The sequence below is a fragment of the Castanea sativa genome, chromosome 11 (assembly GCF_040712315.1).
Source record: "Castanea sativa cultivar Marrone di Chiusa Pesio chromosome 11, ASM4071231v1".
Classification (NCBI taxonomy): Eukaryota; Viridiplantae; Streptophyta; class Magnoliopsida; order Fagales; family Fagaceae; genus Castanea; species Castanea sativa.
The window spans coordinates 67,737,602-67,809,690 of record NC_134023.1 but is presented as its reverse complement, the minus strand read 5'-3'; the positions used below and the strand labels follow the sequence as shown (position 1 = coordinate 67,809,690).

Below are 72,089 nucleotides of genomic sequence, written 5' to 3'. Positions count from 1 at the left end.
TCAGGTATTTATCATTTTGTTTTCTTCAACTCTTTATTATTACTACCTATTTATATCAACAAACAAAAATATCCAGATGTGGATTTTTGGGTTCTTACATAATTGCTGATTTTTGTTCACTGTCTAATGATAGCTTAGTTTGGATTAAAAGTATGGGTTCATATTTTTAGTTTAGATATATAGAAATGCTGGGCTGAATTTAATTTATGCACAAGATTTGGATACAAAGTTAGAATGAATAAAAAATATAAAGTTATGCGCAGCTTGTCATTTGAGAGAGGAGGAGAATATGAATTGAATTCTCACATTGAAATAGCGTTCTATTTCTGTAAACCAAACCAACATAAAACATAATATTAGAAACTTTGTTATGTGTTCTTTTACTCACTTTTTCAGAATGATGCCAGGCTAAAATTGGTGGGAAATGGCCAATACTGCTCGCATCCCTAGATTTGATTGGATTTCAGAAGGATGATTTGGTCCAACAATACTATAGGTGCATATATCTCCTTTAAAATTCAATACTTTGTTTAATCAAGTATTCAACTCCCTTTTGTTTCCCTTCAATTAAAAGTGCAGTGATTTTTCCATTAATTTGATTTTGTGAGCAGAGTATTGAAAAGCTTGGAATATGACAACAGACAAGAGTTGATTATTCCCCAAAGAGAGTCAGTATTGCAATTATGTTGCTACAAATGAGAATGGTAAATATCTTTTTGACCTTTCTTTTGTATTTATTAACATATGTTCTCAAATTTATATCTAGTAGTTTGGCATAGATAAAAATCACAGCATGGTGTTAACAGTAAGAGGTGTTCCTTTTCAAGGATGGCTTCATCTTGTGCGCAGCTGATACTTGGGATGTTTGATGACTTTTTACTGAAGCCTCAGGCTTTTTTATTTATATTAAAAATTTTGAAACCAAGACAGTAATTATTTTTAACTCTTTAATTATTCTCAGTTTTTCACTTTCTACTCTGTAACCATATGAATCATAAAATGAGAAATCATGTTATTCTCTACAATATAACTATAATCTTTTATCTCATTATATTGTTACCTGGGAAGGGAAGAAAAATTGTTCTTCACTTCAGCAGATGCTTCACAACACCAATATGAAGAAAAAAGAAAGAACAAAAGATATGTGGTGTCAGCTCATTTAGAGGGATTAAACTCCTATACTTTCTTATGCGCATGCATCTCCTTTCTAACTTTCCTTTGAATTTATCAAATACCAATTTGACTCTCTTCATCCTTCCTTTTTGTTTTAGGTTTAGTGAGTCTATCAGTTATTGGATTCTGATAAACAGGAACTTTGAATTTGGAAACAGGCAAGAGTTTAATAGTTCGTGTGTCTTCTAACCATACGGAAAATGGAAATTCACTGCAACTACAAAAAGATATACTGGTACACATCTCACGCCTATCTTTATAGATCTTACATTATGGATTAGGTTAAATGGTTCATTTTTTTTGAATTTTCAGAAATTTGAGTGCAAAATGGTAGTAGTAGTGGTATTAATTTCTTCACTTCTATTTTTTTTTTCTAATTTAATTCACAAACTAATTTCTGATAGGTTGGAGAGGACGAAGACTGTAGCTTGGTGTTAGCAACGATATTACTTCCTAGCTTCAGTTAGAGCTTAATTTCAGGATGACTGGTTCTTGGACTTTTCAACCTCCCTCTGTGAAACATAAGATTATTGAATATGTTCATCTTAATGTAGTTGTTTCAATAACAAAGCAGGCTTATTGTCTCTTTTCTTCTTATTTTTTTTTTTAAATGTTTTTGAAATTGTAACTCATTAATGCATCCAATTGAACTTCGTTACAAGAACTATCATGAGAAATATTTTATAGGGATTAAGCATCTAGCAAATGACGATTATCTGAAGAATTTGAATCTTCTGTGGAAATATGATGATGGGATGTATCGCTTGGATACTTTCAGAATTTGAGAAGCCAATGTAAGTAAGTCAGTTAGCTTGTCTATAATTAAATGTTACATTTGATTATAGTCAAATTTGAAAAATCCTGAGTGGTGATCAAATGCACCTCATATTCTTCTATTACGTTTTTTCTTCACAGTTCTTGAGGTTGGAGATGGAATATTTAAGATATGTTCTACCTTGGGTGACACTCATCCAAGAAGCAAGTTTTGACAAGGTTGGAACAAGGGAAACTGGTAGATCTTTAGTTTATATTCTTTGTTTTCTGATTTATTGTTAGTTGTTATTAAATTACACCCTTACATTCTATAAATTTAATAGAAAATAGTTGATTGCTGAGAAGGCATAGATGGCTTTGCTGAGAAGGCACAGATCTTCTGAAAGACAAGCAAGCTCTGGTCTTACAAAGACTGCTGAGAAGGCATAGATGAAGTTGTCGTCTCTTACGACTAATATTAGGTATGTGGCTATTTCTATGCCTTCTTTCTTAAGTTGATCCCTCCGTTTGCCATGATCACATAGAAAAACCATTTGCTTTTCCAGTTTACCTTTCATTACAACTGCTGCGGATAGCCCAAAACACATTGACACCACACTGATGGGTCAAATTTTCAGAATTGTGTTCAGAATTGCTAGACAGGTATGCCTACTGAAAATTGTTACTCTCGTATGAAATATCAATGAACGTTTGATTTTCATCACTTCAGTGGATTACAACTACAATCTACTTCTACTTTTCCCTAGGCTTTTATCACCTGTTGAAACTGCCTTGAGAGATACAAAGCTTTCCTTCAAAGATATATATGAAGTAATCTTGTTGATGGTTCAACTCGCATCCCAGCCGTTTAGGAGCATGAGGAAATGACTGGAAAAGAGCCAAATGTGACTGTAAATCATTATGAAGTTGTTGCTCTAGGGGCTATAGTTCAGGTTTGTCTTGTTCCTTCTTTTTTCCTCTTTATTTATGGAAGAAAATGTAAAGCTCTATATTTCTGATATTATCTACTGTAGTACTTATTAGAATTTGCACTAATTGTTGAGATGGTTGAGGCATCAATATTTATTTTAGTGACTTTCATTTCAAGGCTAGTGTTTTAGCTGGAGAAGTTAGTGACATCGTGCTCTAGGATGTCACTTATTACTTTCATTTTAGAGTTCTTTATTTCTGATATTGTACACTGTAGTACTTATTAGAACTTGCATTAATTGTTGAGATAGTTGAGGCATTAATATTTATTTTTGTGACTTTCATTTCAGGACTTGAAACTTTAGGTGGTGTGATGACAAATTATCTGAAGGAACCCAACCTTACCAATTTCCAAATCAGGGTTGTTTTCTTTTCCACTGCAGCAGATGAATATAAACGAGCATCAAGGTGAGAGAGTTTGTGAGGGACAACATATCTCTTGGAAGCTTTTGCTTGGATGGCATCTCACATGTGCCACTTGGAGCTCCTCAAATTTTGGTGAAATTTGGTATTGATGCCGATGGTATTCTTTTGGTCACTGCAGTTGACAAGGAAATTGGAAAGAAGCAGGATATTGCCATAACTGGTACTAGCACCATGCCAAGTGAAAAGGTATGTTTTGAAAAAACTGTTGTTATGAAGAGTGTTTGGTTTCTGTTCAAATCAAAGTTTTTGGTTAATTTTGGGCTTGAATGATCCTGAAATCCAACCTAGCTTAGCCAAATGTAATTATCTAACCATCTGTGAAATAACTGAATATATGTAACAAATGCAACTATAAAAATATTAGAGATTGCATCACCAAACTCCAAGTAAATCAAGACTCATTTCTGTATTAGTGCATTTTAATAAGATATTTTATACTCCTATTACCATAGCCATTGTTGGCAGGAAATGATTTTTCTTGTTTATATGCTAATTTGTATTTTCTAAATAAAAAAATAAAATAAAAATTATTTTATTTCTTAATCTTTAATTTTGATTTTATAGCTCAAGGGCTTCTTCTTTTCTTTTTTTTTCTTTTTTTTTTTTTTTTTTAATATTTGTTACCCCTTTCAATGATGCTACCATGGTCTTCAAGAACCGATATCTTTTCTGAAATCTCAGCATTTCTAGCATCTATGTTTTTCGATTACTAAATCAATAAAAATAAATAGAAACTTTCACATTTTATATTAGTAACCTAATTATGTTACTAAACCCCATGTTTGTATGTACTTAATAAAAATGTTGCAGGTGGATAGGATGGTTAATGAAGCTGAAAATTTTGCAAAGGGAAGACAAGGAAATGAGGGATGCCATAGACACAAAGAACTGTGCTAACTTAGTTTTGTACCATACTAGAAGCAACGAGACAATGTTCCTAGCTAGACAAGGAGAATGTAGAGGCTAAAGTGAATTCACCCAAGCCATTAAAGATGCAATGGATCTACCCAAGCCAACTCTGGTGGATCTACCCAAGCCATTAATTAAAGATGCAATGGCTATCCTGAATCAAGAAATTATGTAACTGTGGCAGTTAATGTTGATATATATTAGAATTGGATTGTCTATTAGCTTTTTTCGGATTTTATTTGCATGGACGACAACTATTGTTTAGCCTTGAATTATGTTAGAGTTGAGAGAGAACTCTTTGATATAGAGTTATTTGGGTGTATTGGGGGTTTGGGTTTGTGAGTGGTTCTACACCACCTTTGTACTTTGCATATTTGTTAGTGAAACTTTCTCCTTGTCGCCGCCCGTGGATGTAGGCCAAAAGCCGAACCTCGTAAATCCTTGGTGTTTCTCTCTTATATGTGGTTGTTTATTTTTCTTTCGGGTTTTTTTTTTTCCTTTTTTTCGCTCATAATATTTATTTGTGAGATTTTTATAAAGACATAATATTTTTATAAATAGATCTTATGCAGGAGTGTATCCAAATACCCTTTCCAACAACAGTCACTCTATGGTTAGCCTAGCCAACTCGGTGTTGGGTTGATTCTGGTATTACCAATGCAGATTTCACGGATAGCGAGCAACTCTTAGAACTTCAATTCTAACCACGCTACTTGTGTACTTGTATAATTTTTATGTTAGTTTGTGATTTTGCAAAGTATGATGAGTACATTTTCAAATGTGATTTAGAGATGGGGTAGTTGTTAATGGCATAAAACTTGGCAGAAGGTTTAGTCTTCCATTGCAAGTTTTTTTTTTTTTGCCGAATAATCGAATTTATTAAGAGGAAGACCTAGGGACTAACCCATCTACCTTCTCCACCGGTAAAAGAAAGGTAGGATTAGAGGAGATGGGAATGGCACTGGTACAAAGCAGACCATGATAATTACCCAACAAGTGGACTAGTTAGAAATTTCTTTGTAATGAAAAGATTCGTTGCAAGTATTTGTTTAAGAACTTTTATTTGTAATCCTTCGTTCGGTGTAATTGAGGATGAAGACAAAAGTTTGTTGATCAACTTCACTGTACACGTTTACAAATTTTGGTCAAATGATCCGTTGAGCTAATATAAGAAAAAGTTTAGAGTTTGGACCAAACTCAACATTATGCGTGAAAATAAATAATTATTTTATATTGTAATATAATGTTTAATTTTTTCCTTAAAATTTTTTGAAGATAATTTGTTCTTCCTTAAAATTAAAAAAATTTTATTCGGTCTAATTAGGTTTACTTCGATCCAATTCAGTCCACTCAGTCAATTTTAGTCCCCCGTCAGTCAGTTTTAGACTAATTGGGTCTAAACTTGACCCTTTTTGTAGGTTTTCTTTTTCAAGTTTAGCTCCAAAAAAAAATTCCTTTATTTTTGGATTGAAAAGTATGAAATTTATTATATTTGGGCTAAAATCTTTAGTTTTGAGTTAAAAAAAACTAAAATAGACATTAGAAATTAGAAATATGAACCTAAAAATGCAATAAAAATGATAAAATATTCAAACATTTAATTCGGTCCATATTGGTTCTATTTGGTCCATTCTGTCTTTTTCGGTCCAATTTGGTCCCATTCAGTCCTATTTAGTCCATTATGTGCACTAAAATTATATCGGTCCAATTCAGTCGATTAAGTCTTATTAAGTCCAATTCGGTCTAATTAGATCCATATGATTCACATTGGCTCTATTTGGTCCATATTAGTCCGATTTTTTCCATGTCTGTCTACTGCGGTCGACTCAGTCCACAATGGCTCTCTTCAGTCCACATTAGCCCTATTCAGTCCATACTTTCCACTTTGATCTACTTCAGTCTTATTCGGGCCATTTAGTCCACTTTTGTTCGATTCGGTCCATTTTGTCCATTTTTTCCGATTTGGTCCATTTTGTCGACTGGTTCTATTCAGTCCATTCTGTCCACTTCAGTTCTATTCAGTCCACATTACTTCTGTTCAGTCCACTTCGGTCCAGTATGTCCACCTCGGTCCTATTCGGTCTAAATTGTCCCGTTCGGTCCATTTTGTCCACTTATGTCCTATTCCGTCCATTCATTCTAATTCGGTCCACCTTGTTCCTATCGTTGATGTAACACAAATTATATTTACTGTCACATTAAATTACTTTTATTTTGTTCATAAAATTAGTAGTTCTATAACTTTTTTTTTGCAATGACTTTTAGGCCCTCAAATTTTGCCATTGGCCCATTACAGTGTAGTGATACCTTGCATGGGCCTAAAGGCTGGAATAGCCCTCCAATAAATGATAAAAAAAAACAAAATAAAAAAATTATAAATTTATAATAATTCATGAATTTGACACTTTTATTTGCAACATATAAATATCCTGGTATTCACCCTAGTCCCTGTGGTTTATCAGATCTTAAACTACAAAGTTCACGGTAGCTAGAATTTTTGATTTGTTGTAAACTTTCTTTTAGTGCCTTTGCAAAACTATATATTATCCAACGATTTGTTGTAACAATAAACACTGATTTGGTGTTTGATTGGGTTGGATCATTGGGTGTCAGTGCCTCATCTTATCATTTTCTTTGACATATTGAACCAAAGATGCATATCTAACGTTGGTTTAAATAGGCTTATTTGTTGCATTTTTTATTTGTTAAATTGGGTTTGGATTTAGGTCCAATGTTTCAATGTATTGGATTCAACACAAATAAAAATGATTTTTATTTATTGAATTTAAATAAAATTATATGTTTAATTTAAAAGAAAAAGAGACAAAGTATAAATAATTTAATGATATGGAGGATGTTGCTAAATTCAAATGTTGAATAAAATAGGATGAGAAGAAAAAATGGTAAAAATGAAATGTATAGCGATAAACACCAAATTATTTTAGTTATGCTATGTAATAAAATAACGTTCTTTTATATACTATTTTTATAATGCAATAGGATAATATTTGACAATTAATGAAATAAAAAAGATAACAACATAAAACTCAAAACTAAATTGTATCAACTCAAAGGAGAATTCTAAAGAATTCAAAAGTTCATCAACCTAAAGTAGAGATGCGAGAAAAAAAAAACCAAAAACAGAAGGAAAAAAAAAAATATATATATATATATATATATATAGAGAGAGAGAGAGAGAGAGAGAGAGAGAGAGAGAGAGAACCTTTTGTGTGTTAAAAAATAGAAAATTATGCATGGAATGAGAGAGGGAATGTCAAATTTATAGTATGAGGATAAGAATAAGAAAGGTAAAAAATAAAGGAAGATAAATAGATAGAAAAATAATGACATTAAATTAGAGAGTAGTGGGGATATGAAAAGTTAAAATGGAATGAAAAAGGTTGAAGAAAGTTAAGGTAGAGAGTAGTGGGAATATGAAAAGTTAATATGGCTTAACTAAAGCGTTGCAATAATAAATATTATGTTTCAGCTCTTAAATATGTATAGATTAGACTCAAGGCCATAATTCATTAAAAAATAATAATCTAATAAATCTTATAGGAAAGGCTAGATAAGCAAATTAAAGAAAGCTCTTGGTGTCATGCAACGCTTATAACTTCTCCATCAATGGACGTATAGAATAAGAATTTACATTTTCTAGCACTAGCAACTCCCTGTACATGCGGGATTGCTTACCCTTGTGCACACTCAATCAACTTTATATGTCAAGCATAAAAAATCAAAAAAAAAAAAAAAAAAGTTAAAATAAAAGAACAAGTGACACGTTAGATGTATTATAAAATTTTAGTACCATCTTACAAACTAATGTATCAAACTTTTAATTAATTAATTGTCATGTCCCTACGTATCAGACCTTATTCTTCAAATATATATTCTTATATCAAACACATTTTTCTTGCGAGTGTTGTACTTTCAAAGTTCTGAGCATCACTAAAAGCTGAGTCTCAAGTTTTGTGAGATTGTAGTTTGTGGGATCACAAGGAGTGTACCTGCCTGCCTCAGTTGAAATTGTGTGGCACAGATCTTCCATGCCATAATTGCTCTCAATTGCTTGAGTTGAGAAGAGGCCAAAAAGAGAGAGTCTAGGCAAATTGTCACGCATGCTTCAGAACTAAGGTAGCATATTATTCTTTACTGTCTAGAATGTGACATAGACATTAGGATAGTCTGCTACCTAAGAGTGTGAATTTGACCCGTGGAGCTTGTAATGAACTAACCAAAAGCTTGTAGTTTTTTCGTTCTTTGATAATGTGATTATTTGGATAGACTCATCATTTGTGGGTGGATACACAAAAATCCTTATGAATTTGATGTTTTTCATAATGGTTGTAGACTTCCTTTAAATATGTAACGTTACATCAATAATATTTTCACAACAAATCTTAAGTAGTAAACTGCTATTGATAAGTAAAAAAGTGATGTCAACGGTGAGCCCAAATTAGAATCAATTATAATCACTAACTTAGATCTTGTTGTGAAAATATTGTGGATATAAAATTACTCTTAAAAATTAATCTTAATTCAAGTTAATAGGAGAGATCTCTATCACATAAATAAAGTGTGGGGCTATTATTAATTTTTTTTTTAAAAAGAAGAAAAAGAAGAAGAAGAAGGTAGATATGTTACATTGATTTGAAATATTTGTTACATAAAAAATGACTCTCGACAAGAGGAAAGAAAAAAATATCAATATATATTAGTTACGGCTTTTGATAGCAAAAATCTTAAATATAATAAAGTAAACAATATATCAATTTCTATACTACAACTTCTGGGAAAGTAATTCCTAGTTAGAGTTAATTATTTATATATTTTTCATAGCTCTCTATGATCTGTTCAAGATTTTGTCTAGCATGCTCTTGAGTCTATCTGTACCTTTTCACTAGACCTAAACTGATAATATTAACATGGTTGGGTCATTTGCATTGATATTGTTGAGTTTCATGTTATAACATAAAATGTATAACCTATGTCTTATTATTAAATTTTCTCAAAAAAAAAAAAAAACTTTTTGTCATTAAAAAAAAGGATAAGTCAGATGATGAAAAGTTTTTTAAAAAAAACATGAAATTTATTTTTAAATTTTTTCAACAGTAATACTATTTTTTTTTTTTTAAAGGATAAGATACTAGTTTTGTTTAGGTAGATTTTCATGTCCAATGGGCTCTCAGCTCTCTACCGTTTGATGGGCCCAAGTGAGAGTTTAAAATGGTGGAGTCTATTTTGGTTTAGAGCTGTTGTTAATGGACGAATCTACCCCTAGATCATAGCACAGGATCAGGTGGTAACTAAAAGGGTAACAATGTAACATTCATTTTTTTCAATGGTAATTGATATACGTGAAATCAAGTACCGTATAATAGACGAATCTACCCCTGGATCATAGCACCGGACCAGCGGTAACCAAAAGGGGTAAAAGGGAAAATTGGCACATTTATTTTTTTCAATGGTAATCGATATTTCGGTTATGACAGATATCTGGCTCTCATTCTCACTCCCACTCAGTCACTCTAGCCCATTAACATTTGATTTATTTTGGTTACCCAGTGAAGAGAATTTATGGGTTTTGGCATATATGTCTGCATGTAGTCATTAACCACGTTTACAAAGATATTCATGGAGTTTTTCTATTCAATTCTCTTCTTTCAAAATTTCTATAAAATTCTTTGGTGACTCTGATTGTTAGGAGTACTTGGAATGTGGTGAGGAGAGCTCAGTCAATTGGAAGGAAGGTTGCAGGAATTTGGAAAAATGGGTTCAAATACTCTGTTAAGTCATTGGATTTCTTCATTATTGTTGTGACTGGGGTCATTTTGGTTCAGTCATTTGTGTTACTTATTTGTGCTAGTTGCTCACTTCTTGGAAGATAATTGGACATTTCTGCAATGAGATTGCGTGTGTAATGTCATTTGAGTTTGAATGGAAATGGTGCTACTACCATATGAATTACATTGCTAAGCTATAATATTAATGCTTTTGCCTTTTGATATACTTCGAAAGTTTTTTCAGCTACTAAAAAATTTACTTTGAATCAAATTATGGACTGATAAGTTGTTTTTACCTGTCTCAGATCATGACCAAGGTGGACAACATGGATTCTTAAACCATGGAAAAAAAACAAAAGATTTGAGATCCAAAGCACACTCAGCCCAACTAACAATAATAAAAGGAGGCGGAAGCCATCGGGGAATGGGTTAAACTATTTGAAGATCTAATTATCTGCAAAAAGGAAATATAGGAATTTTGAATTTTGAGGAGCGGAGGCAGAATTTTGAATGGATCCAATAACATCTAGAGTGTTGCTTTGGCTTCAGCACAAAGAGGATTACCTTTTACATCGATCCCAGTCCATGCATGAGTGATGTTACCTAAATGGTTTCGGAAGAGTGCAGCAAGGTATACATTGTTTGGTCTCACAGCAGCATCGGATTTTAAGGTCAGGAGGATTCGTCTTTCAAATATTTCACAAGGTTTGTATTTGTAAAATTTGGCCTATAGTATATAGCTTTGAAAACAATGTTAATTAAAGTGTAATAGACCCCATTACACCTCGTGTTTCCCGTAGTGTACTATTCTATGGCTGAAGTAATGTTTGCAGTGGAACATTTACAAATTGGGTAAAGCAACCCTTCGATTAAAGTTGTTTCTTTATAAAAGATTTGCCTAACATGATCAAATTATGCAAGAAACTACAAACTGAGGGCATTGTAATGGCACAAGCAAAGCAAATTTCAAGTCTTTTGCCAATATTTATCAGAAACAGAATGAAGAAATTCTGTATGTGTTATTAATTATTAAAATCAATATTACATTCTCTTATATACAACACAAAGCAAGCCTAATCGACTAAAATACAACTAACAGACTGAAAAACTAACTCTTATACGTGAGTATGAAACAGTAACTAACAATCCCACGTGTAATCACTTACAAAGTAAATAATCAATAAGCTACAGGTCGTATTCATATTACAAATAGAAAGTTAATGTCGTTTATGCAGCTGTTACAGTGTTTGTTGATTCTGAACTAGCTTCACCTATTGCTCTTGCTTCTCCCCTGTGTTCAACACTCTGATACTCCCCCTCAAGAGCAGCTGGTGTGTGTATGTTTATCATCCCCATCTTGCCAACAAGAGTAGTGAACTGATTGTAGCCCAATGCCTTGGTAAGCATATCTGCTAATTGGCAGTGAGTTCTCACATGGTTTAGCTTGATGTGAGGTAGTCTATCTCAATGTGCTTCGTCCTCTCATGGAAAACAGGATTAGAACCAATATGTAATGCAACCTGACTGTCACAAAACAGCAATGCCTCTTTATCATGTTTAACTCCAATGTCTTTGAGGAAGTATAAAATCCATACAATTTCACATGTAGCAACTGCCATGGCCCTATACTCAGCCTCTGCTAAAGACCTAGAAACTGTGGACTGCTTCTTAAACTTCCAAGACACTAAGGAGTCTCCAATAAAGATGCTATACCCTGTCACAAACTTCCTTGTGTCAGAACAAGAGGCCCAATCAGCATCTACAAACCCCTTTAAATGTAAATCTGTTTTGGAAGAGAACATAAGACCCTTTCTCGGTTCAGTCTTCAAATATTGCAAGATTCTATAGGCTTCATCTAGATGTGGTTTTCTAGGTTTAGACATGTATTGGCTGAGCTTATGGACAGCAAAAGTGATGTTTGGTCTTGTAATTGTTAAGTACAACAATCTGCCTATCAATCTTCTGTAGCTGCTAGGGTCTTTGAGTTCTTCCCCTTCCAATTTACTCAACTTGAGGCTTTGTTCCATAGGTGTCTTAGCTGATTTACATCCTAGCATGCCAGCATCATTAAGTACTTCAAGAGTGTACTTTCTTTGACAAAGGGCAATACCTTTGTCTGATCTAGCAACCTCTAGCCCAAGAAAGTACTTCAAGTCACCTAAATCTTTGAGCTTAAACTAGTCATCTAACATAAGCTTGAATCTGTCTATTTCAGCTTTATCATTACAGGCAATTAAGAAATCATCTACATATATCAAAAGAACCATAAAAACATCACCTTGTCTTCTAGTAAATGAAGAGTAGTCAGCTTTGGACTAAATGAAGCCAAGCTGAATCAAGGTTCCAGAAAATTTGGCAAACCATTGCCTAGAGGCCTGTTTAAGTCCATATAGAGACTTATATAGCCTACAAACCACCTCCCTCTGGCTATGAAACCCCTGTGGAAGAGCCATATAGACCTCCTCATCCAAGTCACCATGTAAAAATGCGTTATTCACATCTAATTGACTAAGAAACCAGCCCTGAATTGCAACCATAGCAAGGGGCACTTTACCAGAAACCATTTTGGCCACAGGGGAAAAAGTCTCAAAATAGTCAACACCCTCTTTCTGTGTAAAGCCTTTAGCAACTAGCCTAGCCTTGTACCTCTCAACTGAACCATCAGCTTTATACTTAATTTTATACACCCATTTACACCCTATAGGTTGCTTACCAGCAGGTAAAGGGGTCAAGGTCCATGTGTGATTTGCCTCAAGAGCAACTATTTCAGCAGCCATGGCTTGTTGCCACTTAGGATCAGAAGTAGCTTGGTAGTAATAGGTAGGTTCAACAAGGGAAGAAATGGAACAACAAAAAGATTTGTAGGAAGGAGAGAGGTGTTGATAAGAAAGATGTGAAGAGAATGGATGAGAAGTACCTGATTGGGATGAAGAGGCAGTAAGAACAGAAGACACCTGGTTGCAGTGATAAGCCTGTAAGTAAGAAGGTTGTTTGACATTCCTAGAAGACCTTCTAAGAGGGATTGGATCAAAAATAGGGTCAGGGGATTCAGTAGGAACCTCATCAAGCAGGTCATTATCAAAAGAATGATGAACATGGATGAAGGAATCATGAGGCATAGCAGAGGTGGATTTAGATGGAAGAACAAGATCAAAAATAGGATTAATAGCAGGGACACAAGGCAAAGGTAAGGAAATGGATGGAGGGGGATGGTGAACAGAACCACAAGAACCTAAAGCAAATGGAAAAACATCTTCATGAAAAATAACATCCCTAGAAACAAAGATAGTATGAGAGTCTAGGTCAAAGACCTTATAGCCTTTAACATCAAAAGGAAAGCCAAGAAAAATACATTTCCTAGCCCTTGGAGAAAATTTATTTCTGGTATGAGAGATTGTGGATGCAAAACACAAGCAACCGAAAACTTTGAGGAGGGAATAATCTGGTACCTTGTGAAAAAGGAGTTCAAAAGTTGTTTTATCATGCAACAAAGGGGAAGGAAGCCTATTCATGAGATAGGCAGCATGCAAAACACAATCACCCCAAAATTTAATGGGAAGATGGGATTGAATTTGCAAAGCTCTAGCAATGCAAAGAAGATGCCGATGTTTCCTCTCCACAACAGAATTTTGTTGTGGAGTGTAAACACAACTAAGTTGATGAATGATTCCATGAGAATTAAAAAAATCAGACATGTCAAACTCCTTAACATTATCAGTTATAACTACTTTGATGGTAAGGCCAAATTGTGTATGAACCATAGTGTAGAAAGAAGAAAACAATTGCCTAACTTCAGATTTAGACTTCGTTAAAAATAGCCATGTTGCTCTAGTAGCATCATCCACAACAGTTAAAAAATACTTGAAGCCATCTAAAGTAGGAGTAGAATAAGGTCCCCATACATCCATATGGACCAAATCAAAGGCACAAGAACTGATTTGATTATGAAAAGAAAAAGGTAATCTCTTAAGTTTTGCCATAGGACAGATTTGACAATGTTTATTACATGAGGATTTCAAAGAAGGAATTACATGAGACAAAGTGTTGAGTTTAACATCAGATGGATGGCCTAATCTAACATGCCAAATGGAAGAAGTTTGAGAAGATACAGGAGTTGAAGTAGCTGCAGTGAAGTGACCAACAACATCATTGATGTTGTGAGCAGCTAAGAAATTAGTAAGCATGGAGCTAGAAGGTTGTTGAAGGCTGTCTGTCTGCAACAGGTATAAACCATCAAGTGTCTTGCCTACCCCAATCGTTTTCCAAGAAGTGAGGTCCTGGATAAAACAATAAGCAGATAGAAAAACACAAAAATATGGTTGAGATTTTGTCAAAGAACTGATAGATAAAAGATTAAAGGAAAAAGATGGAACACAAAGGACATTGTTAAGAATAAGAGAAGAAGAAAGAACAACAGTCCCAATGTGAGTTACTTGAGCTACTTCCCCATTAGGCAATTGAACCAAAGACTTTTTAATAGCTGTGATTGAGGTTAACAAATTAACAGAACATACAAGGTGATCAGTGGCACCAGTGTCCAACACCCAAGTATTACCACTATAAGCCCTCCTATTCACCACTTGTGCAGCAAAAACACTATGGGAGAAATCCATACCTGCCATTGCCACATTGGCAGAGGTGCAAGAAGAAGATGCATTGGACAGTGGACTATCTGTAGCATGACGTGTTAATGCCAGAGAAGAATTGGATGCACCAAACAAAGCTAAAAGCTGTTGACATTGCTCAGGAGTGAATGCAGAAGACTGATGCATTGGAGAAGAAATTTCTATTCTTGGACTGGAAGAAACTTGGTGTGCCATAATAGTTTTACTCTTGAACTTAAACCCTGGAGGAAACCCATGTAGCTTATAGCATTTGTCCACAGTGTGATCAGTCTTACCACAGTGAGTACATACAAGCCTATCCTTACTCTTCCCACCAAAATTAGCAAGATTGAAACCATGAGTGACCTGATCAGTGGACATCTTGGCAACTAAAGCAGTAGAATCAACTTTAACCACAGATGCATTTGGGGTTGATCTCTGGGTTTCTTCTTGAATTAATAAAGAGTAAACTTTGCTAAGAGATGGAATAGGATCCATGAGCAACACCTGAGTTCTAACTTAGGAGAAATAATCATTCACCCCCATTAAGAACTTCATGACAAATTCTTTAACTTGCAATTCAGTAAGCCTTTTGTTGATATTACACACACACTTCCCACAGGTGCAAGAAGGGAAAGGACTAAGGATTTGTAACTGATCCCAAAAGACTTTCAATTGAGTAAAGAAATCCGTAATGTTCATCTCACCTTGATGTAATTCTGCAATTTCCTTTTGAAGATTGAATACCCTTGGTCCATTGGTTTGAGCAAACCAATTCTTCAAGTCATTCCAGATTTCAAGAGTAGTATCTTCATAGATGATGCTTGCTTGAAGCTTCGGAGAGATTGAATTTGTTAACCAAGTTCCCACCATGTTGTCACATCTAATCCATGCTTGCACAGATGATGGAGAAGAAATCAATGGTGATGAGAGAGTTAGGGTTCCATCAATGAATCCCAACTTGTTCTTGGTGAGCAAAGCCTTTCTCACAGCTCGAGCCCAAGCTAAGTAGTTTTCTCCACCGATCAAAGGCTGTGTAACAGGCACTAAACTTGGACTCTCAATATGATGCAAGAACAGGGGATCATCCATTGGTGATTCTTGCGAAGACGAAGATGGATTTCTGGTATAGAACCATTAGCGGAATTGGTTGTAGTCGTGGTTGTAGCAGCGGAAGCCATTGTTAACAAAGAAAGAGAATTTTCTCAAAAACAGGGTGTTTTCTCGAGAAAATTGAATAAGGAATTGAATAATTGAAAGAAAAGCAAAAGCCTAGAAAATTCTGGGAATTTGCTCTGATACCATATCAGAAACAGAATGAAGAAATTCTGTATGTGTTATTAATTAGTAAAATCAAGATTACATTCTCTTAAATACAACACAAAGCAAGCCTAACCAACTAAAATACAACTAACAGATTGAAAAACTAACTCTTACACGAGAGTATGAAACAATAACTAACACTCCCACATGTAATTACTTACAAAGTAAATAATCACTAAGCTACAAGTCGTATTCATATTACAAACAGAAAGCTAATGTCGTTTATGCAGTTGTTACAATGTTTGTTGATTCTGAACTAGCTTCACCTACTGCCTTTGCTTCTCCCCTGTGTTCAACACTCTGATATTGCCTATGCCCTTGTCACCTTCTCAGTTTTTATTAGCTCAAGATTTCTATGTAAGTAGAAGCCTGTGAAACCAATGGTACCAGGGTGGCTGTCATATGCTAGTCGCTATTGCTGTTTATGCTATATCTCAAAGCATTAGAATACAAAGAACGTTGGAGATAATTCATTATGGGTTAAAATATAATCAAATTTTATCTTCATTCTCATTCTTCCATAAATAATTCAATTGTTCTACCATTGGTGTTTTCCTCCAATCTTATTAATTTTTTTTTAATGAAAGGTCCAAAAAAACAAAAAACAAAATCTAAACCATATTTCAAAGATAAACTTTCATTCATTCCGAAAATAGTCTTGATTCTATTTTGATCCCTAAAATATGCATTCCGTTACACATACACAAAAAACATAACAAAAATAGATAGATGGACATTATAAATTTTTCAAGCACAAGAATAGAAACTCTTAATTTTTAAAGGAAAGAAGAGAAATATAGATTATATTTTAAGACCGAAAAGAATATTTTTGTCAAAATTATATGTTATTCAAGAGTTTAAATCATCTACATTCATATTATTTTCATGTCTAGAATTTTATACAAGTAAGAAAGATAAATCTTTTTATATATATTTTGCATCTAATTGTTCAATTGAAACTCTTTCCATTTTTAAGTAATTAAGCAAAGGGAGAGCCATAGAGGAAACAGCTGCCTAAGCATAACTAGGCCCTAGTCTTTCATGTATGACAACACCACAAGAGAAAGAGAGACGGTGTGTTTTTGGGGTTTTTTTTTTAAAAAAAATATTAAATATTAAAAATTTAATATAGTAACTAATCGGTCCGGTCTGGTCCGGTCCAGTCCGGGACCTGGACCGAAAACCTATATGGTTGGATTTTTTAAAAGCCTAAAAGGGCAACAACTAAACAAAAGAACAAACAACGCCGTAATACAAAAGCTCGTTCAGCATGTGGGACCTGTAAACAACGTCGTGTGCTTAAATGAAGCACGCGATTAGCACATGAGCTTTCAGTGCTGATCCTCTTAGCATTAATTCTACACAAACACAGGTTCAAGTCTTTACAAATAACAAACCAAAAATAAGATGGCAACTTTAGCACTAACCTATATAAACTTTTCCCACAAACCAAACAAAAACGCTTGGTGTACGATAACCAGCTTAAGAAACGTGTTCACAAGAGGCTTATATTAGTATGCTATTTGGAGATAGGAACTGCTTTGTTGGATACCATGACATGTTCTAGTATTGTTTGATCAAAACCCAATTTTAGATTAATCTTGATTGGTTTTTTTTTTTAATCAAACATATATTATTATAAATGACTGTAAATTTAATCATTTAAATACTAGTAGAATCTAGGTAGGATTTGAATTTGGATTTGATGTTACTTGTTATGCAATCATAATAAACTATCACTTAAATGGTAAATTTTGATAATTTTATATTCTTATAACCATTAGTATGCTAATTGAATATTGGAACCTAGGATTGCACGTTTGATACTATCACATGTTCAGATATCAAAATAGACATTGTTTAATAAAATCATTTAATTATTAATATGTTGGAGATAATTTGAATTTGGATCATCTGATGTGATATCGAGATAAACTATTACTTATTGAAAAAGCTTAAATTGTTAATCTTGAAAATATTTTAACTATTAGTTGACTAATCAGATATAGGAATTTAGGATCAATTGTTTGATACTACAATAAACTATGCTTAAAAGCGTGAATTTAAATATTTAACTATTATTTTAATATAGATGTCCTACAAGGTCGTGCGGGATGAAAATGGTAATGTGAAGCTTGAGCGTCCAGCCATAGGCAAGCAGTTTGCAGCAGAGGAGATATCTGCACAAGTCTTGAGAAAGGTTGTAGAGGATGCATCCAAGTTTTTGAATGATGAAGTGAGTAAAGCAGTGATCACAGTGCCTGCATACTTCAATGATTCGCAGAGGACAGCGACCAAAGATGCAGGCTGCATTGCAGGGTTAGATGTTCTACGAATCAATAATGAACCCACTGCTGCCTCGCTTGCTTATGGGTTTGAGAAGAAAAACAATAAGACCATTCTGGATTTTGACCTTGGAGGTGGTACTTTTGACGTTTCAGGTATGCCAATTGCTTTGTTACTCCTCTTATTTTTATTTTATTTTTTTGGTTATAGGTAAGTTACACTCGCACCCAGTTGAAAAATCTCACCCATAGCCCATTTCTATGAGAGGTGAGGTGTATCATTTAAGGCAGAGTTCATCTACTTTTTCTTTTTCTTTTTCTCCTGCTAACATGCCTCACATGTTTGTTTTCACTTATTTTGTAGAGAATTATATTTGGTTGTATGTTTTTTTTTTTTTTTAAAGATGGATTGTTATCAGGCTGTTCCATTTGCATATGCAAAGTAGAATCTTTTGGGTTATCCCCTATGTATAAGTTCTGATCATTAAATTGTCTAGGCGTTTTTAATATGTTTATTCAAGCTTTCAACAAGTTATTTGTTACAAGTTTTTTTAAAAATTTTTTTTTATATTATTATCTTTGTTTTTTTAATTGAGTCCCTTTAGTGGTAGTAAGTCTACTCGGAGTTTTTTACTCTAGATGAGTCTATACTTTGTATTGGGATGTTTTGTCACAAAATGGCCAAGGGGGAGTTTGTTAGATTTTTAGTGTTGAACAATTCTATAAGATTTGTTTGTAATGAATTTCAAGTTCATTGATGTTTTATCACAAAAATTTAGAAACTCTCTCAATATTTGCTCAAGACTCGACTCACATTGTGCTTCAAGTACTCTTGAGATAAAGTAAGGGAATAAAACATGACTTTCTTGAGGTATGTTAGGATATTACAGAACACATAGCAAATGAGTTTACTATGCTGTTGATGCGTGTTATGTTAAGTGTTTTTCAACTTTCAAATGAGTTTGATTTAGATGAACCTTCAATACAATAATAAAGTAAGGGAATAAAACATGACTTTCTTGAGGTATGTTAGGATATTACAGAACACATAGCAAATGAGTTTACTATGCTGTTGATGCGTGTTATGTTAAGTGTTTTTCAACTTTCAAATGAGTTTGATTTAGATGAACCTTCAATACAATAATAAAGTAAGGGAATAAAACATGACTTTCTTGAGGTATGTTAGGATATTACAGAACACATAGCAAATGAGTTTACTATGCTGTTGATGCGTGTTATGTTAAGTGTTTTTCAACTTTCAAATGAGTTTGATTTAGATGAACCTTCAATACAATAATAAAGTAAGGGAATAAAACATGACTTTCTTGAGGTATGTTAGGATATTACAGAACACATAGCAAATGAGTTTACTATGCTGTTGATGCGTGTTATGTGAAGTGTTTTTCAACTTTCAAATGAGTTTGATTTAGTTCAGCCTTCAATGCAATAATTCTCTTATCTTAAAATATAGGTTTCACATTCAAATCCTGCCCCATCTATGCTAAAATAACGAATTAGTGATTATCATAGACTTCAAATCTTAATACATCTTAAAGAGAAAAGAAAGAGATAATAAGAAAAGCTTCCTTCTTTTGTGCTTAATGACTTTATCCGTTCCTGTTATCTTGGCTGGAAAGTAAAGCACTGAACTCAACATTTAAATACAAATGGGAATAATATGATAGGGGGGAATTATATACCATAAACACTTACGAGGTGCATGGCGTGCCTTTGAAGCAAGTTGGGGAATAATACATTGCTTCCTGCTTTGGAGCTTACTGACTTTATTCATTCAAGCTTTCTCTTTATGTTTTAGCATCTATTTCTGTTTCTGTTGCTCTCATTTTTGGACAAAGCTTTAGATTCTTGATAATTACAATACTCTAAAGAAAAATAGATTCTTGTCAAATACGGCGTAAAGATAAAAAAAATAGTAACTGTAACATTTGTCCACTTTAAAACTCAGACTTCCTTCTTCACATCAACAATACCTTCACTCATACTTCATCAATTCACGCCCACTCTCTAGCTTTCCTCTTTCTCTTTCAGCATTCCTTTCGCTTACTACCAAGCAATGGCCGACGCAATCCTCTTTGGTCTAACACAGAAAATAATTGAAAATTTGGCCTCTCGAACTTTCCAAGATATTGGATCACTCTGGGGTGTCAACGATGATCTTAAAACAATCGAGAGCACTGTTTCCAGAATCAAAGCTGTACTTCAGGATGCAGCGGAGCAGCAAAGTGATAACCATCAAGTCAAGGACTGGATTGAAAAGCTCAACGATGTAATTTATGAGGCAGATGATTTGTTCAGCGAGTTTTACACTGAAGCTACAAGGCGAAGCCTGGTGAGTGGGAATAAAGTCGTAAAAGAGGTACGCACTTGCTTTTCATGTTCAAACCCACTTGCTTTTCGTTATAAGATGAGTCGTAAAATAAAGGCGATGAGGCAAAAGCTAAATGCAATAGCAGAAGATAAGAACAAGTTTAGCTTGAAAGTAGACAACGTAGAGACAAATGATATGAGTAGGAAGAGGGAGACTCACTCTTTTGTTCAGGGAGAAGATGTTATTGGGAGGGATGAGGACAAACAGAAGATCATAAACCTGTTATTTGACTCTAATGTAGAAGAGAATGTTTCGGTCATTCCCATTGTGGGGATTGGGGGCCTAGGGAAGACTACACTTGCTAAATATGTGTATAATGATGAGGAAGTTCAAAAATACTTTGAGTTAAAAATGTGGGCGTGCATCTCTGATGTCTTTGATTTAAAAGTAATTATTGAAAATATAATAGCATCTACTTCTGGTAATACACCAGTTGGAAAGTTTAGAATAGATCAGTTGCAAAGTCAACTTCGTGAAAAAATTGATAAAAAAAAATACTTACTTGTATTGGATGATATATGGACTGAAGATCCTGAAAATTGGCGTGAATTGAAATGTCTTTTAATGGGTGGCTCCAAAGGCAGTAAGATTATAATAACTACTCGTCTTAGATTGGTTGCAGAAATTACACACACAGTTTCACCATATATTAATCTCAAAGGTCTGTCCATAGAACAATCTTGGGTTTTATTTGAGAAAGTGGCATTTAGAAAAGGGCAAGAGGCCGACATTCCTAAACTAGAGACAATTGGAAGGGAGATTGTAAACATGTGTCTAGGGGTACCACTTGCTATAAAGTCCGTAGGAAATGTGTTATGCTTCATGGAAAAAGAGTCTGAATGGTCAAGCGTGAAGAATAATATAGAAGCAAATGTAACTCAAACGAATGGAATTTTTCCAATTCTAAAGTTGAGTTATGATCATCTTCCATCACATTTAAAGAGTTGTTTCACTTATTGTTCTTTGTTTCCCAAAGATTATGAGATGGATAAGGAAACAGTGATACAACTATGGATAGCACAAGGGTTTGTCCAATCATCAAACAAAAATCAACAATTAGAGGATGTTGGTGATAAGTATTTCAAGGATTTACTTTGGAGGTCCTTCTTTGAAGAAGTAGAGAATTATGAAGGCTTAAGATACAAGATGCATGATTTAATTCATGATCTTGCAAAATCTATCATAGGCGAGGAGTGCAAGCTTGTTAGTTTTGATGGCAAAGATATTAATGAAAAAAATCGTCATGTATCATGTCCATTTTCTATTGGCTTGTCTTTTAATAAAACTTTAAGCTTGTTGGTTAAAGTAGTCAAGCCTCGTACATTTCTTCTAACATTTAATGAGTTCTCTGGTGCCTTGGAGGAGTCAATGTTGAATACAATTATTTTGAGATTCAAGAGCTTGCGTGCATTAGATTTACATGCATTGATGATTACATCAATACCAAATTCTATAGGGAAGTTAATACATCTAAAGTACCTCGATCTTTCTTTTAATTGGGTTATTGAAACTCTCCCTGATTCAATTACTACATTGTTGAATTTGCAAGTACTAAAACTTAATGATTGTACAAGTCTTAAAAAATTACCCAAAAAGTTTAGAGAATTGGTTAGCCTCAAACATCTTTATAATCATGGTTGTGATAATTTGAGTCATATGCCTTGTGGATTAGGGCAAATGACTTCACTTCAAACATTACCATTATTCATTGTGAGCACCTCCTCCCACACTGGTGGATTAGGCGAATTGAAGGACCTAAACAACCTTCGAGGAACATTAGAGATCACACATTTGGAACGGTTGGAAGAATCTAACTCAGAATCCATTGTTGTGAATTTAAGGGAGAAGCAACATCTTGAAAAATTGATATTAAATTGGAATCATCAAGATCAAGTAGATAATAATGAAGATGTGAAGTTATTAGAAGACCTCCACCCACATCAAAATCTCAAATATTTGGAAGTGTATCAGTACAAGGGTGTGAAATTTTCAAGTTGGGTCTCTTCTCTCACAAATCTTGTTGATTTAAGGATAGTGAATTGTAAGAGATGCCGATATCTGCCACCATTGTCTCATCTCTTCTTTTTAAAATCTCTATGGCTTGATACGATGAATGATTTGGAGTACATATCCGATAATGATATGAGTAAAGAGGTGTCTGCTTCATCCACAGCATTATCAACACAGTTCTTCCCATCTCTAAAGTCACTCAGAATAGAGGCATGTCCTAATTTGAAGGGATGGTGGGGGAGAACAGGGAGGGATTTAGTTGCAACAACATCTGCGTCAACACCAAATCATCCACAAGATCAGTCTCACAACTCACTGCCTTTATTTCCTCTTCTTTCTGATTTGTGGATTCGTTATTGCCCTAAAATGACTTCCATGCCCCTGTTTCCCAATCTCGAAGAATCTCTATATTTAGAGAATGTCAGTTTGAAGCCTTTGCAAGAGACAATGTCAATGAGTTTTTTAGTTCCCTCTTCCTCCTCTTCATTATCCTCTTCTTCTCCTCTCTCCAAATTAAATGGTATGACTTTGGTTTCTATAGAAGATATAGAGTCTCTTTCGGCTGAGTGGGCACTATATTCTCTCAAGAAACTAGGAATTTGGAAATGCCCTAGACTAACATCTATGTCTGGAGCAGTGCGTAATCTCACCTCCCTCTGTTCGCTATCAATTGGCTATTGTGAGGAGTTTGATCCATTAAGAGACATGCATGATGATGGCATGGAATGGCGATGCCTCATTTGCCTCCGTGAATTACATTTCAGTGACATTCCGAAACTGAAGTCTCTCCCTGTGGGTCTTCAATGTATTTCCACCCTAAAACAGCTCACCATTTCAAACTGTCCCAATTTAATGACTTTGCTGGAGCTCACCTCACTTGAATATCTTGGGATTGAAAGATGCGGGCCTAATCTGACATCACTTCTTGAGATTAGTTGTCTCACTTCTTTACGGTCGCTGCGGATTGGATACTTTCCCAATTTGATTACTTTCCCCGAATCAATTAGGAATCCAATCTCACTTGAGTCGCTTACCATTGTGTTCTGTCCCAGTCTCACAACACTACCTAATGATGGTTGTCTCAAGTCTTTACGAGAACTGAAAATTCAGTGGTGTCCTCAGTTATCTGAAAAATACGAAAATAAAATCGAAAAGGATTGCCCTAATTTGGAAATCAAATGGTGAGACCACAGCAGCAAACGGCTCTACTTCATCTTCTGCAACAGCCCCTCCCCTCTTTCACTTGGTACGCATTCTATGCTTTTAAAAGAAACTGAGCTTTTTACAATTATATTATTTGTATTTCGTTGATTTCCATATAATTAATTAAAATCAGTTACTTTTTCGAATTCTATTCTTTATAGAAACAATATTATGTATATATATATATATATTCAGCCCTGGTATAATTGAATTGTTATTTTGTTTAGGTTTTTTGGTAATAAAACATCAGAGAATTTCGACAACCGAACTGTTGAATATTGCTTCAGAATTCTACTTTAAAGGGTTATTGTTAATATTTTTTTAAAATACATGCTTTGTGTTCTGTTAACAGCTTCATGGAGATAATTATCTGAAGATTTTGAATAAGTTTCTGGGGCAATATGGTCATGGGATAAATCACTTGGATAGTTTCAAGATTTGGGAAGTTGATGCTGCGAAGGTATTCAGTTAGATTCATTTATAATCTAATGATTATTGAATTTTTTGGAATAGCATTGGGATTTCCAATTTGTGTTTATCAAAACAATGGTGCTTGAGTTAATCAATTTGCTTTCAAATCAATCAAAAAATGTCTTAACAATTGGAACAAATGAACAGGGGAGGGTTGGCCTTACACTGCTCAATTTTTTTTTTTTTTTACTTATAAAAAAATTGTAATGTTTTTGACTCTTCTCACTTTTGAAATTAGATGTAGAATGAATCAGAATGAAAGGAGGTGCATGTATCTGGGCATATTCAAAACCATATGAAAAAGTGCAACAAGTCAACAGCTAAGGTGATTATCTTGTTTTGGGTTCATTCTTTTTTCCCTCACGTAAAATGTTCATTCTAGATATGATTCTTATATTAAGTGGGGACCCAAGAGGGAAGACGCATAAATCCACATTTGTTTGTTCATTTTATTGATTTCTATCTTTATATAAATTATAAAATGACACTTTTCTGTTGCATTCTTTAGGCGAAGTACACTCGGGAAGGCAGTACTCAATTTCAAGCCCTTAACTTCTTCAAAAAAGCTACACTCTCTTGTTGTTTGATGGTCCGGGGAAGCATTGGGAAGCCCAATTTCTTTCTTCGGAGCCGTTTCTTTTCCTGTCTCCTGCCTGAAATGGTGCTTTGCTTCCGGATCTTCGGAAAAATCAACTAAATAGATTGAAGTCTGGTACTTGTTGATATTTTGATAACATTTGGTGAGAGGTCATTATTTGACAACCACCATCTAGGAAGTGGTTTTATATTCAGGTATTTATTATTTTTTTTGCTTCAACTCTTTATTATTACTTCCTATTTATATCAACAAACAAAATATCCAGATATGGTTTTTTGGATTCTTACATAATTGCTGGTTTTTGTTCACTGTACAATGATAACTTAGTTTGGATTAAAGTATGGCTTCTGATTTTGAGTTTAGACATGCAGAAGTGCTGTGATAGATTTTACTTTATGCACAATATTTGGATAAAAAGTTAGGATCAATAAAATAAACATATAGAGTTATACATAACATAGTTTGTCATTTGAAAGGGGAGAAAAAAAATCAATTGAATTCTCACATCAAATGCGTAGTCCTTTTTTTTGTAAACCAAACTGACATGAAACATAATATTAGAAACTTTGTTTTATGTTTTTTTCCTCACTTTTTTGGAATGATTCCTGGCAGAAATTGGTGGGAAATGGTCCAAGACTGCTTGAATCCTTAATTGAATGTATTTTAGAAGGATGTTCTGGTCCAATATTACTACAGGTCCATTCATCTCCTTTAAATTAAGTTTTCTGTGTTTATAAATTATCCAAATTCCTCATGTTTTCCTTCAATTAGAAGTATAATTTTTGTGCAGTGTATGGAATATAAAAACAGACCAGAGTTTCTGATCTCCAAAGTGAGTCAATACTACAATTATGTAAGCCTCTAATGAAAAAATTGTTGGAAAATCTTCTTCTTCTTTTTTCCTTTCATTTATATGCTTATTTTCTTATGTTCTAAAACTTATTTCAGGTAGTTTGGCATGGATAAAGATCACAACTAGGTGTAAACAGAAGAGTTGTTCCTTTCCAAGAATGGCTTCATTATTCTTGCAGCTGATTCCTTGGATATTTGACAACTTTTTAATGAAGCTATTGAAAATTTTCAACCTAAACATGTAATTATTTCAACTCTCTATATTTATTTCTTAATTAAAACAAGTAGGCCACGATTCTCAGTTTGTAGCTTTAGTTTCTGTAACTCACTTCACTCTATAACCATATGAATCATAAAATGAGTAATAAAAATCATGTTCTCTACAATGCAACTATAAATTTTTATTTAGTTTTATCTCAGTAAATTGTTATTTGGGAACTGGGAAGGGGAAAAAAATTGTTTTTCACTTAGGTAGATGCTTCATAACACCAATATTGCCAAATATTGGCTCTCTTCATTCTTCCTTTTTGTTTCAGGTTTAGTAAATTTATCAGTTATTGAATTCTGTATGCAGGAACTTTGAATTTGGAAACAGAAAGTTTTTAGTGAATTTACAGCAAATGCAAGATAAATAGGTGCATATCTTACTCCTATCTTAATATATCTTATTACATAGATTAGGTTACATGGTTCACTTGTTTTGAATTTTTGGAAATTTGATTGCAAGATAGTAGAAATAGTATTATTTTCCTATCTTTTCCTTTTCCTTAAGTTAATTCTCAAACTTATTTTTGATAGGTTGAAGCAGATGAAGACTGTACCTTGGTGTTAGCAACAAGATTACTGCCTATCTTCAGTTAAAGTTCAATTTCAGGGTGACTGGTTCTTAGAATTTTCAGCCACCCTCTGTGAAACCTAAGCTGATTGCAAACATTTATCTTAGTGTAATTGTTTCAATAACAAAACAAGCTTGTTATGAATTTTTTTTTTAATGCTTTTCAAATTGGAACCCTTTTACCTATATACATAACTGTACTTTAAAGCATCCATATGAACTTAATTATAAGAACTATCTTGAGAAATATTTTGTAGGGATTAAACATCTAGAATATGCCAATTATCAAGAAGAATCAGATAATCTGAAGAAATTTCTGTGGAAATCTGATGATGGGATGTATTGCTTGGATAGTTTCTGGATTTGAGAAGCTGATGTAGCTAAGGTACCAATTAAACTTGTTTATAATCAAATATTATGTTTGATCATAATCAAATTTGAAGAATCTCAAGTTGTGACATGTAAATATATAAAGAATAGGTAATGAACCTTATATACTTCTGTTATGTCTTTCCTATGCAGTTCTTGAGGCTGGAGATGAAGTATTTGAGGTACGTTCTACCTTGGCTGATACTCATCTAGGAGGTGATGATTTCAACAAGTTTGAAACAAGAGATATTAGTAGATCATTACCTTATATTCTTTGTTTTCTGATTTATTGTTATATGTTACTAAATTACACCCTTACATTCTATAATTTTAAATACAGAATAAACTTTAAGAAAGATGAAGGCATAGATCTTCTGAATGACAGGCAAGCTCTACAACGTCTCATAGAGACTGCTGAGAAAGCAAAGATGGAGCTGTCATCTCTTACTTAGACCAATAATATTAGGTATGTGGCTGTTTCTATGCCTTCTTTCTTTAAGTTGATCTCTCTCTCTTTGCCATAATCACAGAGAAAAAACATTTGATTTTCCAGTCTACCTTTCATTATCGCCATTCAGATGGCCCAAAACACATTGACACCACACTGACTAGTGTCAAATTTGAAGAACTGTGTTCAGATTTGTTAGACAGGTATGCCTTTTTAGTAGTCATATGTAATATGATTGTATTTTTTTTTATCTCCATTACTTCAGTTTTCTTTCTTTTGATTTTGAACTCTCTTTTTCTCTCATTTGGTAGTCTAATTGCCTGCTTAAGTTCACTGGATTACAACTCATAAGCTTTCGGCACCAGTTGAAATTTCCAAGAGAGATGCAAAGCTTTCCTTCAAAGATATGGATGTAATTCAACTTGTATCCCAGCTGTTTAGGAGCTGAAAAATATGGATGAAGTTTTTGTTCTTGGGGCTGTAGTTCAGGTTTGTCCCTTTCTTGTTATTATGTAATTCAACTTACTATTTTTTTGTTACTTTTATTTCCAGGCTGGTGTTTTATTGCTGGAGAAGTTAATGACATTGTTCTCTTGGATGTCTCACCATAGAAGGACTTGAAACTTTGGGTGGTGTCAACTTCACCAACTTCCAAATCAGAGGTGTTCTCCACCGCAGCAGATGGACAGACCAGTGAAGAGATTAATGTCTATCAAGGTGAGAGAGAGGTATTTATCTCTCTGAAAAAAAGGGTGACAGAGAGTTTGTGAGGGACAACCAGTGCTAGCACCATGTCAAGTGATGGGGTATGCATTTGCAAAAACTTTTGAAGAGAGTTTGGATTTTGCTCAAACTAGATATAGCAAGTTTTAGTTCTTAACAGAAGGCATAAATTAGAATCTAGTGGTTGAGTACGTTTTGGCTAGAGATATTATTAGAATGATTTTGAATAAGCCTAAAACCCAAGTATCTTAGCTAACTATAATCTATTTATCTATTTGAGAAATAACTAATCATATATCAAGAAAAATTTAGACCGCTAGTGGAATATGATGCTTTCTTATATTATAGTTCTAGAACCATAACCATTGGCAGTGGCTGCGAATCCCCCCTGCCCCCCCCGGTCCTGTTTATGTTCTAATTAGTGTGTAGACTGAAAAATGCTTTTATTTCTTTGTTTTTTTAACTTCAATTTTTTTTTTCCTTATAATTTATATTGTAGCACAAGGAGCTTCTTGTTTTTATATTTATTACCTCTTTCAATGATGTTACCATGTTCTACAAAGAACCTACATCTTTCTTTTCTTTCTGAAAACTCAGCATTTCAAGCATATATGTTTTTCGATTTTAAAAAAACAAAAAAAATGGAAACGTTCACTTTTTTTATTAGTACCTGTAAACCTAACCTAATTATATTACTATACCTCATGTTTCTATGTACAAATTAAAAATGTTGTAGGTGGATAGGAAGGTTAAAGAAGCTGAAATTTTTGCAAAAGGAAGACCAAGGAAAAGAGGGATGCCATAGACACAAAGAATCAAGCTGACTCAGTTTTGTACCAAATTGGAAGCAACTAAAAGAGCTGGGAGACAATGTTCCTAGCTAGACAAGGAGAATGTAGAGGCTAAAGTGAATGAGGTCATGGATGCCATCATTGGTGGTCCTACCCAAGCCATTAAAGATGCAATGGCTGTCATGAATCAAGAAATTATGTAACTGTGGTAGTCAATGTTGATGTGAATTTGAATTGGTTCAGAACCTTAGGAACAAGTACGAGTCCATGGCTTAGGTGATTATCTTGTTTTGTGTTTCATTCTTTTTTCCCTTTGCATACAAATTTCATTCTAGATATGATTCACATTTGTTTGTGCATTCCAATGATTTCTGCCTTTATATAAACTACAAAATGACACTTCTTTGTTTATGTTCTTGATTTTGAATAAACAGAGTATTATCAATAACATTCTGGTGAATGATCATTATTAACAACTACCCTCTAGGAAGCTGTTTTATGTTCAGGTATTTGTTATTTTGTTAGCTTTAACACTTTATTATTACTACCTATTTTCATCAACGAACAACAATATCCAGTGTGGTTTTTGGGTTCTTATATTATGTCTGATTTTTGTTCATTGTACAAATAACTTAGTTTGGACATGCAGAAGTGCTGTGATGGATTTTACTTTAAGCACGCTATTTGGATACAAAGATAGGATCAATAATATGAAAATTTAGAGTTAACCAATTGAATTCTCACATCAAATGCATAGTTCTTTTTTTGTAATATCACTGTATTTGTTTTATCTCCATCACTTCAGTTTTCTTTCTTTTGATTTTGAACTCACTTTTTCTGTCATCTGGTAGTCTACTTGCCTGCTTAAGTTCACTGGACTACAACTGCAATTAACTTTCTCATTGGCTTTGAGCACCAGTTGAAACTTCCTTAAGAGATACAAAGCTTTACTTCAAAGATATTGATGAGGTAATCCTACCCGCATTGGGATTTCTAATTTGTGCTTATCAATACTATGGTGCTTGAGTTAATCAATTTGCTTCCAAATCAAACAAAAAAGTCTAATAAATATTCCAAAGTCAACAACAAAAAGGGGAGGGTTGGCCTTACTTTGCTCAAATCTTACTGTTTTCATATATACATATACTACAAAAATTTTAATTAACAATCCTAATCCTTTTAGTAACTCAAATTGTAATGTTTTTTACTCTAATCACTTTTGAATTGGATGTAGATTGAATTGGAAACGCAGAATGAAAGAATGTGTATATATCAAGGCATATTCAGAACCACATGAACAAGTGCAACAAGTCAACAGCTAAGGTGATTTTCTTGTTTTGGGATCATTCTATTTTTCTTCACATAAAAAAACAAGTAGAGCTCTCAATTTCTGATATTGTCTATTTTAATACTTATTGGAACTTGCACTAACTGTTGAGGCATCAATACTTATTTTTGTCTCTTTTATTTCTAGACTGGTGTTTTTTAGCTGGAGAAGTTATTGACATTGTGCTCTTGGATGTCTCACCGTAGAAAGACTTGAAACTTTGGGTTGTGGAATGACAAAAAATATCCCAAGGAAGACAACTTCACCAACTTCCAAATCAGAGTTGTTCTCCAACGCGGCAGATGGATAGACCAGTGAAGAGATTTTTGTCTATAAGGGTGAGAGAGAGGTATTTATCTCTCTGAAAAAAGGGTGAGAGAGAGTTCATGAGGGACACCAAATCCCTTGGAAGCTTTTGCTTAGACAACAAAACTGGTGCTAGCACCATCACACAAAGTGATGAGGTATGTATTTGCAAAAACTGTTGTTTTGAAGAGAATTTGGTTTTTACTCAAACTAGATATAGCAAGTTTTAGTTATTAATAGAAGGCATGAATTAGAATCTGGTGGTTGAAAATGTTGTGGCTAGAGATATTATTAGAATGAGTTTGAATAAGCCTGAAACCCAAACTATCTTAGCTAACTATAACTAATTTGTCTATTTGATAAATAACTATATATATATATATATATATATATATATATATATATAAAGAAAAATTTAGACCATTTGTGGAATATGCTGCTTTCTTATATTGGTCTAGAACCATAGCCATTGGCAGTGGCTGCAAATTCCCTTCCCCCCCCCCCCCCCAAAAACCCCACCCCCCGCCTGCCCTTGTTTATGTTCTAATTTGTAAATAGACTGCAAAATGCTTTTATGTCTTCATTTTTGTAACTTCAATTTTTTTTTTTCTTATAATCTATATTGTGGCACAAGGAACTTCTTTTTTTTTTTTTTTTTTTTTTATACCCATTTCAATGATGCTACCATGTTCTACAAAGAACCTATATCTTTCTAAAGTCTCAGCATTTCTAGCATCTTTGTTTTTCAATTAATAAATGAATAAAAATAAATGGAAATGTTCCCATTTTATATTAGTAACCTAATTATGTTACTAAACCCCATGTTTGTATATACAAAATAAAAATGTTGCAGGTGGATAGGATGGTTAATGAAGCTGAAAATTGCGCAAAAGGAAGACAAGGAAAAGAGAGATGCCATAGACACAAAGAACCAAGCTGACTCAGTTTTGTACCAAACTAGAAGCAACAAAAAGAGCTGGGAGACAATGTACCTAGCTAGACAAGGAGAATGTAGAGGCTAAAGTGAAAAAGATCAAGGATGCCATCTCTGGTGGATCTACCCAAGCCATTAAAGAAGCAATGGCTAAACTGAATCAAGAAATTATGTAACTGTGGTAGTCAATGTTGATATGAATTTGAATTGGATTGTCTATTAGCTTTTTTCTGATCGACTTCTGTGCATGGACGGCAACTATTGTTTAGCCTTGAATTATGTTAGAGTTGAGAGAGAACTCTTTGATATAGAGTTATTTGGGTGTATTGGGGTTTGGGTTTGTGAGAGTGGATCTACACCACCTTTGTACTCTCCGTATTTGTTAGTGAAACTCTCTCCTTGTCACCGCCCGTGGATGTAGGCCAAAGGCCGAACCACGTAAATTCTTGGTGTTCTCTCGTGTGTGGTTGTCTATTTCTCTTTCATTCTTTTTTTTTTTTTGCTCATAATAATTATTTGTTAGATCTTTCTAAAGCCATAATATTTTTATAAATAAAACTTATCCAGGAGTGCCATCTGAATACTCTTTCTTGCAACAGTCAATCTATAGTCAACCCAGCCAACTCGGTGTTGGGTTGCTTCTGCTATTCCACTCGGGATCAATTGGAAAAAAGCTAATGGCAATGACATGATCAATGCAAATTTCATAAATAGTGAGCAACTCTTAGAACTTCAATTCTGACCATGTATACTTGCATATTTTTTTAATTTTCATGTTAGTTTGTACCGGCTATGTTGATTTGTGATTTTGGAAAGTATGATGTGTATATTTTCAAATGTGATTTTGAGAATGGGTAGTTTTTAATGGCATAGGCAGGAGGTTTAGTCTCTTCTATGGCACAAGCAAGGCAAATTTCAAAGTCTTTTGCCAATATTGCCTATGCACTTGTCACCTTCTCAATTTTTATGAGCTCAAGATTTCTATGCAAGGAGAAGCCTGTGAAACCAATGGAACAGGGAGGTTGTCATCTGCAGGTCTCTATTGTTGTTTATGCTATATCTCAAGCATTAGAATAGAAAGAACGTTGGAGATAATTCATTATGGGTTAAAGTTTTATCTTCATTCTCATTCTTCCATAAACAATTCAAATGTTCTTCAATTGGTATTTTCCTCCAATCTTTTTTTATTATTATTAAAGGACAAAAAAAAATTGAAAGCATATTTCAAAGATAAACTTTCATTCATTCCTAAAATAGTCTTGATTCTATTTCGATCCCTAAAATATGCATTGTGTTACACATAAACAAAAAATATAACAAAAATAGATAGATGGGCATTATAAATTTTCAAGAACTAGAATAAAACCTCTTATATTTTAAGCGAAAGGAATAAAATATAGATTATATTTCAAGACCTTAAAGATTTTTTTTTTTTTTTGCCAAAAATTATATATTAGTTAATACTTTAAATTATCTATGTTCATATTATTTTCATGTCTAGAATTTTATACAAGTACGAAAGATTAATGTTTTTATTATCCTTTACATCTAATTGTTCAATTGAAACTCTTAACATTTTTCAGCAATTAAGCGAGGAGAGAGTCATGGAGGAAGCAGCTACCTAAGCATAGCTAGCCCCTAGTCTTTCATGTATAACAACACCACAAAAACAAGTGAGACAGAGAATGAGAGTGAGATCATGGGAGATGAGAGAGTTTTTGGTTTTTATTATTATTTATAAATATAAAATATTAAAATTTAAATATAGTTAGTTATTGTTCGATCTAGTCCAGTCCTTAATGGGACTTGGACCAAAAACATATATGTATATATGGTATAAAAGGACAACAACTAAAGAATATACAACGCCGTGACATTTAGTAATGCACGTGTTCAGCACGTGGGACCTATAAACAACGTCGTGTTCATGGTCAAGAGATGTATTCATGTTCTCTTTTCTAGGTATTAAAGTATTCATGTTCTTTTTTTTTTTTTTTTCCTTTTCTTTCTACACACTATAAAACATTTATGAAATATGTTCTTTTGGATATACACCACATATATAAAATATGTTCTTTTGAATATATACCACTATCAATTTCTTTAAGACTTTCTCCCCTCTCCCCATGTGTGTGTGTGTGTCAAAATATTTAATATTCTCAAAAATAAAATAAAACATGGACATTTTTTTTTTTGAGAATCATAAAAAAAATGTCCATGTTTTATATATATCTTATAGCTTACAAGCATATTTTTGTACACTAATTAGTAATTGATTATTACAATGCTACATTTTGATACAGAATAATATCTAGTCCTTGTTAGGTTGCATATATGTGGACACATTTTTAAACGAAATAGATACACAATGTAGCAAACTATTAAAATCCCAGGTGCTAAACAAAATAGCAATCAATGTAAAAAACAATTTCAAAATTATAATTGTTAAATATTAGCATTGATACACCATGTTGAATATGCTATTATGGATGCGAAAGCGAAAGCATAGAGTATAGAACACAATAACACAAGAGGATTACGTGGTTCAGCCTAACGGCCTATATCCACGGAGGAAACCCTAAAAGGCTACATCAATAATATATTAGAGTGTAGAACAAATCCTGTGTTACAATAAACCATAACATATGTATATATAGTAGACTAAACCCTAAACTAATAGACTTCTAGTACAAGTAGGAAACTTGGCTTGCACACAAAGTAGAATTAGGCTTGGGCTTATGCTAATGGGCTAATATATCTCTAACACCCCCTCTCAAATTCAAGGTGGAAGTTTAATGAAACCTTGAGATTTGATAAGGTTGAGAAGATCCCTTGAATGAAGTTTGGCTCTATAACGGTGGCTTGAGAAAGGCAATGGTCTTGCAGTGTTGATGCGACTTCTATCGATGGCATGACTATACCGGAGATATTTGACGGCAGCAGTAGAAAACCAAAGAAGATGAACGCAGCCAAGAAACACCAAGGAAAACAAAGATTGCTCTTAATACACCGTAATGACAAAAAACCATGGCCATAGGAAGGCAGCTCTGATACCATGTTAAATATTAGTATTGATACACCATGTTGAATATGCTATTATGGATGCGAAAGCGAAAACATAAAGTATAGAACACAATAACACAAGAGGATTACGTGGTTCAGCCTAACGGCCTACATCCACGGAGGAAACCTTAAAAGGCTACATCAATAATATATTAGAGTGTAGAACAAATCCTGTGTTACAATAAACCATAACATATGTATATATAGTAGACTAAACCCTAAACTAATAGACTTCTAGTACAAGTAGGAAACTTGGCTTGCACACAAAGTAGAATTAGGCTTGGGCTTATGCTAATGGGCTAATATATCTCTAACAATAATGAAGATATAACTAAATCTCCTATGGTTCATCCAAGGCAGGTTTCTTCTGTCACTTCAAAAAAAATGTTCATAAATTGTCGCTTTGGTCTTCCATGCATTCAACAACTCAAAAGACCTATCAAGATGGTAGACTTTGGCATTACATGTTAGATTCGGCTTAGAAGCATGATCTTTCACAACCTATCCAATGCTCGCTACTACCATTTGAGAAGAAAGATTCATTAAAGCAAAATCTAAAACCATGAGAGAAAAAGAAAACTATTTTTCTAAGATCTAATCTATTTTTTCATTAAGAAATAAAATTTTTTAAAAAAAAACCATTGGTTAAAACTACACAATAACATATATGCCCTTTTGTAGAAAAAATTTGTAAACTAACGATACGGTGTTGGTCACTCTTAGAGTAAGGTGAAATCTAGAGTCCAATCCCAATCCAAATGAACCCAAACTTATTAAATATAAAGTGTAATTTATTTTTTTAATTTCTACTATCAAGATTAGTTTTTTGAATTTGTACAATGCTTTTTTATCTTTTTTTTTTTTTAATTTCAATTTGTACTACCATATACCTTAAAATGATCCTTGAATTTTGAGCCATTGTCTTTGTATCCGGGATTTTGAAAATCAATGCTCTGTTTATGAATGAGCTTAGACACTAAAACCGATGCTAGCACCATCACACCATGCCAAGTGATGAGGTATGTATTTGCAAAAACTTTTGTTTTGAAGAGAATTTGGTATTTGTTCAATCCAGATATAGCAAGTTTTAGTTCTTAACAGAAGACATGAATTAGAATCAGGTGGTTGAAGACGTTATGGCTAGAGATATTATTAGAATGAGTTTTAATAAGCCTGAAACCCAAACTATCTTAGCTAACTATAATTATTTAATCTATTTGAGAAATAACTAATATATATATATATATATATATATATATGTCAAGAAAAATTTAGACCATTAGTGGAATTTGCTGCTTTCCCCCTTTGTTTTTGTTCTAATTTGTATATAAACTAAAAAATGCTTTTATATCTTCATTTTTGTAACTTCAATGATGCTACCATGTTCTACAAAGAACCTACATCTTTATTTTCTTTCTGAAATCTCAGCATTTCAAGTATTTATGTTTTTTATCTTTATTTTTTAAAATGGAAACATTCACATTTTTTATTAGTACTAGTAAACCTAACCTAATTATGTTACTAAACCCCATGTTTGTATGTACAAAATAAAAATGTTGCAAGTGGATAGTATTGTTAAAGAAGCTTAAAATTTTGCAAAAGGAAGACAAGGAAAAGAAGGATGCCATAGACAAACAGAACAAGCTGACTCAGTTTTGTACCAAACTAGAAGCAATTAAAAGAGCTAGGAGACAATGTTCCTAGCTAGACAAGGAGAATGTAGAGGCTAAAGTGAATAATGATGTCAAGGATGCCATTCTGGTGGATCTGCCCAAGCCATTAATGATGCAATGGCTGTCCTGAATCAAGTAATTATGTAACTGGGATAGTCAATGTTGATATGAATCATGTGACTTTGAATTGGGTTGTCTGTTAGCTTTTTTCGGATTGACCTCTTTACATGGACAACAACTATTGTTTAGCCTTGAATCATATTAAGAGTTGAGAGAGAACTCTATGATATAGAGTTATTTGGGTGTAATGGGGTTTGGGTTTGTGAGAGTGGTTCTACACCACCTTTGTACTCTCCAAATTTATTAGTGAAACTTTTTCCTTGTCGTCGCCCGTGGATGCAAGCCAAAGGCCGAACCACATAAATCTTTAGTGTTCTCTCTTATTTGTGGTTGGCTATTTTTCTTTAGGGATTTTTTTTTCCTTCATAATATTTGTGTGTGAGATCTTTCTAAAAGCATAATATTTTTATAAATAAATCTTATGCGGGAGTGCTATCCGGATAACCTTTCCCACAATAGTCAATCTATAGCCAGTCCAGCCAACTCAATGCTGGGTTGCTTCTGGCACTACACTTGGATCATTTAGATTAAATGGAAAAACAACCAAATTGTGATAATCTAATCAATGCAGATTTTAGTGATAGCGAGTAACTCATAGAATTTCTATTCTGACCATGCACACTTGTGTAATTTCTATGTTAGTTTGTACAGCCTATGTTGCTTGTGATTTTGCAAAGTATGGTTATGGTGTGTATATTTTCAATTTGATTTAGAGAATGGTTAATTGTTAATGGCATAAAAGTTGGCAGACGGTTTAGTCTCTTCAATGGCTAGTGTGTGTGTGTGTATGCGTGTATATATATATATATATATATATATATATATTTTTTTTTTTTTTTTTGCTGAATAATGTGAATGGATCCAACAACATTTTGAATGGATAATTTTGAATGGATCCAATAACATTTAGGGTGTTGCCTTCAACAAAAATGATGTAGTCCAAACTCCAAACCAGCATATAATGCACTAGAAACAACCAAGAGTGTCGCTTCGGCTTCAGCCCAAAAAGGATAACCTCTTACATCTATCCCAGGTTCTTAGTCCATGCATGAGTGATGTTGCCTAAATGGTTTCGGCAAATTGCAGCAAGTTATACATTGTTTCACAACAGCGTCTGATTTTAAGGTCAAGAGGATTCTAACTTTCAAATATTTCACTAGATTTGTATTTGTAATATCTGGCCTATAGTATAGCTTTCAAAACAATGTTAATTAAAGTGTAATATCTTAAAGCAGCCCCCAATTAAAGTTTTTATTTTTTTTATTTTATGTATAATTGATTGGGCTAATAAGATCGAATTGTGAAACTACAAATTGATAGCATTTTGAAGGCACAAACAAGCACATTTCAAGTCTTTTGCGACTATTGCATATGCACTTGTCACCTTCTCAATTCTAATCAACTCAAGATTCCTATGTAAGGAAGCAGCCTGTAAACCAATGGCACCTGGAGGTTTTAATTGATTATCTCACTTTCTACTTTGATTCTCATTCTTAAGATTTAAAAGGTTTTATTTCTGTCCACAGAGTTAAAATGTTCTACATCTGGTGTTTTCGTGAAATCTTGTTAATTTCTTTTACATGTTTTTAAAAAGATCATATTACAAAGATGAAGTTTTCATTTCTAAAAAAATTGTCTGGTTTCTATTTTGATTCCCAAGCTATGCATTTCGTTCAACAGACAGATGGAAAACATAACCAAAACAGATTGATGAGGGACATTATAAATTTTATGGGCAAATTTGAAATGTAGAATCCTAGCTAGATTATATTTCAAGCCAAAAAGAATATTTTTGCCTAAATTATACATTTATCAAGACTCGAGTTTAATCTCCATTCATATATTTTTCATGACTAGAATTATACAATTAAAAACGGCTAAAGTTTTTATTACATTTTGCACTGAAACGTTCATTTTAAAACTCTTGCCATTTTGAGCTAGTAAGCAAGGAGAGGACGAGAGAGGAAGCTAATCTTTCATGTATAACAAGTAATATAAGTGTCTGTAAACGCTATTGATTTTAGGGAGCTCTTAACCCCATTTACATCCCGCAAGATGCAATGTCCTCAAACAGCAGGAAAATTCAGATTAGAATACAAAAGACCTCAGACAATGTTGCCCAGAACATGTCATCACAGCTCCATATTGACAAGAATGGAAGCCAGAAAAAACAATTATATAAACAGCTCCAAATATATCACTGTTGGTGAGGGAACCATACAGCTAGGTAACAGCACAGCTATTTGCACGTCCATTACTAAAAATCATTATCCCATAAATAGACAGCTGATGAGAACTCTCTCAAACGTACCCATCAAATGCATGACGATTTTTATTACTTTGATAGAAGATGCACCTTGATAAATAGTATATCATGCCCAACACTCCATGTTCTGGTCCCCTCCAGCAAGAACATCTAGAGTTTATGATAGCATTGAGAGGTTCAGAGAAAGTGACTAAAAAATGTTACATAAAAAAATATAAAAAATAAAACAATTTCTTCATCTTGACTTTTTCCTGTTGTTTTTTTTAATCATAAATTAATTAAAAAGAAGTGACATGGAGAAAGACTTTCTAGGATTCACAGATTTGTAGAAGAATCTTGAAACCTGATTTGTACAGGAAATGTAAATCCTAACAAAAGCTTATGACCTATAATAAGCTATTACTGCATTCATTTGGCATGAGTTGTAAGAATCACCCAATAGTTTCATGCCAATCCAAGTTAACAATATAAACTTAGAAATAAGAACCAAACATCAAGTCAAATACCAAGGTCAAACCCACAACTTTGTTACTTTTTGTGTAAGGCACTTGACATTGCACCAAAACCCAACCTCTAAATCACTTTGTTGGACCAAAAAAATACTGAAACCTAAAATTCCCAACACCCATAACAGGTAGAATCAAACATCTCACCAGTGAAAGGTGAATAAAATACAACTAGGAAGCAGAGGCAATGGAACCAAAATATATATTTGTAAAGCAAAGAGACATTGAAGGTCACCTCCAGGGTCCAACTGAGCAACCATCAACTTACACAAATCTTAGAAAAGTATATAAATATCTCTATTGCATCATACCTCAAAAACAACTGCAGTGCCACACTGGCATTTGAAAAGAACTCAGCAATTGAAGTGGCGCATGATTTCTCCATATCAATAGATATCCTGCAATATGAATACAGGTTCAAGCAATTAAGAGATTTTTTGCAATTGATGAAACTGGTGCAACTGATAACCAGTTTTTTGGCAAAACCACAGTGCTAAGGTGGTATTATAAGTTCATAACCATCAAGACAATTCTTTAGATTCAGTTAGTACGAGAGCATGCCATCATTGAAAACTTTCCTGATGGCCAACAAAGCCATTATTTGTCAAAGACTGATATTTTTTGCTCAATATACCTAGCATGTCAGTGACTGCTAATGCATCCCAAGTAGAGTTCAGGTAAAACCCTTGCACCACGGGTACACAGTATACAGATTTACTTTTATTTACTAGTTTGAGCTCTTGTTGGAATATAAAATTTCCTAAAATTAAGGAACATCAAAAAATTAATCCACATGTCAAGTCCCAATGTACAAATACTTGTACAGAAAGCAGAATCCAAGTCATAACTTCATACTTACTCTAGACAATAAAACAGCATCTGTTCACCTTATACGCATGTTACCAAGGAACTCTGACAGCCTGGCAATAACCAAAACTCAGTGAGCATGGGAGTATGAAATTATTTAAGGGAAAAAAAATGGACTGAGTAGAATAACAACAAAAGGTACAGACAAAACCTAATATTTTTAGCTATCACAGTTTCTCCATCTTCAGACCCAAGATGACGTAGAACTACCTCCTCTAGACGGCCATCTCGATATGCATGCTGCAATAAGAGAACATCCACGCAGAAAAACCTAATGAGGCTCTAAACTTATTACATTGCATGCAACTGCCATAACCAAAATAGGGGAAATAAAAAGCAGATGCATATACTTTCAAGCTGAGAAGGCTCATAAACCTGTATAGAGAAAAATGATGCAGCACAGACAATGAGTACATTTGTAACATGACATACAAGTCACAAGGATGAGCCTTCTGTAACAACCCGTATTTGCAAACAAACCACTTCATAAAGCAAGTCCACAGAACCCTTTACTGAAGGTTTTTAAAAAGAAGCTCAACAAGCTTAGTAACCCCTCTTCCACTCATGGGAAAGAAATATAACAAATATAACATTATACACCACAGTGGTAATCACTTCACCGGCCATGTTTGTCAAATGTCTTAAAATATCAAACTGTAAGGAGTATAAACTCACTAAAAAGAGAAAATGTGTAAAAGGAAAACCTTCAAAGAGGAAATTGAAGTGTACATGTCAAACTACAAGAAAGTTCTTTGCTTGCAAAGTATCCAAGGAAACTGAGCACCATTAATGACAAACATAAAATTATTATGTGCTCCAGCAATCAAATATCTACCAAAGAACCTACACTTCCAGGCTTATTGACATCAACATTGGATAATGCCAGTAATCATCCCAAGCAGAAACAATCTAACCCCAGCAGGGAAACCAAGATATCAATTATAAATAATAGTATCTTGTCATAATATAGAGTTCAAAAACTACAAGCAAGTCTTTCTGCTGATGCAAAGAGTAGTAGGCTGACAAAATGCCAACATGGCAATGTTTAGAAAATCTCCACAGACAATCAACATGATCACAACTGGCTATATCTAGTAGCTCATGGGCTATAAAAATCTTCTTCATCACTTGATGAGTCAGATGTGTCCAGAATCAGATCCCTTAATAAAAGAGCCATCTCTAAGGATGTTAATTCTTCCATGGGGTCAAGAGCTGTCTCGGAGGCTCTTAATTCTTCTATGGAGTTGAACATATCAAACAGGTCATCCACAAAACCAGATCTTCGTGGAGGGGACCTTCGTGGAGGGGGCCTGTGATGTCTCCAAGTGTATGAGCCTGGCTTGACCTTATGCTGGAACACAACAAACATTCTACCCATTAAAGGAGTCATAAAGCTAACCCTCTCCTAGATGGAAGTAAATTATAAACAAAAGGTGTATAATTCTTGGAACAGCATTGACTAGAAGCCATTCTGACAGCAACTCTAGGAACATCAATAATACAACTGCCACAAAAAAAAGAAAAAAAAGAAATAGAACATTTGTGCCCCACCTATACTTATCGATAAAGCCAGAAAATAAACCACAGAGACTCAGAAAAACAAGCACAAAAGAGAAAGTGAGAGAACAAAATTGTCACATCGTTTAAGAAAATGTTAATTTGCTATGCTCGCCTTCGGTGAGGTAAGCAATTTGTAATTTTGTGGATGATTATATCAGTTCCTGGCACAGAATACAGATATGGGACACTAGAAATGCACAATGTAGCAACCAACCACCTCTTATGCGGATTGGTACCTCCCAAGCAGATACGTGCTTGGGGTACAGGGAAGGGAGGGGTTCAGGTAGTAGCATTATGATTTCTAACCAATAATAATAATAATAATAATAAACCGAAGCAAGAAAGGAGCATGTTCAATAGGGAAACTTGGGAGGCCTTAGTGAAAAGCAAACAGGAAAGTACCACTAGTACCATAACATCCTTAGTGACATAGGGTTACACTGGTGCTTCAGGTATAATCTGGCAAGAAGGGGATATGAAATGCAGATGTCTGAATTACAGGCAAAAACGTCCTGAGGTGCTGGCAGTTGCAGGTTATTGGTTCCTCAGAGTGCTAAGAACAAGAGTAAGGTGTAAGTTGTGAAGACGAGGGGTGGTATTCCAATCTGTGTGGTCAAGGTGTTGGTAGAGATGGTATCAACATAGTCAAGTGAAAGGGTATATTCTCTTTTCTAGGTCTTATTTTATTCATGTTATTAAAAGTATGTGGTTAAAAGATAAATTTACCATATTCCAATAGCTTAAACTTAAGCTTTTGGGACAATCAGTAATTTAACACATGTTCTTTTTTTCTTTCCACACTATTAATAAATTTACAAAACAAGGACATGAGATTATAACTCATAAGCTTATTTGTGTACACTAATTAGTAATTTAAGATTAGAATGCTACATTTAGATACATAATAATACCCTACTCCCTGTTTAGGTTGCATAAATGTAGACACAGGTTTAAACAAGTAGATACACCATGTAGCAAACCATTAAAATCCCAGGTGCTAAACAAAATAGCAATCAATTTAAAATATAATTTCAAAATTATAAATAATACATAACTAAATCTCCTATGGTTCATCCAAGGCAGGTTTCTTCTGTAACTTCAAAAAGAAAAAAAGTTAATAAATTATCCCCTGGTCTTCCAGTTACCACTAAGCAAGCCCAGTTAATCACAACAAGCTTCATTTTGCTGTTGAGATGCAACCCAAAACAATAGTAACACTACAGACAACAGCATCAACAACAATAATACATCAAATCATCATTAAAGATTATGATGTAGTACTGTTTTCCAAAGCCAGGTTGATCCAATAAAAAATACTTATCTCAATAATCTAGGATGCATACTAATCTACCAAAAAGGAGGACCATTCTGGTATGTGAAACAAAAAGGTGAACGCAGTAGGCGATGTTCACTAGAATGTGAAATGATGGGAGAAGGATTGTATATAATTGTATAGATGATTTCCTTAGAAGTAAGAAAGTTGTATGATTTTGATATCAGTCACTATGTTTCTTTAAAAAAGGGGAAGAGAAGGGAAGAAATGATAAGAAATTTTCAGATTTCCAAACTTGTATATCTGAACTAAAGCATAACTTATCTTATATTCTTGTGTAAAACACCATTGTGTTCAATTAATCAACGGAGCATGCATTCAACTACTCAAAAGATAATTAAAAGAAAACCAAAAAGAAAAAGCCAGTCATCAACCAACAAAATGCAAAATACAACGATTATAGAAAACCACCACATCTTTACTGCAAAATCCCAGAAGATCAAGAATCAACAAGACATAAATCTTTACTAACACAGAATAATAAATTTCCAGGTGGTAAAGGATGCTTACAATAACCATTACACTAAAGAGAATCAAATTTGATTATATGTATAGCATACAAGTAAAACCGTTGCACTTAAGATTAGTTAAACCAGAAACCTTTGAAAAATGAAAATCGCAATAACTATTTATCTTATTATCATTCACGTTACCTTATAAAAGCAACTACTCCCAAATGGGCAGTTTCCATTCCCAAAATCAAAGTGCTTGCAATCAATGGACCTGCAAGAAAGACAATAACAAATTACAAAACTGAGAACAACAATATGAGTTCACAATACTTCAATTGTTAGTTATCTAAATTGTTAATCAGTTTCTTGAATTTACTACCAACACTTTCAGGAAAATTGACTAAACAGTATCTGAAAGTCGCAAGTTCTCAAAAACTTTCTGATAAAATTTTCTCAACAAAACAAGAGAGTAGTAGTAGATGACTCCGTGTTACTAGAATGTTAGCGAATTACAACTCTAGTAGAAGTATTTAAAGCGGGACACAAGTCAAATTTGAAAATCAAAAATCAGAAACAAGATCACAAGTAACATGAAGGTCTAAACAAGAGTTAAGAAATTACTTAAGCTTTGCCTTGTAGCTATCAACAATGTCCTGCTTCTCTTCCTTGGAAGAATACCAAATGACACTTGGAATAACAAAGTATGATAACTTACGACAAATTGGGCATGCCCTCAAGTGCTTTTGCTTTTTCTCACATGATTTCAAATGCTCCTCTCTTTCCTCAGGTCTGAAAGGATGCAAGCAATGTTTTCCACATGTGGGAACCTTACTAAATGAAAATTAATGGGTAAATATAATGAAATCAAGCTGAGATCAAAAGATTTACGTTATGTGGAGGATCCTTCCAATCATGTGAAAACTCACAATGCTCCCCTTTCAGACACGCCCCATGAGCAAAGAACTTGCAGAGAACCCTGCAGGAGCAAGAAAAATCAAAGATCATCAAAATTCCAATCATCTTTAACCCCAAAAATAAATAAATCAATTATTAATTTCTATAGAACCCCACCCCACCCAATTTAGTACTGTTTTCCAAAGCCAGGTTGATCTAATAAAAAAATACTTATCTCAATGCATACTAATCTACTAGAAAGGCGAACCATTCTGATATGTGAAACAAAAAGGTGAACGCCGTAGGCCATGTTCTCTGGAATGTAATGATGGGAGAAGGGATTGTATAGTATAGATGATTTCCTTAGAACAAACGACGCCGTAATGCGAAGCATGTTCAGCATGTCGGACCTGTAAACGAGGTCGTGTGCTTAAATGAAGCACGCGATTAGCACATGAGCTTTCAGTGCTGAATCTGCTGATCCTCTTACAAATCTTTATCTTTTCTTTATAAGAAAAGCAGCAATTCCACTGCAGTGCTTTCGCACTGTGCATCCAGTGCAAAACACTGTGCAGAACCGTGTTTTGGTTTAGTGATTTTTTTTTTTTTTTTTTCGTTTCTTCAACCCTTTTGTTTATTCCACGGGCACTGTAGCTACAGTACTTAAAGTAGTTGCTGTTGTTTTTTTTTTCCTTTTCTTCAGTAATCTATTTATGTTTTTTTGTTTCTTTTAAATATTGATGTAAATTGACATTTATATTATTATATTGACATAACAAATTTTACAATATTTTCATAATTATTGACGTGTCAATTTTTTACAAGTCACAATAAAATAATAAAATAAAATATGAGATTGAGTTTTTTTTTTTTCAACTAATCGGTTTGTGTTTTTTTTTAAATATTTTTTTATAATAAAAGCTACCGCTACAGTGTTTTTATACGGTGCATCCAGTTCAAACTACTGTACAGCACTGTGTTTTGGTTTAATGAGTTTTTTTTTTTTTTCAACCCTTTTGTTTATTGAACAGGCAATGTAGCTACAGTGCTTAAATTTTTTTTTTCTTTAGTAATCGGTTTATGTTTTTTTTTTCTTTTAAATATTGATGTAAGCTGAAATTTATATTGTTATACTGACATAACAAATTTCACAATATTTTCACAATTATTGATGTTTTAATTTCTTACGAGTCAAAATAAAATATGAGATTGGTTTTTTTTTTTTTTTCCAGTAATCGGTTTGTGTTTTTGTTTTTCTTTTAAATATTGGTGTAAGCTGATATTTATATTGTTATACTAACACAATAAATTTTACAATTATTGAAGTGTCAATTTCTTACAAGTCGAAATAAAATAATAAAATATTAGACTGTAGCCAACCACAACTGAAAATAAATGTTTTAAAAAAATGTTACAATACATATTGTTATCACAATACACTGTAGCACTGTAGCTACAACAGTGCTTTAGTTTAGTTAGTCATTTTTTTTTCCTAGTAATCGGTTTGTGTTTTTTTTTTCTTTTAAATATTAATGTAAGCTGACATTTATATTGTTATATTGACTTAACAAATTTCACAATATTTTCACAATTATTGATGTGTCAATTTCTTACAAGTCGAAATAAAATAATAAAATATGAAATTGTAGCCAACCACAACTGAAAATAAATGTTCTTAAAAAAAAGTTATAACACTTATTGTTATTACAATATTTTCACAATTGTTGAGATCTTAGTTTCTTATATATCAAATAAAAAAAATTGCTAAGTCCACAACATTTTAACATTAATTTCTATAGTGCCTAAAGTTTTTCTTTTCCCAGTAATCGGTTTGTGTTTTTTTTTTCTTTTAAATATTTATATAAACTGGTATATATATTGTTATACTGACACAACAAATTTCACAATATTTTCACAATTATTGAGGTATCAATTTCTTACAAATCAAAAAAAAAAAAAAAATATATATATATATATATATATATATATATATATATATGAGACTGTGACTACAATTGAAAATAAATATTTTGAGAAAATGTTACAACACTTATTGCTATCACAATATTTTCACAATTATTGAGATCTCAGTCTCTTATATATCAAATAAAAAAAATGTTAAATCCACAACATTTTAATATTAATTTCTATCGTGCCTAAAATTTTTTTTTTTCCCCAATAATCGGTTTGTGTTTTTTTTTTCTTTTAAATATTTATGTAAGCTAGCATATATATTGCTATACTGATACAACAAATTTCACAATAGTTTTACAAATATTGAAGTATTAATTTCTTACGAGTCGAAATAAAATAATAAAATATGAGACTGTAACCAACCACAACTAAAAATAAATGTTTTGAGAATAACAATAACAATGTTATCAGTTTAAAATCAATAATAACTTGTCATTTAGAATTTGTTCTAAAAATGTTATGAATGTAGTATTTCTCTCAAATAAAATAAAAAAATATCTATTCGAATCCTAAAAATGAAGATATTGTGAATATATTGTGATATTTTGTTGTATTCTTAGACTTCTTTTTTAATATAGTCAAATTAGGTGAGCCAAAATTCACGATTTCACACACAAATTTGTATTAATTTTCTCACTACTGGGACAGCACGTGCCTTGCATGTGCAGCCAACACTAGTAAGTCTTTACAAATAAGAAACCAAAAAAAAAATGGCGACTTTATCACATGTTCACATATCATGATAGACAATGTTTAATAAAATCATTTAATTATTAGTATGTTGGAGATAATTTGAATTTTTGGATCATCTTATGTTTTATATCATGAGAAACTATTACTTATTAAAAAAAAAAAAAAAGCTTATATTGTTAATCTTTATCTCATTCTCCAAAAAAAAAAAATGTTAATCTTTATCTGAGGATTCATAAAGTTAGTTTTGCTTTTAGAAAATGTCAAAAATACCCCTAAATTAATTAAATAATTTTATTCTTAAAAAATAAAAATATATAGTTACAATTGTAATTCAACAAAATCTATAAAAAAAAATACTACTGGATAAACTTTTTTTCCTAAAAGTTAGAACACACTTTTTTTAAATATGAGTAATGATATGTGCACAACATTTCACAATACTTTTACAACAAATTCGAAGTAGCATGTTGTTACTAGTTGATATTGTTGGGGCAAAAAAGTAATATTAATGTTAGGTTCAAATTTAAACCAATAACAACTATATACTTATAATTTGTTGTAAAAAAAGTTATAAAAATGTTGTGAACATAACATCTCTCAAAAACTAGCACATATCTACACTATTTCAAATCCTAAATTTTAATCTCATAAAAAACCTATCCTATCTAACCTCACTAATAATAAATAAATTCAAAATAAAAAATTATATTAAACTCAAAATAAAAAAGAGTCACACTGCACACTTGCGGAACACGAATGATAAGGTTAATAATATTTTAACTATTAGTTGACTAATTAGGGATAAGAATTTTGGATCAATTGATTGATACTGTGGTAAACTAAGCTTAGAGTGTGAATTTAATCATTTAAGCCTTATTCCAATATTCCAACATAGGTGTCCTACAAGGTCGTGAGGGATGAAAATGGCAATGTGAAGCTCGAGTGTTCGGCCATAGGCAAGCGATTTGCAGCTGAGGAGATTTCTGCACAGGTCTTGAGGAAGCTTGTGGAGGATGCATCCAAGTTTCTGAATGACGGGGTGAGTAAAGCAGTGATCACAGTGCCGGCATACTTCAATGATTCGCAGAGGACAGCTACGAAAGATGCAGGTCGCATTGCAGGGTTAAATGTCCTGCGAATAATCAATGAACCTACTACTGCTTCGCTTGCTTATGGGTTTGAGAAGAAAAACAATGAGACCATCCTGGTTTTTGACCTTGGAGGTGGTACTTTTGACGTTTCAGGTATGTCAATTGCTTTTGTTACTCCTCTTATTGGATTTATTATTATTATTATTATTATTATTATTATTATTATTATGTTATTGGTAAGTTAAGTGCACAGTGCACACCCAGTTGAAAAATCTCACCCGTACCCCTTTTTATGAGAGGAGTAAGATAGAGTTCTTTGACTTTTTTCTTCTCTCCTGCTAATCGACCTCATATGTTTGTTTTTACTTATTTTGTACAGAATTTTCCCTGTGGATTGTAGTCAGGCTGTTCCATTTGCATATGCAAAGTAGAATCTTTTGGGTTATCCCCTATGTAGTAGTTCTGGTCACTGCCTCAAATGCCTGTTAATTGGAGGTTTACAAGTTACAAGTCACTCATTCAATGTGTTATAATTCAGTGAGTTTGACAAATATTAATGTTTGAAATTCTTCCCAGCTTGACTATCTGAGAGGTGGGGGTATGCAATAACACAAATGAGATGACTACATGTGTGAGTGATTCCTCCACATTTTGGTGTGCCTTTTATTCTTGTATCTATTCCTAGCTGTGTGAGGTATTAGATAACATGGATGCATTGTCGATAACTTACATGCTTGACCATAGGTTAACAATAACAGATTTCCTCTCGTTCACTCTTTTTATTCATTTGTTCTTTAGGGGATGATAAGATCTTTATCCAAACCAGAGGAATTCTTCAGGGCAGATGACAAAGAACTAGCAGCTTTGCTGCAAACTATTCCTTAAAATTTAGCCTTTTATGCCATCGTAGCTTTTTGGAGTGGTCTCGGTGTTAGGGTTTTACTGATTGTTCTTCTCTCTTTGTGTTTTTGCCCTCCCTTAGTTTAGTTTCCTAACTTCCCTCTGTTTGTTGTGCTGTTTGTTACTTTTTTGTTTTTTCTAGTTGTTCATCATCATGAACTCCTTGTATTCCTCTTTTTTCTATCATTTATAAAAGTTTTCTGATTACCTATCAAAAAAAAATTGGTTCCTCAATCTAGTTCAGCTTGATGACTGCATTGACCACTTGGGACTTCCAAAAATAAAATGAGCCCCTTTGGGACTTATTGTTGATAAAGAGCAACTAGCAGCTTGGCTGTTAGCAAAAGAACAAATTAAAGCTTCCATCATTCTCTACACACACACACACATTTCTGACAGAACCAAATTGCAAAAAACAAACCAGGACCAATCAGAAATAATCAGCATGCCTCAAATTTTCTCATGAATTGAGTCAGGACTTCTCTCTATAGCATTTTGGGATTTTTGGGCAATGATTTGGACGTTTTAATTGATTTTGCTATGCCCTTTAATGTAATTTGAAATCAAGCTATTCTTGGTGTCATTGTCTTTAGATAAATGTTGGCCGATCTTTACAAGGCATGGTCATTTTTTCTAGTTTGTGGGATTATACCGTTGCATGAACTATAGATCAGGTTCAGATGTTGTTCTTTCAGCTGTGGTTTGGAAGCTTTATTTATAGTGTTGTAAAAGGTTTTACCTATCTTGCTGCATTGGCATCAGCTACCCAACTGTAATTTTAAGTATTATATTAGGGTATTGTGTTGGGGGAGATTGCCAAAAAAGAATTTAGGAAAGTCTTAGCCTCTTAGGAATACATATGAATTATGAAACAAATTAACAAGCACAAGGTGGTAATGTGACAATCCATATGTGTGTCAATGAGCATTCGGTAAACATGTGGTATTTTGTGATTCCCGAAATTCAATCTTCCAAAAGCAGTTTTATAGATTAAAAGATTGACCTGGACCTTGTGGTTTTGAAACATCTAATCTCTTAAAAGGTTTTTGAATTAATACAACAGTAGTTAGGTAGCATACAATCATTTGAACACTGCCCTTTCACTACTTTTTTACCTTTTTGTTACCATTGCTATTGGATCCCGGTCCTTTAATTCAATTAAACAGCATATATAAGTGATATTTTTACCAGAATTATGAATATATGGACTATAGTTTTCTAAAAATAGCACAATAATACTCATCAGATGTGATTTTCCACTTGTTTTCTTTTGGTGCACAAGGAAATTGCTAGTCAGTGATTGTTGTACTCTGTTATGTTTTAAATCTGCAGTTCTTGAGGTTGGAGATGGAGTATTTGAGGTACTTTCCACATTAGGGGACACTCATCTAGGAGGAGATGATTTTGACAAGGTTTGAACAAGACAAATGAATAGAGCTTTTGCTATTCTTTGTTTTCTGGTCTGTTAGTTGTTACTAAAATTACATGTCTATATTCTATAATCTTAAAAACAGAGAATAGTTGATTGGCTTGCCCAAAACTTTAAAAGAGATGAAGGAATAGACCTTCTGAAAGACAAGCAAGCTCTACAACGTCTCACAGAGACTGCGGAGAAAGCAAAGATGGAGCTGTCATCTCTGACTCAGACCAGTATTAGGTATATGGCAATTTCTTTGCCTTCTTTCTATGAATGGATCTCCCTCTTTGGCATGATCACTGAGGAAAAGCTTTCTGTTTTTACGGTTTACCTTTCATTACCGCCACTGTGGATGGCCCAAAACACATTGACACCACCCTGACAAGGGTCAAATTTGAAGAATTATGTTCAGATTTGCTAGACAGGTATGTAAGTTGAAAACTGCTACTTTGTGGTTGCCCTCTATGCATGTTCCAAAATGGAATAATTCTCATATGAAATATCAGTGTGTGTTTGATTTCCATTACTGGAGTTTGCTGCCGATTGATTTAAAACAGTATGTTTTTGCCAATATGAATACCTATCTGCCTGCATTAGTTCAGTGGATTACAACTGAAATCTATTTTTTTCTTAGGCTACGAAGACCAGTTGAAACTGCCTTGAAAGATTTGCATCTTTCCTTCAAAGATTTAGATGAAGTAATCCTTGTTGGTGGTTCTACTCGCATCCCAGCTGTTCAGGAGCTTGTGAGGAATGACTGGAAAAGAGCCCAATGTGACTGTAAACCCTGATGAAGTTGTTGCTCTTGGGGCTGCAGTTCAGGTTTGTCCTTATCTTGTTGAGATAAACTACCACTTAAGTGGGTTGCAACATGTAAGATTTTTTAATTTTTTTAATAGGAGGTAGAGCAGTTGAACTCTCTGATATGAAGATAAATTACTACTTGTTCTAATAGCTTAAGGTACTAGAAATGGTGAATTAAATTATTTAACAATTATTTTAATGCACTATTTTTTTTTCTTAGTCTATTTGAAAAATAAATGACTATGTATCTCTATTTCTGATATTATCTGCTTTAATACTTATTGATATTGCATAAATTGTTGAGGCATTAATATTTATTTTGGTCAATTTTTATTTTTATTTTTTATTTTTTATTTTTTTTTCAGGCTGGTGTTTTAGCTGGAGAAGTTAGTGACATTGTGCTCTTGGATGTCACTCCATTGTCTCTGGGACTCGAAACTTTGGGTGGTGTAATGACAAAGATTATCCCAAAGAACACAACTTTGCCAACTTCCAAATCAGAGGTGTTCTCCACTGCGGCAGATGGGCAGACCAGTGTAGAGATTAATGTCTGTCAGGGTGAGAGAGAGTTTGTGAGGGATAACAAATCCCTTGGAAGCTTTCGCTTAGATGGAATCCCACCTGCCCCGCGTGGGGTTCCTCAAATTGAGGTGAAATTTGATATTGATGCTAATGGCATCCTTTTTGTCACCGCTATTGACAAGGGAACCGGAAAGAAGCAGGATATAACCATAACTGGTGCTAGCACCTTGCCAAGTGATGAGGTATGTTTCTAAAATCTATTGTTATGAAGAGGGTTTGTTACCTTTCCAAACTTGAGATAGCTAGTTGTAGTTCAAATTAGATTTGTTATTTAAATGAGTTTGAAATCAATATGTGTGGTTAATTTGTGGGTTTGAATAGCCTAAGAATAACCTATCTTAGCTGACTATAATTAGTTAACTACACAAGAAATAACTGAATATACATAATAAATGCAACTGCAGAACTATGAGAGATTTTGTCACCAAACACCAAGTAAATCAAGAATAATTTGTGTATTATTGCTATATGCTGCTAACATGTATTATAGTGCTAGAACCATAAAACACAATCTTGTTTGACTCCATCATCAGTAACCAATTTGACTAGTGCACTGTGCACACATTGACTGCATGTTTGGTGAATAGGAATAGACTCAAAAATGGAATACCCATTCTATAGCTAATTAGTTGTTTGATTGCATTTTCGTTTCAAAGATTCCCTTAAAGTGAGGAATAAACATTTCATACCAAAAGGACCCTTATACCTATTCCTCAACCTTCATAATAGCTCAAAAGAATAAACATCACGAGATTCACTACATACCCAGTAAATCAAGAAAAATTTGTGTTAGAGCTATCTGCTGGTTTACTGGTTACATATATTATACTCCTAAACCATAGCCATTGTTGGCAAAAAAATGATATTTTTTCTTCTTCTTGTTTTTCTGCTAATTCATTGATAAATGATGCTAATTTGTTTTTCTTTATTGATCTTTTAACTTTGGGGTTTTTTTTTCTTATATTTAATTTTATTTGTTATCCCCTTCAATAATGCTACCATGTTCTCCAAAGAACCTATATCTTTCTTTTCTTTCTTAATTTCAGCATGTCAAGTAGCTATGCTTTTTCACATATCAACCATGATAAAAGGATGTTCTACTACTTGTTATTGTTGAAGCTATTATTACCACATATAAACCGATTCTATTTATGTTACTAAATCCCAACTTTGGATGTACAAAATAAATAAATAAAACTGCAGGTGGATAAGATGGTTAAAGAAGCTGAGAAGTTTGCAAAGGAAAACAAGGAAAAGAGGGATGCCATAGACACAAAGAACCAAGCAGACTCAGTATTGTACCAAACTGAGTAGCAACTTAAAGAGCTGGGAGACAAAGTTCCTGGCCCAGTCAAGGAGAAAGTAGAGGCTAAAGTGAAAGAGCTCAGGGATGCAATTTCTGGTGGATCAACCAAAGGCATTAAAGATGCAATTTCTGGTGGATCAACCAAAGGCATTAAAGATGCAATGGCTGCACTAAATCAAGAAGTAATGCAACTAGGACAGTCAATCTATAGCCAACCTGGCCAACCGGATGCTGATCCTGCTTCTGCTACTGCACCAGGGTCATCAAGATCAACTGGGAAAACAGCTGATGGTGATGATGTGATCGAAGCAGATTTTACTGACAGCAATTAAATCACATAACTTGGTGGTGGGCAAAATTTCAACCATGCATACTTGGTTTATTTTCTATGTTAGTTTGTACAGGCTTTGTTGGCTGTGATTTTGTTAGCTATGATGTGCATCATGACTCCAGCCTGCACAGTACTTCATAGTGATCATTGTGATTTAGACAATAGGTAGTTAGTCAAGGCATAAAACTTGGCAGGTGGTTCAGTCTCTTCCATGGCTAGTTAATATCAAGAGGATTCCTTTTTTTCGAATAACTCAATGTTTGTGTTTGTAAAAATTGTCTACAATGTGAGTATGTTACTACTAGAAAAAATATAGTTTTCGCACTTCTTTTCCCCCTAAAAAAATCTCTTTGAGAACTTGTAGTATCACAAAGTCGAATAAAAATTCCTACGACCCAAGCTGTATATAAACATTTTTTCTAAAATAATTATGAATGGTTTTATTATGTATTGTCATTTAGAGCCCTTTTAGCACTCTTTTTTATTATTGAAAAAGCTATTTTGAGCACTTGATTATTTTTCCAAGTGTATTTAGACAATGTTAAAACCACATACAAAGAAAGATTTTCGTGGAATTTATTACATAGTGATACATAAAATAATTCAAATGTATTATTTAAAGTACATGGTTTATATCATGAGTTGCAAGAATTTTTATTCAACCTATCACATGGCTATTTATAAGATTAACTATATGTGTTATTTAATCAAGTCACATATTTCATTAAAAATGTCGTTGACTATAAGCATAGGTGGATAGGTTTTTTAACTTCCACATATTCGATTGCATAAAAATTCTTACAATTCAATTTTCGTATAAGTTTTTTCTTTATTTAAAAAAGTTACATAACTCATTAAAAATGTGATGCGACTTAAATTATATATGAACAGCTTCTTTAATTGCTACATAATAAGTTAAAATAAAATAACTTTAAACATGTCTGTTGCCAAACTTTTTGCAAACATTATTTTATCAGTTATCATGCAATTAATTGTTGAATTTTTTTTTTGTATACAAGATAGCATTTTACTCTAGTCTAATCTAAATGCATAAGTGTATGACGCTTCTTTTTAGAGACTTGAATCTGAATCCTTGCTCCTTACATCCCATAAGCACTTATTCTTGTGAATTTGAATTAGTAAGGCTTGTTTAGTGCAATTCTCAAGGGCCCAACGCTTGGACTTAATGCGAATAAATTTAAATGTGAATTTGAATGAGTAAGGCTGGTTTGGTGCAATTCCCAGGGTCCCAACTCTTGGACTTAATCCGAAATTCATGATATGACTGGCCCACTAAATTCCCAGCTAGGGAAGAAAATTCTAAGTAATCTTAAATTCCACTCATTTTCTTTCGGTGCAAAAGGGGCCCAAGGCCTTGTGTTCACATTGAAATAAAGTAGGAATACATAAACAATGATTGCTATCTTTTCTTTATGACTTTTTCCACTCCGGCTTTCTCTTTATGTTTTCTAATCAATTACAGTTGGTTTCATTTTTGGAGAACACTTAATATTTTTTATAATAGATTGAGATTGCACCAGTTGCAATTTCTTTCCATGGCTGAAATTGAGAGTTGAAAAAAAAAAAAATTCAATCTCAATCCTTGAATAAAAAAGTAAGAAAGTGAAGGGTGAAACGTTAAAGAGATAAAATTTTTATTTTAAGAGACTTGGGAGGAATTCCACTGGGTGCAATACCTTTCAATCCCTTAATAATTACATCTATTGATCTTGGACAACCCATCTAATGTCCATTAAATCAAAATTTCAAGCCATTAAAAGAAAAGAAAACTTTTTTCTAAAATATAATTTTTATTTAAAAAAAAAACAAAAACTGGTTAGCTAAAATTACAGAACCATGGGTTTAGTGCAGTTCTCAGGGGCCCAACTTTTGGACATGGTAATGATGATAAGACTGCAACAAAAATTTTCCAGCTAGTGGACAAATTTCCAACTAAGCCTCTGTCCCACTCATTTTCTTTCGGTGCAGAAGGGGCCCAACACTCACATTGTGCTGCATGTGCTCTTGATGGTGTTGCATTATTGTACCAAGAATATGAATAGTATTGGTTGCTTTTTCTTTGCATTATTGTACCAACTACCAAGAAAATGAAAAAGAAAACTAAAGGCATTCGACTTCATTAACTCAGTCCTCTTTCAAAGCAACATTACCTTCACTCACACTTCAGCGCTTCCAGCCAATCCTGTCTTAGCTTTCCTCTCTCTCTCTCTCTCTCTCAGCATTCCTTTCAGCCACTAAGAAGAAATGGCCGAAGCAATCCTCTTTGGTCTTGCACAGAAAATGATTGAAAATCTGGGCTCTCAGACTTTCCAAGAGATTGGATCACTATGGGGTGTCAAAGGTGAGCTTGAAAAAATCAAGAACACTGTGTCCACAATTCAAGCTGTACTTCTGGATGCAGCGGAGAAACAGAGTCAAGACCATCAAGTCAAGGACTGGCTCCAAAAGCTCAACGATGCAGTTTATGATGCTGATGACTTGTTGAGTGAGTTTTCCACTGAAGCTATGCGGCGAAGAGCGGTGAGTGGGAGTAAAGTCAAAAAAGAGGTACGCACTTTCTTTTCAAGTTCAAACCAACTAGCTTTTCGTGGTAAGATGAGTAGTAAAATAAAGGCAATGAGGCAAAAACTAAATGCGATAGCAGAAGATAGGAAAAACTTTCGCTTGGAAGAATACCATGCAGAGACAAATGTTGTGAGTAGGAAGAGGGAACCAACTCACTCATTTGTACGTGAAGAAGAAGTTATTGGGAGGGAAGAGGACAAAAAGGCGATCATAGACCAATTATTTGATTCTAATGTAGAAGAGAATGTTTCAGTCATTCCAATTGTGGGGATCGGGGGGTTAGGGAAAACTACACTCGCTCAATATGTGTACAATGATGAGAAAGTTCAAAAATGTTTTCAGTTAAAAATGTGGGCGTGCATCTCTGATGTCTTTGAGTTAAAATTAATTATTGAGAAGATAATAGCATCTACTTCTGGTAATTCATCTGGAAACCTTGTAATAGATCAGTTGCAAAGTCAACTTCGTGAAAAAATTGATGGAAAGAAATACTTACTTGTATTAGATGATATATGGAATGAAGATCGTGAAAAATGGCTTAAGTTGAAAAGTCTTTTAATGGGTGGTTCCAAAGGCAGTAAGATTATAATAACTACTCGTAATAGATTGGTTGCAGAGATTACTCAGACAGTTTCACCATATTTTCTTGAAGGTCTGTCCAAAAATCAGTCTTGGGATTTATTTAGGCAAGTGGCATTTAGAAAAGGGCAAGAGACCAGCAATCCTAAACTAGTGACAATTGGAGGGGAGATTGTAAACATGTGTCGAGGGGTACCACTTGCTATAAAGTCCATAGGAAATATGTTATACTTCAAGGAAAAAGAGTCTGAATGGTCATTCGTGAAGAGTAAAATAGAAGCAAATGTAACTCAAGGGGGTGAAATTTTACCAATTTTAAAGTTGAGCTATGATCATCTCCCATCACATTTGAAGAGTTGTTTCACTTATTGCTCTTTGTTTCCCAAAGATTATGAGATGGATAAGGAAACAATGATACAACTATGGATAGCACAAGGGTTTGTCCAATCATCAAACAAAAACCAACAATTAGAGGATGTTGGTGATGAGTATTTCAAGGATTTACTTTGGAGGTCCTTCTTTGAAGAAGTAACGACTTACAAAGGCTTAAGATACAAGATGCATGATTTAATTCATGATCTTGCAGAATCTATCATAGGCGAGGAGTGCAAGCTTGTTAGTTTTGATGGCAAAGATATTAATGAAAAAAATCGTCATGTATCATGTCCATTTAAAATTAACCCATCTTTTAGGGAAACTTTAAGCTTGTTGGTTAAAGCAGTCAAGCCACGTACCTTTCTTCTAACATTTGATGAGGAGTTCTCTGGTGCCTTGGAGGAGTCAATGTTGAATACAATTATTTTGAGATTCAAGAGCTTGCGTGCATTAGATTTACATGCATTGAACATTACATCAATACCAAATTCTATAGGGAAGTTAATACATCTAAAGTATCTTGATGTTTCTTTTAATAGGGATATTGAAACTCTCCCTGACTCAATTACTACATTGTTGAATTTGCAAGTACTAAAACTTAATGATTGTGAAGGTCTTAAAGAATTACCCAAAAAGTTTAAAGAATTGGTTAGCCTCAAACATCTTTATAATGATGGTTGTGATAATTTAAGTCATATGCCTTGTGGATTAGGGCAAATGACTTCACTTCAAACATTACCATTATTCATTGTGAGCACCTCCTCCCACACTGGTGGATTAGGCGAATTGAAGGACCTAAACAACCTGCGAGGAACATTAGAGATCGCACATTTGGAACGCTTGGAAGAATCTAACTCAGAATCCATTGTTGTGAATTTAAGGAAGAAGCAACATCTTGAAAAATTGATATTAAAATGGAATCATCGAGATCAAGTAGTTAATAATGAAGATGTGAAGTTATTCGAAGACCCCCAACCACACGAAAATCTCAAATATTTGGAAGTGCATCAGTACAAGGGTGTGAAATTTTCAAGTTGGGTCTCTTCAAATCTTGTTGATTTAGAGATAAAGAATTGTGAGAGATACCGATATCTGCCACCATTGTCTCATCACCTCTTTTTAAAATCTCTAAGGCTTGATAGGATGAATGATTTGGAGTACATATCCGATAATGATATGAGTAAAGAGGTGTCTGCTTCATCCACAACATTATCAACACCGTTCTTCCGATCTCTAAAGTCACTCACAATAAGGGAATGTCCTAATTTGAAGGGATGGTGGGGGAGAACAGGGAGGGATTTAGTTGCAACAACATCTGCGTCAACACCAGATCATCCACAAGATCAGTCTCACAACTCACTGCCTTTATTTCCTCTTCTTTCTAAATTGCGGATTAGTAATTGCCCTAAAATGACTTCCATGCCCCTGTTTCCCAATCTCGAACAATCTCTATGGTTAGAGAATGTCAGTTTGAAGCCTTTGCAAGATACAATGTCAATGAGTTTTTTAGTTCCCTCTTCCTCCTCTTCATTATCCTCTTCTTCTCCTCTCTCCAAATTAAATGATATGCTATTGGATTCTATAGAAGATATAGAGTCTCTTCCGGCTGAGTGGGCACTATATTCTCTCAAGCAACTACGAATTTGGAATTGCCCTAGACTAACGTCTATGTCTGGAGCGGTGCATAATCTCACCTCCCTCTGTGTGCTATCAATTGTCAATTGCGAGGAGTTCGATCCATTAAGAGACATGCATGATGATGGCATGGAATGGCGATGCCTCATTTGCCTCCGCGAATTACGTTTCAGTGGCATTCCGAAACTGAAGTCTCTCCCTGTGGGTCTTTAATGTATTTCCACCCTAAAACATCTCACCATTTCAAGCTGTCCCAATTTAATGACTTTGCCGGAGCTCACCTCACTTGAATATCTTGCGATTTTAAGATGCGAGCCTAATCTGACATCACTTCTTGAGATTAGTTGTCTCACTTCTTTACAGTCGCTGCGGATTGGAGACTTTCCCAATTTGATTACTTTCCCCGAATCAATTAGGAATCCAATCTCACTTGAAACGCTTATCATTTGGGGATGTCCCAATGTCACAACACTACCTGATGATGGTTGTCTCAAGTCTTTACGAGAACTGAAAATTGGGAATTGTCCTCAGTTAGCTGAAAAATACAAAAATAAAATCAAAAAGGATTTCCCTAATTTGGAAATCAGATGGTGTTGAGACCACAGCAGCAAACGGCTCTACTTCGTCTTCTGCAACAGCCCCTCCCCTCTTTCACTTGGTACGCATTCTATGCTTTCAAAAGAAACTGAGCTTTTTACAATTATATTATTTGTATTTCGTTGATTTCCATATAATTAATTAAAATCAGTTACTTTTTCGAATTCTATTCTTTATAGAAACAATATTATGTATATTCAGCCCTGGTATAATTGAATTGTTATTTTGTTTAGGTTTTTTGGTAATAAAACATCAGAGAATTTCGACAACCGAACTGTTGAATATTGCTTCAGAGTTCTACTTTAAAGGGTTATTGTTAATATTTTTTTAAAATACATGCTTTGTGTTCTGTTAACAGCTTCATGGAGATAATTATCTGAAGATTTTGAATAAGTTTCTGGGGCAATATGGTCATGGGATAAATCACTTGGATAGTTTCAAGATTTGGGAAGTTGATGCTGCGAAGGTATTCAGTTAGATTCATTTATAATCTAATGATTATTGAATTTTTTGGAATAGCATTGGGATTTCCAATTTGTGTTTATCAAAACAATGGTGCTTGAGTTAATCAATTTGCTTTCAAATCAATCAAAAAATGTCTTAACAATTGGAACAAATGAACAGGGGAGGGTTGGCCTTACACTGCTCAAAATTAACAATCTTATACTGTTTTAGTAAACTCAAATTGTAATGTTTTTGACTTTTCTCACTTTTGAAATTGGATGTAGAATGAATTGGAAACACAGAAGGAAAGGAGGTGTATGTATCTGGCCATATTCAGAACCATATGAAAAAGTGCAACAAGTCAACAGCTAAGGTGATTATCTTGTTTGGGGTTCATTCTTTTTTCTCTCACGTAAAATGTTCGTTCTAGATATGATTCTCATATTCAGAGGGGACCCAAGAGGGAAGATGCATAAATCCACATTTGTTTGTTCATTCTATTGTTTTCTATCTTTATATAAATTATAAAATGACACTTTTCTGTTGCGTTCTTTAGGCAAAGTACACTCGGGAAGGCAGTAGTCAGTTTCAAGCCCTTAACTTCTTCAAAAGAACTACACTCTCTTAAAGCATTTGGGAACCCCGAATTCTTTCTTTGGAGCAGTTTTGTTTCCTGTTCCCCTGCCCTGGCATAGGGCTTCACTTCCGGTTCTTTGGAACAACCAATTTACGTCCACTTTTGTCATATATTCCATTCATCACACTATATAGAGAGAAGTCTGGCATTTGTTGATATTTTGATAACATTCTAGTGAATGGTCATTTTTGACCAGCCTCTAGGGAAGCGGCTTTACATTCAGGTATTTATCATTTTGTTTTCTTCAACTCTTTATTATTACTACCTATTTATATCAACAAACAAAAATATCCAGATGTGGATTTTTGGGTTCTTACATAATTGCTGAATTTTGTTCACTGTCTAATGATAGCTTAGTTTGGATTAAAAGTATGGGTTCATATTTTTAGTTTAGATATATAGAAATGCTGGGCTGAATTTAATTTATGCACAAGATTTGGATACAAAGTTAGAATGAATAAAAAATATAAAGTTATGCACAGCTTGTCATTTGAGAGAGGAGGAGAATATGAATTGAATTCTCACATTGAAATAGCATTCTATTTCTGTAAACCAAACCAACATAAAACATAATATTAGAAACTTTGTTATGTGTTCTTTTACTCACTTTTTCAGAATGATGCCAAGCTAAAATTGGTGGGAATTGGCCAATACTGCTCGCATCCCTAGATTTGATTGGATTTCAGAAGGATGATTTGGTCCAACAATACTATAGGTCCATATATCTCCTTTAAAATTCAATACTTTGTTTAATCAAGTATTCAACTCCCTTTTGTTTCCCTTCAATTAAAAGTGCAGTGATTTTTCCATTAATTTGATTTTGTGAGCAGAGTATTGAAAAGCTTGGAATATGATAACAGACAAGAGTTGGTTATTCCCCAAAGAGAGTCAGTATTGCAATTATGTTGCTACAAATGAGAATGGTAAATATCTTTTTGACCTTTCTTTTGTATTTTATTAACATATGTTCTCAAATTTATATCTAGTAGTTTGGCATAGATAAAAATCACAGCATGGTGTTAACAGTAAGAGGTATTCCTTTTCAAGGATGGCTTCATCTTGTGCGCAGCTGATACTTGGGATGTTTGATGACTTTTTACTGAAGCCTCAGGCTTTTTTGTTTATATTAAAAATTTTGAAACCAAGACAGTAATTATTTTTAACTCTTTAATTATTCTCAGTTTTTCACTTTTTACTCTGTAACCATATGAATCATAAAATGAGTAATCATGTTATTCTCTACAATATAACTATAATCTTTTATCTCGCTATATTGTTATCTGGGAAGGGAAGAAAAATTGTTCTTCACTTCAGCAGATGCTTCACAACACCAATATGAAAAAAGAAAAAGAAAAAAAAAGAACAAAAGATATGTGGTGTCAGCTCATTTAGAGGGATTAAACTCCTATACTTTCTTATGCGCATGCATCTCCTTTCTAACTTTCCTTTGAATTTATCAAATACCAATTTGACTCTCTTCATCCTTCCTTTTTGTTTTAGGTTTAGTGAGTCTATCAGTTATTGGATTCTGATAAACAGGAACTTTGAATTTGGAAACAGGCAAGAGTTTAATAGTTCGTGTGTCTTCTAACCATACGGAAAATGGAAATTCACTGCAACTACAAAAAGATATACTGGTACACATCTCACGCCTATCTTTATAGATCTTACATTATGGATTAGGTTAAATGGTTCATTTTTTTTGAATTTTCAGAAATTTGAGTGCAAAATGGTAGTAGTAGTGGTATTAATTTCTTCACTTCTATTTTTTTTTTCTAATTTAATTCACAAACTAATTTCTGATAGGTTGGAGAGGACGAAGACTGTAGCTTGGTGTTAGCAACGATATTACTTCCTAGCTTCAGTTAGAGCTTAATTTCAGGATGACTGGTTCTTGGACTTTTCAACCTCCCTCTGTGAAACATAAGATTATTGAATATGTTCATCTTAATGTAGTTGTTTCAATAACAAAGCAGGCTTATTGTCTCTTTTCTTCTTCTTCTTTTTTTTTTTTTTTTAAATGTTTTTGAAATTGTAACTCATTAATGCATCCAATTGAACTTCAATACAAGAACTATCATGAGAAATATTTTATAGGGATTAAGCATCTAGCAAATGACGATTATCTGAAGAATTTGAATCTTCTGTGGAAATATGATGATGGGATGTATCGCTTGGATACTTTCAGAATTTGAGAAGCCAATGTAAGTAAGTCAGTTAGCTTGTCTATAATTAAATGTTACATTTGATTATAATCAAATTTGAAAAATCCTGAGTTGTGATCAAATGCAACTCATATTCTTCTGTTATGTTTTTTCTACACAGTTCTTGAGGTTGGAGATGGAATATTTAAGATATGTTCTACCTTGGGTGACACTCATCCAAGAAGCAAGTTTTGACAAGGTTGGAACAAGGGAAACTGGTAGATCTTTAGTTTATATTCTTTGTTTTCTGATTTATTGTTAGTTGTTATTAAATTACACCCTTACATTCTATAAATTTTAATAGAAAATAGTTGATTGCTGAGAAGGCATAGATGGCTTTGCTGAGAAGGCACAGATCTTCTGAAAGACAAGCAAGCTCTGGTCTTACGAAGACTGCTGAGAAGGCATAGATGAAGTTGTCGTCTCTAACGACTAATATTAGGTATGTGGCTATTTCTATGCCTTCTTTCTTAAGTTGATCCCTCCATTTGCCATGATCACATAGAAAAACCATTTGCTTTTCCAGTTTACCTTTCATTACAACTGCTGCGGATAGCCCAAAACACATTGACACCACACTGATGGGTCAAATTTTCAGAATTGTGTTCAGAATTGCTAGACAGGTATGCCTACTGAAAATTGTTACTCTCGTATGAAATATCAATGAACGTTTGATTTTCATCACTTCAGTGGATTACAACTACAATCTACTTCTACTTTTCCCTAGGCTTTTATCAACTGTTGAAACTGCCTTGAGAGATACAAAGCTTTCCTTCAAAGATATATATGAAGTAATCTTGTTGATGGTTCAACTCGCATCCCAGCCGTTTAGGAGCATGAGGAAATGACTGGAAAAGAGCCAAATGTGACTGTAAATCATTATGAAGTTGTTGCTCTAGGGGCTATAGTTCAGGTTTGTCTTGTTCCTTCTTTTTTCCTCTTTATTTATGGAAGAAAACGCAAAGCTCTATATTTCTGATATTATCTACTGTAGTACTTATTAGAATTTGCACTAATTGTTGAGACGGTTGAGGCATCAATATTTATTTTAGTGACTTTCATTTCAAGGCTAGTGTTTTAGCTGGAGAAGTTAGTGACATCGTGCTCTAGGATGTCACTTATTACTTTCATTTTAGAGTTCTTTATTTCTGATATTGTACACTGTAGTACTTATTAGAACTTGCATTAATTGTTGAGATAGTTGAGGCATTAATATTTATTATTGTGACTTTCATTTCAGGACTTGAAACTTTAGGTGGTGTGATGACAAATTATCTGAAGGAACCCAACCTTACCAATTTCCAAATCAGGGTTGTTTTCTTTTCCACTGCAGCAGATGAATATAAACGAGTATCAAGGTGAGAGAGTTTGTGAGGGACAACATATCTCTTGGAAGCTTTTGCTTGGATGGCATCTCACATGTGCCACTTGGAGCTCCTCAAATTTTGGTGAAATTTGGTATTGATGCCGATGGTATTCTTTTGGTCACTGCAGTTGACAAGGAAATTGGAAAGAAGCAGGATATTGCCATAACTGGTACTAGCACCATGCCAAGTGAAAAGGTATGTTTTGAAAAAACTGTTGTTATGAAGAGTGTTTGGTTTCTGTTCAAATCAAAGTGTTTGGTTAATTTTGGGCTTGAATGATCCTGAAATCCAACCTAGCTTAGCCAAATGTAATTATCTAACCATCTGTGAAATAACTGAATATATGTAACAAATGCAACTATAAAAATATAAGAGATTGCATCACCAAACTCCAAGTAAATCAAGACTCATTTCTGTATTAGTGCATTTTAATAAGATATTTTATACTCCTATTACCATAGCCATTGTTGGCAGGAAATGATTTTTCTTGTTTATATGCTAATTTGTATTTTCTAAATAAAAAAATAAAATAAAAATTATTTTATTTCTTAATCTTTAATTTTGATTTTATAGTTCAAGGGCTTCTTCTTTTTTCTTTTCTTTTTTTCTTTTTTTTTTAATATTTGTTACCTCTTTCAATGATGCTACCATGGTCTTCAAGAACCGATATCTTTCTTTTCTTTCTGAAATCTCAGCATTTCTAGCATCTATGTTTTTCGATTACTAAATCAATAAAAATAAATAGAAACTTTCACATTTTATATTAGTAACCTAATTATGTTACTAAACCCCATGTTTGTATGTACTTAATAAAAATGTTGCAGGTGGATAGGATGGTTAATGAAGCTGAAAATTTTGCAAAGGGAAGACAAGGAAATGAGGGATGCCATAGACACAAAGAACTGTGCTAACTTAGTTTTGTACCATACTAGAAGCAACGAGACAATGTTCCTAGCTAGACAAGGAGAATGTAGAGGCTAAAGTGAATTCACCCAAGCCATTAAAGATGCAATGGATCTACCCAAGCCAACTCTGGTGGATCTACCCAAGCCATTAATTAAAGATGCAATGGCTGTCCTGAATCAAGAAATTATGTAACTGTGGCAGTTAATGTTGATATATATTAGAATTGGATTGTCTATTAGCTTTTTTCGGATTACTTATTTGCATGGACGACAACTATTGTTTAGCCTTGAATTATGTTAGAGTTGAGAGAGAACTCTTTGATATAGAGTTATTTGGGTGTATTGGGGGTTTGGGTTTGTGAGTGGTTCTACACGACCTTTGTACTTTGCATATTTGTTAGTGAAACTTTCTCCTTGTCGCCGCCCGTGGATGTAGGCCAAAAGCCGAACCACGTAAATCCTTGGTGTTTCTCTCTTGTATGTGGTTGTTTATTTTTCTTTCGGGTTTTTTTTTTCTTTTTTTCGCTCATAATATTTATTTGTGAGATTTTTCTAAAGACATAATATTTTTATAAATAGATCTTATGCAGGAGTGTATCCAAATACCCTTTCCAACAACAGTCACTCTATGGTCAGCCTAGCCAACTCGGTGTTGGGTTGATTCTGGTATTACACTTGGGTCATTTAGATCAACTGGGAAAATAGCTAATGGTGATGATATTATCAATGCAGATTTCACGGATAGCGAGCAACTTTAGAACTTCAATTCTAACCACGCTACTTGTGTACTTGTATAATTTCTATGTTAGTTTGTGATTTTGCAAAGTATGATGAGTACATTTTCAAATGTGATTTAGAGATGGGTAGTTGTTAATGGCATCAAACTTGGCAGAAGGTTTAGTCTTCCATTGCTAGTTTTTTTTTTTTGCTGAATAATACGAATTTATTAAGAGGAAGACCTAGGGACTAACCCATCTACCTTCTCCACCGGTAAAAGAAAGGTAGGATTAGAGGAGATGGGAATGGCACTGGTACAAAGCAGAACATGATAATTACCCAACAAGTGGACTAGTTAGAAATTTCTTTGTAATGAAAAGATTCGTTGCAAGTATTTGTTTAAGAACTTTTATTTGTAATCCTTCGTTCGGTGTAATTGAGGATGAAGACAAAAGTTTGTTGATCAACTTCACTGTACACGTTTACAAATTTTGGTCAAATGATCCGTTGAGCTAATATAAGAAAAAGTTTAGAGTTTGGACCAAACTCAACATTATGCGTGAAAATAAATAATTATTTTATATTGTAATATAATGTTTAATTTTTTCCTTAAAATTTTTTGAAGATAATTTGTTCTTCCTTAAAATTAAAAAAATTTTATTCGGTCTAATTAGGTTTACTTCGATCCAATTCAGTCCACTCAGTCAATTTTAGTCCCCCGTCAGTCAGTTTTAGACTAATTGGGTCTAAACTTGACCCTTTTTGTAGGTTTTCTTTTCAAGTTTAGCTCCAAAAAAAAATTCCTTTATTTTTGGATTGAAAAGTATGAAATTTATTATATTTGGGCTAAAATCTTTAGTTTTGAGTTAAAAAAAAAAAAACTAAAATAAACATTAGAAATTAGAAATATGAACCTAAAAATGCAATAAAAATGATAAAATATTCAAACATTTAATTCGGTCCATATTGGTTCTATTTGGTCCATTCTGTCTTTTTCGGTCCAATTTGGTCCCATTCAGTCCTATTTAGTCCATTCTGTGCACTAAAATTCTAATCAGTCTAATTCAGCCGATTCGGTCTTACTCAGTCCACTTCGGTCTAATTCAATCCATCTGATCCATATTGGCTCTATTCGGTCCACATTAGTCCGATTTTTTCCACGTCTGTCTACTTTGGTCCACTCAGTCTACAATGGCTCTCTTCGTTCCATATTAGTCCTATTCGGTCCATAATATCCACTTTGATTCACTTCAGTCTTATTCGGGCCATTTAGTCCACTTTTGTTCGATTCGGTCCATTTTGTCCATTTTTTTCGATTTGGTCCATTTTGTCGACTGGTTCTATTCGGTCCATTCTGTCCACTTCAGTCCTATTCAGTCCACATTACTCCTATTCAGTCCACTTCAGTCCAGTATGTCCACCTCAGTCCTATTCAGTCTAATTTGATCCTGTTCGGTCCATTTTGTCCACTTATGTCCTATTCCGTCCATTCATTCTAATTCGGTCCACCTTGTTCCTATCGTTGATGTAACACAAATTATATTTACTGTCACATTAAATTACTTTTATTTTATTCATAAAATTAGTAGTTCTATAACTTTTTTTTTGCAATGACTTTTGGGCCCTCAAATTTTGCCATTGGCCCATTACAGTGTAGTGATACCTTGCATGGGCCTAAAGGCTGGAATAGCTCTCCAATAAATGATAAAAAAATAGAATAAAAAAATTATAAATTTATAATAATTCAGGAATTTGACACTTTTATTTGCAACATATAAATATCCTGTTATTCACCCTAGTCCCTGTGGTTTATCAGATCTTAAACTACAAAGTTCATGGTAGCTAGAATTTTTGATTTGTTGTAAACTTTCTTTTAGTGCCTTTGCAGAACTATATATTATCCAACGATTTGTTGTAACAATAAACACTGATTTGGTGTTTGATTGGGTTGGATCATTGGGTGTCAGTGCCTCATCTTATCATTTTCTTTGACATATTGAACCAAAGATGCATATCTAACATGGGTTTAAATAGGCTTATTTGTTGCATTTTTTATTTGTTAAATTGAGTTTGGATTTAGGTCCAATGTTTCAATGTATTGGATTCAACATAAGTAAAAACAATTTTTATTTATTGAATTTAAATAAAATTATATGTTTAATTTAAAATAAAAAGAGATAAAGTATAAATAATTTAATGATATGGAGGATGTTGCTAAATTTAAATGTTGAATAAAATAGGATGAGAAGAAAAAATGGTAAAAATGAAATGTATAGCGATAAACACCAAATTATTTTAGTTATGCTATGTAATAAAATAACGTTCTTTTATATACTATTTTTATAATGCAATAGGATAATATTTGACAATTAATGAAATAAAAAAGATAACAACATAAAACTCAAAACTAAATTGTATCAACTCAAAGGAGAATTCTAAAGAATACAAAAGTTCATCAACCTAAAGTAGAGATGCGAGAAAAAAAAAAACCAAAAACAGAAGGAAAAAAAAAATATATATATATATATATATAGAGAGAGAGAGAGAGAGAGAGAGAGAGAGAGAGAGAGAGAGAGAACCTTTTGTGTGTTAAAAAAAATAGAAAATTATGCATGGAATGAGAGAGGGAATGTCAAATTTATAGTATGAGGATAAGAATAAGAAAAGTAAAAAATAAAGGAAGATAAATGGATAGAAAAATAATGATATTAAGTTAGAGAGTAGTGGGGATATGAAAAGTTAAAATGGAATGAGAAGGGTTGAAGAAAGTTAAGGTAGAGAGTAGTGGGAATATGAAAAGTTAATATGGCTTAACTAAAGCGTTGCAATAATAAATATTATGTTTCAGCTCTTAAATATGTATAGATTAGACTCAAGGCCATAATTCATTAAAAAATAATAATCTAATAAATCTTATAGGAAAGGCTAGATAAGCAAATTAAAGAAAGCTCTTGGTGTCATGCAACGCTTATAACTTCTCCATCAATGGACGTATAGAATAAGAATTTACATTTTCTAGCACTAGCAACTCCCTGTACATGCGGGATTGCTTACGCTTGTGCACACTCAATCAACTTTATATGTCAAGCATAAAAAATCAAAAAAAAAAAAAAGTTAAAATAAAAGAACAAGTGACACGTTAGATGTATTATAAAATTTTAGTACCATCTTACAAACTAATGTATCAAACTTTTAATTAATTAATTGTCATGTCCCTACGTATCGGACCTTATTTTTCAAATATATATTCTTGTATCAAACACATTTTTCTTGCGAGTGTTGTACTTTCAAAGTTCTGAGCATCACTAAAAGCTGAGTCTCAAGCTTTGTGAGATTGCAGTTTGTGGGATCACAAGGAGTGTACCTGCCTGCCTCAGTTGAAATTGTGTGGCACAGATCTTCCATGCCATAATTGCTCTCAATTGCTTGAGTTGAGAAGAGGCCAAAAAGAGAGAGTCTAGGCAAATTGTCACGCATGCTTCAGAACTAAGGCAGCATATTATTCTTTACTGTCTAGAATGTGACATAGACATTAGGATAGTCTGCTACCTAAGAGTGTGAATTTGACCCGTGGAGCTTGTAATGAACTAACCAAAAGCTTGTAGTTTTTTCGTACTTTGATAATGTGATTATTTGGATAGACTCATCTTTTGTGGGTGGATACACAAAAATCCTTATGAATTTGATGTTTTTCCTAATGGTTGTAGACTTCCATTAAATATTTAGCGTTACATCAATAATATTTTCGCAATAAATCTTAGGTAGTAAACTGCTATGGATAAGTAAAAAAGTGATGTCAATGGTGAGCCCAAATTAGAATCAATTATAATCAATAACTTAGATCTTGTTGTGAAAATATTGTGGATATAAAATTACTCTTAAAAATTAATCTTAATTCAAGTTCATAGGAGAGATCTCTATCACATAAATAAAGTGTGGGGCTATTATTAAATAAAAAAAGAAAAGAAGAAGAAGGTAGATATGTTACATTGATTTGAAATATTTGTTACATAAAAAATGACTCTCGACAAGAGGAAAGAAAAAAATATCAATATATATTAGTTACGGCTTTTGATAGCAAAAATCTTAAATATAATAAAGTAAACAATATATCAATTTCTATACTACAACTTCTGGGAAAGTAATTCCTAGTTAGAGTTAATTATTTATATATTTTTCATAGCTCTCTATGATCTGTTCAAGATTTTGTCTAGCATGCTCTTGAGTCTATCTGTACCTTTTCACTAGACCTAAACTGATAATATTAACATGGTTGGGTCATTTACATTGATATTGTTGAGTTTCATGTTATAACATAAAATGTATAACCTATGTCTTATTATTAAATTTTCGCAAAAAAAAAAAAAAAAAAAAACCTTTTTGTCATTAAAAAAAGGGTAAGTCAGATGATGAAAAGTTTTTTAAAAAAACATGAAATTTATTTTTAAATTTTTTCAACAGTAATACTTTAAAAAAAAAAAAAAAAAGGATAAGATACTCGTTTTGTTTAGGTAGATTTTCATGTCCAATGGGCTCTCAGCTCTCTACCCTTTGATGGGCCCAAGTGAGAGTTTAAAATGGTGGAGTCTATTTTGGTTTAGAGTTGTTGTTAATGGACGAATCTACCCTTGGATCATAGCACAGGACCAGGTGGCAACTAAAAGGGTAACAATGTAACATTCATTTTTTTCAATGGTAATTGATATACGTGAAATCAAGTACCGTGTAATAGACGAATCTACCCCTGGATCATAGCACCGGACCAGTGGTAACCAAAAGGGGTAAAAGGTAAAATTGGCACATTTATTTTTTTCAATGGTAATCGATATTTCGGTTATGACAGATATCTGGCTCTCATTCTCACTCCCACTCAGTCACTCTAGCCCATTAACATTTGATTTATTTTGGTTACCCAGTGAAGAGAATTTATGGGTTTTGGCATATATGTCTGCATGTAGTCATTAACCACGTTTACAAAGATATTCATGGAGTTTTTCTATTCAATTCTCTTCTTTCAAAATTTCTGTAAAATTCTTCGGTGACTCTGATTGTTAGGAGTACTTGGAATGTGGTGAGGAGAGCTCAGTCAATTGGAAGGAAGGTTGCTGGAATTTGGAAAAATGGGTTCAAATACTCTATTAAGTCATTGGATATCTTCATTATTGTTGTGACTGGGGTCATTTTGGTTCAGTCATTTGTGTTACTTATTTGTGCTAGTTGCTCACTTCTTGGAAGATTATTGGACATTTCTGCAATGAGATTGCCTGTGTAATGTCATTTGAGTTTAAATGGAAATGGTGCTACTACCATATGAATTACATTGCTAAGCTATAATATTAATGCTTTTGCCTTTTGATATACTTCGAAAGTTTTTTCAGCTACTAAAAAATTTACTTTGAATCAAATTATGAACTGATAAGTTGTTTTTACCTGTCTCAGATCATGACCAAGGTGGACAACAGGGATTCTTAAACCATGGAAAAAAACAAAAGATTTGAGATCCAAAGCACACTCAGCCCAACTAACAATAATAAAAGGAGGCGGAAGCCATCAGGGAATGGGTTAAACTATTTGAGGATCTAATTATCTGCGAAAAGGAAATATAGGAATTTTGAATTTTGAGGAGCGAAGGCAGAATTTTGAATGGATCCAATAACATCTAGAGTGTTGCTTTGGCTTCAGCACAAAGAGGATTACCTTTTACATCGATCCCAGTCCATGCATGAGTGATGTTACCTAAATGGTTTCAGAAGAGTGCAGCAAGGTATACATTGTTTGGTCTCACAGCAGCATCGGATTTTAAGGTTAGGAGGATTCGTCTTTCAAATATTTCACAAGGTTTGTATTTGTAAAATTTGGCCTATAGTATATGGATTCAGATCCTCTAGAGTTCCTAGGGTACTCTACCAAGTAGAGTTCATTAAATCCTAACCACTCTTTAATGATTTAATGGTCTAGATTTTACCATGTCAGCATTTCATTAACAATCATCTTAATTGTTTTGTTTACAACATTATTTTATTATTTCAAGAATATTATTAATGAAATGCTGACATGGCAGAATCTAAACCATTAAATCATTAAAGAGTGGTTAAAATTTAATGAACTCTACTGGTAGAGTACCCTAAGAACTCTAGAGGATCTGAATCCTATAGTATATAGCTTTGAAAACAATGCTAATTAAAGTGTAATAGACCCCATTACACCTCGTGTTTCCTGTAGTGTACTATTCTATGGCTGAAGTAATGTTTGCAGTGGAACATTTACAAATTGGGTAAAGCAACCCTTCGATTAAAGTTGTTTCTTTATAAAAGATTTGCCTAACATGATCAACTTATGCAAGAAACTACAAACTGAGGGCATTGTGATGGCACAAGCAAAGCAAATTTCAAGTCTTTTGCCAATATTTATCAGAAACAGAATGAAGAAATTCTGTATGTGTTATTAATTATTAAAATCAATATTACATTCTCTTATATACAACACAAAGCAAGCCTAATCGACTAAAATACAACTAACAGACTGAAAAACTAACTCTTATACGTGAGTATGAAACAGTAACTAACAATCCCACGTGTAATCACTTACAAAGTAAATAATCAATAAGCTACAAGTCGTATTCACATTACAAACAAGAAGCTAATGTCGTTTATGCAGCTGTTACAGTGTTTGTTGATTCTAAACTAGCTTCACCTACTGCTCTTAC

General features: G+C 33.5%; 2 protein-coding genes and 4 pseudogenes across 4 annotated transcripts; 5 read left to right on the top strand and 1 right to left on the bottom strand.

The window, feature by feature from the left end:
- LOC142617650 (putative disease resistance protein RGA1) overlaps window positions 1-2,822 on the top strand; it is a 7,800-nt pseudogene extending 4,978 nt beyond the window's left edge.
- Window positions 2,823-18,056: 15,234 nt separating this feature from the next.
- Window positions 18,057-32,031, top strand: LOC142617013 (stromal 70 kDa heat shock-related protein, chloroplastic-like; annotated as a pseudogene).
- LOC142617651 (disease resistance protein RGA2-like) lies at window positions 20,242-26,853 on the top strand. 3 transcript variants are annotated; one of them, XM_075790597.1, is made up of 9 exons: window positions 20,242-23,894; window positions 24,204-24,311; window positions 24,567-24,647; window positions 24,831-25,114; window positions 25,533-25,616; window positions 25,711-25,773; window positions 25,869-26,013; window positions 26,347-26,407; window positions 26,571-26,853. In XM_075790597.1, exon 1 carries the CDS (start codon window positions 20,324-20,326, stop codon window positions 23,831-23,833), a length of 3,510 nt encoding a protein of 1,169 aa, XP_075646712.1. In that variant the 5' UTR covers window positions 20,242-20,323; the 3' UTR covers window positions 23,834-23,894; window positions 24,204-24,311; window positions 24,567-24,647; window positions 24,831-25,114; window positions 25,533-25,616; window positions 25,711-25,773; window positions 25,869-26,013; window positions 26,347-26,407; window positions 26,571-26,853. The 3 variants fall into 3 exon arrangements, with proteins under 3 accessions (XP_075646712.1, XP_075646711.1, XP_075646709.1); XM_075790596.1 differs by having other exon boundaries at window positions 24,561-24,647; window positions 25,711-25,752; XM_075790594.1 differs by having other exon boundaries at window positions 24,561-24,647.
- An 8,872-nt stretch (window positions 32,032-40,903) lies between the features above and the next one.
- LOC142617648 (uncharacterized) lies at window positions 40,904-44,642 on the bottom strand. The gene is made up of 5 exons (XM_075790592.1): window positions 44,508-44,642; window positions 44,272-44,321; window positions 43,967-44,134; window positions 43,547-43,616; window positions 40,904-41,351 (listed from the first exon to the last, which is right to left on the bottom strand). Exons 1-5 carry the CDS (start codon window positions 44,640-44,642, stop codon window positions 41,100-41,102), a joined length of 675 nt encoding a protein of 224 aa, XP_075646707.1. The 3' UTR covers window positions 40,904-41,099.
- Window positions 44,643-46,923: 2,281 nt separating this feature from the next.
- Window positions 46,924-53,741, top strand: LOC142617012 (stromal 70 kDa heat shock-related protein, chloroplastic-like; annotated as a pseudogene).
- A 1,744-nt stretch (window positions 53,742-55,485) lies between these two features.
- LOC142617645 (putative disease resistance protein RGA1) lies at window positions 55,486-65,124 on the top strand (annotated as a pseudogene).
- The last annotated feature ends 6,965 nt before the right edge of the window (window positions 65,125-72,089 follow it).

Coding starts and splice junctions, on each gene's coding strand:
- LOC142617648 (XM_075790592.1), bottom strand. CDS start 44,642: ATGCTGAACATGCTTCGCATTACGGCGTCGTTTGTTCTAAGGAAATCA. Junction 44,322..44,507: donor TTGTTTCACATATCAGAATG/GTTCGCCTTTCT, acceptor TTGCTCCTGCAG/GGTTCTCTGCAAGTTCTTTG. Junction 41,352..43,546: donor GGAGTAGTTGCTTTTATAAG/GTAACGTGAATG, acceptor GTTGTGTTCCAG/CATAAGGTCAAGCCAGGCTC.
- LOC142617651 (XM_075790597.1), top strand. CDS start 20,324: ATGGCCGACGCAATCCTCTTTGGTCTAACACAGAAAATAATTGAAAAT.